The sequence below is a fragment of the Lepisma saccharinum genome, chromosome 9 (assembly GCF_977018435.1).
Source record: "Lepisma saccharinum chromosome 9, izLepSacc3.1, whole genome shotgun sequence".
Classification (NCBI taxonomy): domain Eukaryota; kingdom Metazoa; phylum Arthropoda; class Insecta; order Zygentoma; family Lepismatidae; genus Lepisma; species Lepisma saccharinum.
In genome coordinates this window covers 71,178,136-71,239,083 of record NC_139237.1, presented here as the reverse complement: position 1 = coordinate 71,239,083, position 60,948 = coordinate 71,178,136, and the positions used below count along the sequence as shown (strand labels likewise).

Sequence of the window (60,948 nt, the reverse complement as noted above, 5' to 3'; positions counted from 1 at the left end):
TTTCAACAATGTACTAAAAAATATGATAAAGGGAAAATAACAAACAGAAAAGCTGCTATGTGGATATAATTGTATAATTCGTTTTGTCAAGAATACCAGGATGTTCATCAGATGCGTTCACGGCCTGTTTTTTTCATTAGATTATCCTCAACTGTCTGTGGATAATATTTATTTCCCTCGTTATTCGCACATATCGGAATATTTTACTCAATGGCCAAGTTTTTATTTCATATACACACATGGATCTAAAAGTGAGTCAGGAGTTGGATGTGCAGTGTACGATCCACAACATAAAACAGACCTATTATTTCGGCTTCCGCAAGACTGTTCAATATTTACAGCAGAATCTTACGCAATTTGCCAAGCTTTAATATATGTCCAAAAATTAAATTTACAAACGTTCTTAATACTTACTGACTCGCAAAGTGTAGTACAGGCGCTTAAATCTTCTTACAAGAGTCTTTACAAATTATCCCCTTATATTATAAATTGTATACAATTAGTTCAAACAATACAAAAATCTGGAAAAACTATTGAGTTTTCTTGGGTTAAAGCTTATAATAATATTACAGGCAATTCTCATGTAGATGAATGTGCAAAGAAAGCAGTGCGTCTTCCAAATATTACGAGCTTATCATTTTACAATACGGATCTTCTCCCTAGAGTAAAGAAGAAAATTCTGAATGAATGGTTTGATTGGTGTCGAAATGAACTTATAACAGTTGGAGAAGCATACAGACCATTTGCTGAATTTAAAACACACAAACCATGGTTTCATCATGTAAGTTCTACAAGAAATGTAATTGTATTAATTAATAGACTGAGAACGGAACATTTGTGTACTAGGCAACATTTATCCAAAATTGGAATAACGAACAATAAGAAATGTGAATGTGGCTGGGAAAGTGCACATGCACAATATATAATACTGGAATGCTCAAAATATTATATAGAGAGAAATATCTTGTATAAAACTTTAAATTATCTAAAGGTTCAGTTTTCAACAAATTTGTTAAGTTTATTTGTTGATCCAGATGTGCGGATTGGTTATAGTTTGTTATCATTTTTAAGGAAGTGTACAATTGTAAAAGGCAAAGTGAAAAATCTAATATCTGTAAAATAGAGGGGAAAGACTGATAATTTTAATGTAAAACAATTGTGTAAATTTTATATGTGTATTGTTATGGCATAAAAGCTGTTAGGTTCAAAATAAAGGAATGAATGAATGAATCTTTATAAATGTATTGCCGTCAATAATTCATCTTATCTTCTTGATCAATGAGATTGTGTGTCTATCTTGCGAATTTCCGGAGGACAGAAATTGCCTTAACCCCCCCCCCCCCCACTAAATAATATTGGATAAAGCCACCTCTGAAATTATCTCTGTAACAGTTTTTACAGATGCTTATAGAGTATGTGGAAGAAGGAATAATATTATATTGAATTTCGATCCAGACGTCTTAGGGTAGCTTAGCTCCAGCCAGTAACACACCCAAACCGTGTGATTAACAGAGAACTTTAAGATACGGTTAAACAACGAAACACCCCTCGCTCTCTGATTAAAATTCAACGTTAAGAAAGCAAAATATGGGTGGAGAAGGAGTTGAAAACACAACAACAATGAAAGTTAGCACGTGATTCCTTTTATTCAACTATTAGTCAAACTGAATACATTTTTGTATAATATGTACAGTAACATATTTGAATTTCGAAGTAAATAACAACGCCACAATAGGAAGGAATGAAAACGTAATCTTTGTGTACCCAATTCGTGTGTGTTAAACATTATGTTAACCAAGAAAAGCCCCATTGCTGGAACAGTTTATGTAAAGACTTTTCAACTGTGGCTTCTAATCAAATTAAAGACAGTAGAAACTTTAGAAAACGAAGGAACTATTGATGCTATTTTATCACAGCAATAAGTTACAATACTTTTCATTATTACAACAATTTCTACGAGTATGTCCTCCTACGACCACAGCCTTCGAAATACCTTTCTGGAACGTACAAAGAAAAACACTAATATATGCCAAATGCAATATTGCATAATATATGAATATGATTGACCGAGCTCTTAAGCACTTTGTTAATGTAGGCAAATGTTATACTCAAAATATACATTGCCTGCAATGTTCTCTAAAAGGAAAAAATATACTTTCCCAACAATATATAACTTCAGATAACCTTACGTTATGCAAAACTATATTTTAATGTCCTCATAAATGCATGAAACTACATATAACATGTTGCACAAAAATATATGATGGTGTTTACTCAATATTTACAATTATTAACCACAATAATTGTGTTGGAACATATATATATGACAACACTTTTCCAACAACCAGTAAGTTTCTGTCTACCAACAAAGAAATTACCGTAATATAGTTGAGATTTCACGAGTATTACAACAAGGAACAAAATTACGTGCAAGTTTGATGTGTAATATAAACAGGTATTGTCAATAATATTTTTTGAAAATACAATTTTGGCATAGTGCATGCAACTCTTTGGTATTTGATTTGGTGAAGGGGTAAGAAAAAGATTATCCGATTGCATGGATATTTGTGGATTCCGTTAGTGCGATGCATTTCAAGCACATGTTTGGGTTTCACAAAACAAACTTTAAGAAGGGGCAGACTTAATCCCTTACGTCACCCAATTGTTCCGTAATGAATTACATAAATTCATGAAACGTCTAAATTACAAATCAAAAGTTGATTTGACATCTTTATTAATGCAAGAAGACCTGCATAGTACTTTGAATTACGCATTTTAAAGACATTACACTTGCACAGCATAGGCACTATAGAAATCTAAACATATATGTGTTAACATGATAGAACAATTCCTTTTGGTTCTTATATCAGGACTAAAATGAGAACTTGAATTACTGTAAGAAAATGATGATAAAGAATTGAAAATAATAAAAGTTAATTTATTAAATCTATCATTGAAGCACACTTACTGGTAATAAGCAAAACTAAATACATTTAAAAGTGTATTGTTTCCTAAACATAAAGACTACATTTCATCACAATCTCAATTAGAAGTATCATAATGTATCTATACTTATAACTCGTAAAGCTACCTACAATAACGCCCCAAAAAATGAGTGCTTGTACTCCCACTACATAAAGAAAAGTGCGTTTAAGATTCTCTGACATTAAGTTCATTCGTAAATTCAGTTGAAATGTATTACTTCATTTGGAAATCAACATAGCTAAACTTATCAATAAGGCATATCATAATTGACTTACAAAATATACTCTTGTTTGTGGAACTCATTTAAAGTTATATATTTTTAACGTGCTACCATCTAGTGGCAGTAATTTGCACATCCTGTTGATTTTCCTCCAAATAGTTAACGACAGAAGAGTAGTATTGTATTCGTGAAACCTCGTGCATCCTAGAGATAAATTTTGCATTCAACGAACAGGACGAAAAGCAAAGAAGCTACAAACACGTACACATTTCTTCAGAGCGATGCAATACTTGGCAGAAATACATAGTTCTCTTCTCAGAAGTATGCTTTCTTTAAACTGCAAAGGACAGAATTAAAATACATTTTAGTAGAAATTTACATAGCTATGTTCTAGAGAGGGGGGCGGAATACACAATAAAATATTTCGTAATTACCATTTTTAACCTCCGCGTTAAAGTTGTTCAAATACAGAAATGGAAACCAGGGGTTATTTTAAGGGTCATTGACCGCTTAGTTCATGAGTTCTTTAATGCTTTGAAAATTTTGATTTTCTCTAAATTTCGGGAAGGCTGTAGCCCCAGTAGCTCCCGTACGCCAGTGGTACTTATATTGTACAACGGACATTCCGAAAGTAAGTTTCATCATTTTTTTTCACAGGGAAGCTGTATTACAAAGTGAGAACACACATTGCCATAACAAAATACAATCTTTCCTGAATTGACGATGGGAGGAGCGAGAGCAGAGGAGCGATGGCGCATGCGCAGAGTGCCGAAGAATAGAGATAAGCAGCAGACCGACGTGCCAGAGCTCATTCGAGTGCAAACCAGTATGGCAGAAAGGCGTGTGCTGGAAACGTGGTCACAAATGGAAGTGTGTGCTGTCATGTGCTATGAATGGGCGCATGGGACTAGTGTTTAAGCTATTCGTCGATGCCTACAGAGTGTCTATGGAGACGACGTTGAGTGGTTTTGTTCTTGGACGACAATGCAAGACCCCACACAGCAAGGGTCACTGCAGAACACATTCGTCGTCTGGGATGGGAGAAATTGAATCACCCGGCCTACAGCCCCGATCTTGCTCCATCAGACTTCCACCTTTTTTCTGCGTTGACGTCAGCACTATAGGGACGTCACTTTGGAAACAACAAAGAGGTGCAACAGGCTGTGAAGAACTTCCTCAAATCGCTGGGCACCGATTTTTACCTGGACGGTTTCTTCAAATTGATTTCACGGTACGACAAATGTATCAATGTCAGTGGCGACTATGTGGAAAAATAGCCAAAATATTGTAGTTTGTTATGACATTGTATTCTTCTGTTTGTAATAAAGCTTCCCTGTGAAATAAATTACGAAACTTACTTCGGAACGTCCCTCGTATATATTGATATATTGAACATTGATGTCGTCATAACAAAGAAATGCAGGAAAGGAGAGAGATGAAAGAACAGATAGTGAATGAGAGATAGGAAGAGAAGTAAAATAAGTGAGAGACAGACGAAAGAGGATGAATAGATAAAGAAGGAAGAGAAATAGAAAGAAAGGAAAGAGGAAACAAAGATAAACAAAGAAGTGCAGAGAGAGAGAGAAGAAGGAAAAGAAATAGAAAAGGAGAGAGAGGGAGGCAGAAAAACAACAGATGATAGAAAGAGAGAATAAAGAAGGAAATAAGAGAGGAAGCAGGAATAAAAGTATAGAAAAAGAAATTATCAATGCAACGATCACTTCTCAATCTTATTATCAGGGAACGGATTTTTAGGTAAAAACTTTTTTCCTTCGGAAGTCGGCCAAACTCGGTAGAAAGTATTATTTCACATAAAAATGCATAATTTTACCTTTACCACATAACACACATATTCCTAGGGAAGAAACATAAAATGCACATATTTTACACATTCCATACAAAACAAATCCAAATGTGTAAATACATATTGTGGTGTTAGTGCATAAAATAGACAAAATATGCAGTAAATTACTATCCTTTTGGGGACTCCACAACACACCGGTCACTACTACTGGTGCTGTTATGTCATTCACGTGGTAAAGTAATTCATGCAGATCAACATGCTCAAGACACCCAGCATTGTCAGGAAACAACCATTGCTATGCAGCTTTACATGTGCGTTCACGACAAATGGTCGTAGGATCCTCAATATATTCATTGAAGTACATAATAATCATAATCTTCATTCATCCGTTGACTCATTTTTTCTAAAGTGTTCGCGATATTATTTAGATTTTAGTTGAACATTTGGTTGCAGTGGACATCCCACTGAAGAAAATAAATAATCCGTTTCTGAAATACTTCCTGTCACAATATACCGGGATCCCAGAAGTCTTTCCCTAATTACAAACTTTATTCATATCCGCTATATGCAAGGTAGAGATGTGAAAGTGGTGCCAAAATGTTGGAAAACTAACCAAGTTTATTTGTTGCAGGTTTGAGTAACGTGGCTGTATTGTAGCAGTGTCAGTGCCCAGAAAACTGGAAATGTTCACAAATCAGGAAAAGCTCAGCATGTCCTCTGGTATCACGAGACCCGGTCACCAATAACAGTGCAGAGGAACTTTCAAATGTACAGAATTCTTTCGTCTAGAATATCTGCCATCAATAAGTTGGTATTTAAAAAATGGAATTTATCTTCATTCCCGAATCATGTCAAGTCCAAGAAACATTGTATGGAAAGATGCCACCCGATGTCAAGAGCATTAATTCCGGATTCCTTGGCACTGGCACTCCTACACTACAGCCACATTACTCAAACCTGCAACAAATAAACTTGGTTAGTTTTCCAACATTTTGGCACCACTTTCACATCTCTACATTGCATATAGCGGATATGAATAAAGTTTTTAATCAGGGAAAGGTTTCTGGGACAGCCGGTATTTGTGGCACCCGATAAATCCACGTTACGTAAGTACTGCCTCCTACAGTCTTAAGAAGAAGCTGTGTGAAAAATTAGAACCATGTGTGAACACGAAAAAGTATGGGCCAGTCAGTCATTTTGAAATATTTTTTTTTTAGCTACAAAATTGTTCTGTTTTTAGAACATGAAAAATAAATATTTGCCAGTTTTCTAAAAATCCGCTCCCTACTTATACAATTTTAATTCAGTGGTTCACAAATACCTTCAAAAGCAACAGGAAGGCAAATATGTTACTTCTGTGGGTTTACGTTCCATTAGAAATAAAACAACCCACTCTTGATTCTATTTAGTTTCGTTGCATGTACATGGCTGTGGATTTTCGTTACTATAGCAACGACAAAATTCCAAATATTTCATAAGTTATACAGCACTTAGCGAAAATTCATAACATTGTACATAATCAACATTGCGCAAAAGTAATAATTATACAAAGTTTCGATTTTTAACAGAAAGTGAATCTTCAAACATAAATTAATAATTTTAATTAACGTGTGATCATATTGTGAACATCCACGAGACCGTCACATCAAGAAGGAAGTGCTTTTACATGTAGTTTACCAACTATTTTTGCATAGTGAGGCCGAACGAAGAGATACTAAGACTAAATTGTACTAAATATTCTAAATAGAGGGAGAAATAATGACAAATGCACACCTCAAACAGTCTCTCCTTCACGATCTCATCTCTGACTATAAATGCCTATTTTGTCGTCTCGGTCTTGGTAGGAAAGTCTCGTTTCGTCTTGAGTGACGAAAAATATAGTATATATATATACGAGGGTTGGGGAGAGTAAGTCATGGCAACCCAGTAATAATTTGACAATCGAAGGATGTATTAAAATATTGTTACAAACAACTGAAAGAGTATCCATTATGGATATTTTATTGGTAGGAATCATGAAAGAAAACTCAAGCAACCCTGTGACATACACATGTATTAATGTACAAGTTACAAAAACCTGTCTGACCCTGTGACATACACATGTGCACAGGTTACAAAAACTTGTCTGATTATGACAAACCTTCGAAATAATCTCCCGCATTGTCCACAGCACTCTGCCATCGATGTGGAAGAGTTCCTGCAGCGACATCTACGACGTGCTGTTAGGGAGAAGCGTCCGAATCTACTGCATAATGCAATCATACTCCACGATAATGCAAGGCCTCATAAGGCAGCTTGTGTACGGGACCTACTGCGCAGCGTGCTGTGGACAATGCGGGAGATTATTTCGAAAGTTTGTCATAATCAGACAACTTTTTGTAACATGTGCACATGTGTGTGTCACAGGGTCAGACAGGTTTTTGCAACTTGTACATTAATGCATGTGTATGTCCCAAGGTTGCTTGCGTTTTCTTTCATGATTCCTACCAACAAAATATCCATAATGGATACTGTTTCAGTTTTATATAACAAATTTTTAATACATCCTTCGATTGTCGAATTATTACTGGGTTTCCATGATTTACTCCCCAACCCTCGTATAAACAGAATACATAACGCGTGACCGCACAAACCTTCATAGTGCATGGAGCCTTTAAGGTGGACGATAAACGATAAGCCCTCGATAAACGGATTTTTACCCTAAATATGTATGCAACCTCGCGTCACAGGTTCATAATTGCCACTAATGGGTCGATTGATTGATTTGGTTTAATTTACTTCGCTTTTCTGCCACTTTCTCGCGAAGATGAGGCTGAGTGATGATGCGATGAAGATGATGCAATCACAAGGAACACCCATGCCCAGGCTAGGATTCGATCCTGGGATCTCTGACGTCGAAGCGAGCTGTGCTAACTACTTCGCCACGATGTCCGGCAGTAATGGGTTGCCTTTGCAATTTCTATAAACAAGTTCCATATATGACTTTTCTATAAATTATGAGACTATATATTTAGTGTGTCTGAAGAAGTTATTCCGTGCACTGTCTTTGGCGACCTTCCTTCTTCCTTTTGGTACTTGTAACAAGGTTATCCACATCAGAGATCTGATCTTGCCGCTATCAAGGGAGAGCCTTCACAAGAGGACTTGGAGCCGAACACTTGACCACTTGTGGCCCGTGATGCGCACATCCCCTATCTCGTTTTATGTAACAGAAAAAATAGGCCATTCAAGGCCGTGCTCAGGAAAAATAAATTTCGAGTCAGTATATGAGGTTAAGTAATTGAGCGCAATTTTCTAGATTAAGCGAGGGTAAAGCACAAACGTGAAATTTTTGTTTGTCTCATTCATTCATCTTCATCGCCACGATTACCCTGGATAATATAAACAAAAGCGAAATTGGAAAAATCGTTTGCGCAATATTAGATTCTTATATTAGAAGCAAACATATTTTTATGCAAAGGAAATATTATGAGTTTAAATTACATCTTTAAGTTTTCTTATTTAAATAAAGTTTTCTATTTTTCTTATTCCGCTTTTTGGCGAATCGTAACGATGTGGCAATTCGATTAAATTGACAAAGAGACGGTCACAAACGAGGACTCGAACCTGGAACTGTCAGGTCCTGAGAGAACCAATAGATTTATGTAAATGAACATGCTACAGTCCTATCCTACAAAGTAAAGCTATACACTTGATGATTGAAATATATGAATTGGTCTTCACGAACTTAATAAGACTGTGAAATGAATATATACGTATTTGTTTTTATATAATTTTCTAATGATCTACAAAACTTACTCTCTCTCTCTCTCTTGCTCACGGACTGTGTAATTTCACAACAGATTTGCGTTACTAAATAGATTTCATGCTTTGGCAACCTCTGTAGGCAATAATAATAAATAACGATTTTATTATGAACAGACGGTTTCTTTGAAAACATGTACTTTAAAATGATTATTATAATTTTGGAGAGGAGATAACCAGCGGATCCACAACTTTACAGAATGAGTCATAAGCATCAAGGATACTCGCAGACAGAGCCGGCCCTGGGGAGGGGCAACTCGGGCCCCTGCGCTTCCAGGGACCCTGCACCAGATAAAAATGATGGTTGGTTTGTGTGCGATTTATTATGAGTTTATATGACGATGTTGCTTCCAATTAAGTAACTAATTTTATTTTTCTTGACTTCATTGTCTGTTTTGATACACCAAGAAATATCCAGTATTAGTATTATTACTGAAATCATATTCTAAATAAAGCACTGCATAACAAAGTGTTCAGTTACTTCAATCAAAAATAGTTAATACGGACTATTCGTTTAGTTATAGAATTAAATCATGAAGTGAAATTATGATAAAACAATAACTCGCGGCGCAACAGCCCGTGAGGGCCAGGGCCAACATAACGACTGTGTGGTCAGCACGAACAAGCCCCTAGTCGTTCTTGTAGGTTTGCTATGACCGGGTTACCCTACTCATTCGTAGCTTCCCAATTTCCTCACGATGGTGGGTGGCCCATACACAGACCAAAATCTCGTAGCCGAAGCCCAAAGCTTGCGTCTCATAACGCACGGCCAAGGTGCGGGACAAGTAATTGTGATAGAGAACATTATTAGATTGATTAAAAATTGCCACTTCGATAGATATTGAACATACCCAGTTTTATAATTAAATATAATGAACGCCGCACCAGTGGCACGTCGGAAATGAAAAGAAACACTAAATTGGAAACTGTAATTAGTAGGGAGCGGAAGTTGATGAAATGTCATCTTTTCTTCTGACATTTCTGACACGATGCCCATTAAATATACACAATATTACACTTCGTCTAGAACCCAAAAAAGGTAATTTTAAAATGCATTTTTTTTTTCCATTTTTGCCAATTTTCAGGTATTAGGTAATTTTTCCCAATTTTCGGCATTTTTCGCAATATTCGGTGTATTGTTTCGTCATATTTTGTCACTTCTTTCATTTTGGTAATATTCTTGAGTCTTTTCACCAAGGTGAACATAAGGCCTATATATATGTCGCAGGATTGCAATTTACGAGCTTTCTCATTAAATTGTTTTAAAATTATTCGGTTCTTTCCTTTGGATATCCTCATTTCATATTTTAATTGAATGTGCATGTGCTATCATTTGGTGCTTTTTTTTCTTTGAAAGCAAGATTGCATTTTGTTTAATTTCATTTTCATTACAATTTTTAACCCGAAACTAACAAAATTACTGGTCATTTTTAGGACATTCTATAGGTCATATACCTATATTTTTTATGTCATCAACTTCCGCTCCCTAGTAACTAGCCTCCCATCATTCATAATTCTTGGTTTTAACCTTCAATGTGTTCTGATTCTTAGATAATAATACGAAAGGTATAAATTAATTGTAATAATGCTTATATTGTGATCATATAGGACATCTGTACTTCAGACTAAGAAGCAAAAATGTCTAAGCCTCGCGCATATTTTTTTTGCTCCAGGCCACGCACCCACCTAGGGTCGGCCCTGGTCACAGACATTGGAGGAGGAAGTAAGATTTTACTAAGAATGATATCGAGACAAGATTTGGTCGGAACGAGAATATCCACTGAGTTTGTGGCCCGTGAACGAAAATATCATGGGGAAATTCCCAGTGTCACGCTGCACCATGAGTGGCATAATTCAACTTAGATGAAACAAAATGTCAGCCAAACTTGTACCTGTCAACTTCAGTAAAAGAAATTGATAATGCAAGCGATTCCAGAAAGTTCACATAGCAAGGCAGTTACGTAACGTGTCCGCCGACACCTTACATAAATATATAGTTAGTCACCCTCTGGTATTCTCAAATTAGACATTACCTAAGCCTAGCCAACCGCGTTGGATCTGTAATTGTACTGGGAATGACCAGTTATCGAAGTTTGCTAACGTGGCGGTTCGCTGCGGAATGCATTTTGATGAAAAGGGCTGTCTGTATGCATGCGAGCATGCTGAAACAATGTATGATTATGTGACGTCACGTGGGCTTTTCCCTATTTGGAACTGGTATAGAGAATAACTGCAACTCGACCGACCGCAGGCATTCTCACAAGGTTGTGTTCAATTGTACGTCATGTGGATGCATAACTGACTCCCCATGATGGGTTAAATAATAAATAAAACCAGGGTTGTTAAAGGTCCAGGAATTATAAATAAATTCAATTCCGGTCCGGGAGAGAAAATAAGCAAGCGTAAATGTCTTCTGGACCGCAAAAAACGTTTTCATGTGTAAAGTATTTCAATTCGGTCCAGGAACCTTTTTCCTGATTAATTTAAATACGGTCCAAGAACCTTTTTTTTTCAAAGAAACAAGTTGGACCGAATTTAAATTATGCGAGAGAAAATTGTTCTGGTCCTGCAGCGAAACCCAATAGAATCCATTAGAATTTATAGGTTCCTGCACCCTGAATAAAACAAGAGTGAAGAATGTCTATAATTTAATTGTGGAAATCAGTTTATTAGTATACCTATATGCAGATGATGTTCACATACTTGATAATGTAAATACAGTTAAAGAATAAGGGTAAGATGTTACTAAGAGCACCAAAAGAGGTTTCGAAGTTAGTAAAGACAAAACTACATTTATATTTGCAGGCCAAATCAAAGTGTTAGGTTACAACAGATCAATATCAAGTTGTTGACAACAACTCATTTCAATCAGACCGGCCCCCGTGCCGGAGTGGTTATCACATCTCGCTACGACACCAGGGGTCCCGGGTTCGAGTCCCGGCCTGGGCATGGATGTTTGTTAGTGTCCATTCATCAATTTCATCACAACATCACTCATCCCTATCTTCGCAAATTAAACAAAAGTGGCACAAAAAGCGAAGTAAAATTAAGCTTCAATCAGTTTCAAAATTCAAGTACTTAGGAGCAGTGCTTTTTTCCTGCGAAGAAACGTTCCTGCACTCTTTAGCTTAGTTTGTTAGTGTGTTCATGGTAACAATTCAAGGGTGCTTGACCACCCCCACCCTTCTCTTGGAATATGGAAATGTGTGTACTTCTTCTTACATCCTTCCACCCCTCTTTTATTTGAAACTATTTTGTCTCTCTCTTTTCTTGTAGCTTCTTTCTAGCTTCTGACCTTCCTCTCTTCTTGGCCATATCTTTTTCTCATTTTTATCTCATGTTCTGTCAGTTTCTTCTTTCTCTCTATCGGTCTTCTGCTTCTCCTTTTCCTTCTCTCTCTTTTTCTGTCTGTTTTTTCAATTTCTCTTTTCTTTTCATTATATTTTCTTATCTCTTGTAATTTCGCTTTTCTTTTCTTATCTAACTCGCTTCTTGATTTATTTCTCCCTCGCTTCTCCTTTTCCTTCTCTCTTCTCTGGCTTCTGTGTTTCTTGAACACGGTCTCTCGCTCTCTATTTCTCTATCCTTTCTTTCTCGTTTTGTATTCCTCCCTGTTATATCTCTTCACTCTCCTTTTACTGTATCTCTCCCTTTCTCTCTCTCTCTCTCTGTGGCTTCTTTGATTCTCTTCCTTCCGCCTTTCTTTTCAATTCTCGAACCTCACATCGTGGAACACATGATGGACAATTTGCCTCAGACTACAACCTTAGTGTATAAAGCTGCAGTCTTGTTGAAAGCTTGGAAGAAATTGTAAAAGAGCTATCGAATCTACGTTCTGACAACAAAACACATTCGGTTCGTTTCATTACTGGAAATCCAATCCAACTCCGTTTCGACTTGTTCTTTTGCAACGGTTAAGGTAGGAAGAAGTGTCGTCATCCAGAAACTCATTAGCGTTGGGAGATTCGTCTCCAATTTATATTTCCGCCCTTGTTAGAGCTTCGGCTGAGAAGGATATAATTGAGCGATATAAAGGAGGAGACAAATCAGGACAAGGATTTCTTTCCGCCCTCTTTTGCGCCTGAGCCGAGCTGAGAACTTTCCACCGCCAATTACATGAAACAAAGCGGCAAGAAGATAAAGAGGACAGCGAAACAGAATTGGGGCACTTTGTTCTGTCTCTCCCAGTCGCATTAATTAAGATGAACAAAAAAAACTATCGGAGCGTATTGGAAGTTAAAGATCAAAGGCTTTGTGCGATCGTCGGTAACGACAAGAAAAGGGTTACCCTTTCAGAAGACTCGCAAATGTCTACCACGTAGTACACTGGACTGCATTGTGCAGACTAACGAGGCTCTGGCGTCTGACCCTATGGCCAGTATAAATCTGTGTTGTCCTGTTTTTTGTCCTTATATAGGCTGAGTGCCCCTTTGCAGCCTCAGCTTTTAATCGAAGTCAGAATGTTTCCATATTTTGGTTCTACGACATTGCAGTTATGTTAAGGGACAGGACCTCGTATAACGTGACGGGTGCAAAATAGCCTTAGTGCTGACGCACCCAAAGTATTATATTCAAATTTCAAACGTCCCAGAAGTCTTTCCCTGATTACAAACTTTATTCATATCCGCTGTATGCAATGTAGGGATGTGAAAGTGGTGTCAAAATGTTGGAAAGCTAGCCAAGTTGTTTTTGTTCCACGTTTCAGTAACGTGGCTGTAGTGTAGCAGTGTCAGTGCCCAGGAAACCGGAAATGTTCACAAATCTGGAAAAAAGCTCAGTATGTCCCCTGGTATCATTAGGCAACAAAGCCTGTACAATTTGCACTTTGTATGCACGAAAAAATTAACGTTTGTGTAAGATATCACTTCTCGGTAAGTCAGCAACAGATTGTGTGGTCTTGAACTCGTCATACCACGACTAAATGCTCTCGACATCGGGCGGCATCTTTCCTTAAGTTGTTTGATAGTTCCTCTGCACTGTTATTGGTGACCGAGTCTCGTGACGCACTGAGATTTTTGCTGATTTGTGAACATTTCCGGTTTCCTGGGCACTGACACTGCTACACTACATCCACGTTACTGAAACCTGGAACCAAAAAACTTGGTTAGTTTTCCAACATTTTGGCACCACTTTCACATCTCTACATTGCATACAGCGGATATGAATAAAGTTTGTAATCAGGGAAAGATTTCTGGGACACTCGGTATATTATGAATAACATATATACTGTATCACCGCATATATTTTCAAATTTATTAAGACACACAATTTTTTCTAATAACGTGTATTTGTTTGACGTCTTGTTTCAACGCTTGCCAGTCCTCTAAAAACATAATTTTATCCTGAATATATGTGCAACCACGCAGAACAAGTTCGCAGTGCATTGACTTTGCAATTACTAAAAACAACACATGTAACTTTTCTATAAATAATCAGGTAAATATTCGCCTAATCTCGTCAAGTCTGGAAGGGTTTGATCTCATATTTTCTCATTTTAACAAAACCGCCTTGGTACTATTCCTAATGCTTTTTTATTCATCGTGAAGTTTAGATTTGTTTTCCCGCTTGTAAAATTTATAGGACTCCTGCCTTTGGTACGAGATGCTTCGTGTTCCATTTCAGTCGTGAACCCCAAAAATACCATTTGACTTGAAATCTTGTACACAAAATTGAGGAGCTGCTTCGAAAAAAATACTTGCAGACTCAGAAATCAGCAACGATGGGACTCAGCATCAGTGACATATTTTATCATATTTTCTTGAATTCATTTTTAATTTTTCAATTTTTAGAAAGGTTTGATCAAAGGCTCTCACACTTATATTCCCCGCTAGGGAAGGGGGGTGACCCTGACAAAAGGACATTTATCATTGTTTATAAAATATATTTTACAATTTTTTAGACAATCTGGAGCAAAGAAGGAAGAGGGCTATGCTTTCAAGACTTAAGAAGTAATATTTAGTCAATGTGTTAGATGTTATTGTGGAGACGAAAAAAATAGTTTGCGTATAAATAAAACAAAAAAAAATGAAAAAATGTTCATGACAAACTTGTGAATAATTTTCAATATCATACAATTGTTTACACCTATGTTCAAACTTTAGTACACGTAAAATTAAACGTAATATTTACAGTAAGATATTTACTTTTCTATTTCAACGGAAATACTTGTTTATTTTATTTTTATTTTCAAAAATAATTTGATAAACAGTAAAAATTAATGTAATTTGCTTTCAATTTTTTCCAGGAATTATTAATCATAATATGTCTTCAAACAATTTCTTAGTAGTTAATTTTATTAATAAAGCAATGTACAGTATGCATCCCTAATAACAGAAATTAATGTATAACAAAAAGTTAATGACTATATTATTATTGTTTCTATTTACCCTTACCATCACTCCTGTACAGATTCCCATCTAAGAGCATGTCAGAGTGGACGATCCTTCCGAAAAAAATAAACAGAAATAAACATTTTGTAACGTAAAAGTTTGAATATTAACTAAGAAAAATGCTTGAGAATTCAGAGCAAAATAATTTCCATGCATGGAAGACAAAATAACTTAAATTAAAAATTAGTTTCATGCAAAAACTTTCATAAGTTTCAAAATTAAAATGTTGTCGATAAACATTAAAGTTATATTTTATATTATCGTAATTAATACATTTTTTATGACTTCGTAGGACTTTAGCTTCGATTAGAAAGTTTTCGAACATAGTGATAGTTGTGCTTGTTTTGGATCAATAAATAATAGCACGTCTGACCTCAATGGTACCACAGCTGAAACTGGCGTGGCTGAAGAAGGAATTCTGGGTACCCACAATTCCCTCGGCCGCGCCTGATTGGCTGCGGTTCCATGGATCAGATGCCGTGTGAGAACATCGGATGAAGCAGGTACTTGTTTTGCAATGAAATTACAATGTAAGAACATAATGTGTGTACCGCGAGTGGATAAGGTATATTCCTTAGTCCAAGGAATTGTTTTATTGAAAAAAAAGTAGCCTATGCTCACATAATATGTAACTTTTCACGTGGCAAGCAAGTTGGATCATGTTTCACAGATAGTAATGGTTAAAAAGGGTGCAATGAATGAAATATCAATCTATCCCCAGAGGGAGGCTACAGGGAAAATTTTAGGACAAACTTGTAGGGCCTCTCCGATGGCGCAGTGATAGCGTTGTCGCCTTGTAATCAAGGTGTGCCGCGTTCGATACCCGGTGGAGGCACATAGTGGTTCGGATCCAACTTTAAACTGTAGGTCCAGTCCCGATTAGCCTTTCTGTGCATAAAGTGTACTTAAAACAACAATTCAATCAATCAATTCAACCTGTAGCAACTCGTGTTACTGAAGTAAATAACATAAATGTACTTACAATTGAGAAGCCCCTTTGCCTTTCCAAAAATGGAAGTCTGCGCTTCCTTGGACCCCTCGGTCACCTTCTCCGCGGCGCCCTTTACCGCCTGCTGCGCCTCCCCCCTCTTCTGGTCCACGAACTTGTCGGCCTTGTCCATGGTGTCGTTGACCGCCTTCTCAGCCTCGTTCAACTTCTCGTCCACGACTTTCTCTGCCTTCTCCATCTGCTCGTTGACTGCTTGTTCCGCTGCGAGTTCCGCTTCGGCTGCTGCCATCAACGTTGCCTTCTCCGTTTCCTCCTTCGTCTCCAGGAGGGTCGACTGTGCCTTCTTCGCCTGTTCTTCCAGCAGCACCTGTCCCTTGTCCTTTGTCTCTACCGCCAGCGACTCGGCCTCCTGCTTCTTTCGGTCGAAGAGCGACTCAGCCTTCTGGGTAATGCCCTGGCCCAAGCCTTTCAAAGCTGAAAACAAGAGAGAACCATTATTATCATTTCTATTACGTCAATCAACACACAACTTTGTATTTTCGCTCTAAAATACGAGGGATAGTAAAAAGGAAAAAGTTTCCCGCATGTGTATTTCCGGAAAGCCTGGAAATTTTGTGTTGGAAATATGTTGCGGTTATACAGGCATCGTCCTTGTTTTGGTGTCTGACGCAAGACCTTTTCCTTGCAGAGGGCACCAGTGTACTGCTGTGTTGAAGACAAGAAGAGTTGAGAAGTGCGTGCCCGGTTGGAACGAAGAACAGAGGTGTGTTGCAATTGTGGACAAAGAATGAAGTGCGAGCTGTTGTTCGCTACGAATGGGTGAGACTTTCGTTACGTCATGTGATGAACAAATAAATTAAATGAAAATGAATTTTTCTCAACATTGAACCAGGAACGCAGTTTTACGAACAGGGTTTCTTTATAAACTTGTGAAGCGGTATGACAAGTGCCTGAATGTCGCTGGGGACTATGAGAAAAAAGCGTAATGATGCCTCTTTCTGCTCATGTCATGTTCTTTCTCCAGAATTAAACTCTCTCCAGATGGCAGACTAGGGAAACTTATTTTCCGACTATCCCTCTTATAAAGGACAACGTTGTAAGTGCATAAAAAGGAAAGGAAGAATTGCTGAATGTAGCATGGAGCTTCTCAATTCAGGTTATGGGATGTACAAAACTAGGGTGACCAGACATACTCTTTTTAAGAGTATTATACTCTTTTAGAGGTTCATATACTCTATAATCTTCTCAATTTGCAAAAATCCTCAACTATACTCTTTTCCTTGCTATTTAATTTCATTCATTATTTTACGCGTAAAAATGCCTTAAAATCCAAAGAACGGAAAACGTCAAGATGTCAACAAACTGAAGTATTTACTCCTTGACTCAAGAATTTCCTATGAATAATTTCAAGTGTCATTTTCATATTCCATCAACAAGCAAAACATATTTCAAATTCATTGGAATTTAATGATAAGGATTAGGGCTGAGCCGATACCACTTTGAACCGATGCCGATACTCTTACCGATTCCCACCGATATCGATACTTGAAAATTGCAATAATTAAAATTTGTTCAAAATATTGATCAATATTGGTGAGTAAATATTCTCCTTCAATTATACGCATCATCATACCAAGAAATTTGCTTTAGAATATTCAAGAATTGCATTAGAATAGTAAAATAGATATTATGTAGTCACAAAATACAGTTTCTTGTGCAAAATTAGTGTAAAATAAGAAGGAAGTTTTAATTTTGTATAATTTCCAGGATAATTAGACTGTCAAGAAGTCGCGCGGGATTTTTGCGGGCCCTGTGAAACAGCAAAATGCATGCGTAGCTTCAACCTATAGACTATACTCTTTTTGGTCAACAAATATCTGGTCACCCTATACAAAACCTGGATAAGTATTTAAGATTAAAACACAAAATTGCTTAAAGTGAAACACGTGTTAATGCAAAGTGTATTATTAAAATATTTCTTCCTTTAAAATGTACAAATTCAACTCCTTCATGTGCTATTAGGTGCAATTTAAAATATTGTAGCTACTCGCGCCATCTGTTATTGATTTGGCAAGTTTTGGAGAAACTTCTATTCATATATTTGACGCAAAAATAACCTTTACGAACTCGCGTGACAGAACACATTGTGTTTCCCCTTGTACTTGAATGCGTGCAGAACATGCTGTTGATCTATCGGCAGTGAATAGAGGGAACTAGATCTCTGTGTGAAGGTCTCGGATAATCAATACTCACAAGACAGCCCACCCCACGTCGTCTGCACGACACCCATTAATGTCAACCTTCCATTCGGCCGGAATTTCCACTGCACATTTCATGTCACTTTCGTCTCAACGCTGCGTCCCTGGAGAATGACTTCCATAAATTACAAGGTTCTGTATTAAGCACATTCGCCCTGGTGGTGATAACCAGAACTAATGTGGCTGAAGTCTTATTGTCTTCATGGGGTGGGTGCCTATTCTACATTGCAAATTAATAAATGTATCTTTCCTTTCCTTGCAAAAATTTTGCCAGCTTTCATTCAAATTGCAGCGCCTTGAATAACGTAGTGTGGAAAACGACCCAAGAAACTGCTTCCCGAGACGATGACAACATAGATGGCAGTGCGATCCGTACAGTTGCTAATTTTGTTATGAAAGTAATGCGGCTTAGTTAGTTTTTGGAATATATTGTGTAGATTTGTTTGTCTTGAAAAGCGGTAAGTAAATTGATGGAAACAGTTATATTTGTGGAGTGATTTGCAGTCACGAAATGGCATTAATTTACACAGAATAGTAACATAAATACGTTTTATGTGCAACGCAACACGAGCAGCAACATCGCAATGTGAGAAAAAATACTTTCCGATGAGTTGGTGTTTTAAGTTCACTTTATGCACAGTAAGGCTAATCGGGACTGGACCTACAGTTTATAGTAGGATCCGAACCAATATGTACGTTCACCCGATATCGAACCCGGGACTCCTTGATTACAAGGCGACGACACTACCAATGCGCCATCGGAGAGGCCCTACTTTCCGAAGAATTCAAGCGATCTTGATTTCACAGAATAGTATAACGTGTCCTAAATTATAAATTCCTGTCTTATTTTCTGTAATACCAATTAGTGATTATTATTTCCAGCGTTTCGTGGAAATAAAAAAATATATAAATAATCTATAAAGTCAATTATAATACTAACTAGTGGCTGCTATATTGAAGCTGCAAAACCTTATATTTTGAGCTACAAGAAATAACAAAATGGGCAAAATAACACAACTAAGAAACTTCGTTCTTGGAGTGCATGAAGAATAGTTCACTTTCAAATTAACTAAATTATATTGGAAGCCCTGAACTAAAGTTGATAATAACATAAATACATTTGAAAGCTTTACGAAATTCAAATTCCGCTTAGTTCCTTCCATAAAATCCCTAGGCAGACAATTTACCATGCACCTCATGCAAGTAATCTTAAACAACAAGCGCATATACTTACTTAAGTAATGCAAATGACAGATTAAATTTGAAACTGAAAATTTTGCCAGTTTTACGAATAATTTTGACTTTGTACTTCATTAAGACAAACTTAAAATAATATAATTACTGTAAAATTACAAGCATATTTAGCGACAAGCAGAAAGGAAATTATCGATCCATTATTTTGTTCCATCCCTAAGATTTCAAAATACAACAGAAAAATATTTGCTAATCTTATATGAGTTTCCAGGGTTAAAAATAGTATATTTACTCTCGATCACCCTCTAAGCCTTATGCGGGCTATAATACAAAGGTTTCAAAGCTATTGTTGCTTGTATCCTTGAAGTCATCCACACGCGACGCTCGTGTGGAATCGAGTTGTCGATAAGTATGCGTTAATGCCTTGGAAACTGGTAAATATGTACGCTAGAAAAGTCACGTGATCTCGCGAAACGCTTTCAAGACATTGGTTTACCAAATGAGACCTTGGATAATCGATTTTCTCTGCGGTAGCAAGGTGTTCTTTTGCTTTTTATGCGCCAAGTGCAGTAAATGACCATAAAACGTGTTATGCCTGATTGGGTGAGCTGGATTCAGAGATTTGTTGTATAAATTTATACAACACGTATCACATATAATAATTCCTTGTCCTCCCTTTCACAATAACGACATGACCACGGACCATGTAAATAAAATATGTGGCGAGCACAAATGTTTGTTGAGTAATGATGATTTACAATGTGAATTTATGGTCATGCACCTCTAAAAAAAACAACTGACGATCGTGAAAACAAAAAGGTACAAAAAGTTATGAATACATAAATATAAATATTGAAATTTAGTTGTATACATTCTGTAATGATCTTCAATTAGGCAAAACGTTAACAGAAAAAACAACATTTTTTTAACTTATAACTTCATGTTATAAAAACTACATGAAAGACATCCAACAAAGACAAAAGACAATCTCTCTCCAACTAGACTTATTCACAGTATATCTTCTTAAATCCTTTATCTTTTTCTTAACTTCTATCACATTCATTTCGAGTTTATGTTTCAATATTATGACAACACAGCCAAAGTACTAATATCAAATTGAAGATCTAAAAAATTATTATGAATAGTAATTAAATTGTGAGAATTGTTTAAGTGTATAATTATGAAACCGTTTGTTTTGTTAAACGCGGGGACTTTATTTCTAGAATATAATAACAATACACGTGACAAATTTATGGGGGGGGGGACTCGAGCCCCACAGACTCATATAAGTTTGCGCCACTTGCCTTGTTTGGATGCCTTGAAGTCTCGCTGGATATTTGGCACGCGCCAATAATCTCGTTTTCGAAAATTTCTCACTTTTCCACAAACCGCCATGACAGATTTCGTGGCACTATGAGGTCTGTAAACAACAGCGAGATCAAATCCCTTGAAGATTCACTTGAATGACCTAGAAGGAATTCTAAAAAGATGTAATTTTTCTGAATTTTGGATACCATAGCAACGTTTTGAAAGGAGAGGAATTTTTGAAAACGTTTTCGCTGGTGCAGTCCAAACATGGCCTATCAATAAAATTTTGTCAAGTAAGATTCTAATAGCGGAAATTTTCATTTTGTTAATATTTGCACTGTTACTAGAAATCTTCAATAGTTATTAATGTTTTAATTAGTAGTATATTATTTAATTTCATTTCTTACTATTATTATAGAGTGATTGATAGCACTGACCACTAAAAAAGTCATACCCCCCAAGCTTTATGGTGATATCGTCATCCTCCCAGTTGCGAACACTTCATACCGGGTCCAACGAGCTATCAACCATCCTCCTAGCTCAATTAAATTCGGAATCTGCACGTCAAGACCTTTCAATAGAGTATTTGGTAGACCACCCTTCCAAAATTTAAAATCGTCATATCTCCGTTCGTAATTGAGCTAGGAGGATGGTTGATAGCTCGTTGGACTCGGGATGATGTCCTCTTTCCGAATCTATGAGGCGTATTCGGAAAGTAAGTACCGAAAGGGTGTAAAAAATAAAGTAAAATAGTTTCGTGCCTTTTTTTATTTTCATTGCATTTTACAGACCTTAAACTACTTTGCTACGTAGTTTCCATCATTGTTCAAGCAATTGTCGTAGCGTGGCACTAGTTTTTGTTTCCCATCATCATAGAATGTTTCTGCCTGTGACGAAAGTCATCCATGCACTGCTGCTCGACGTCGTCATCCTCGTCGAAACGCTGACCAGCTAGAAACTTTTTGTTCAGATGAAGAAAGAGATGGTAGTCACTTGGTGCCAAGTCAGGGCTGTTGGCGGATGAACAAATTGTTCCCAGCCGAATGACGTGATGAAATTTTCAGTTTGTTGGGCCGTATGCGGACGAGCATTGTCGTGAAGCAACACAATGCCTTCGCTAAGCATTCCGCGTCTTTTGTTTTGAATTGCACGACGCAGCCGGATTAAATCTGGCACAGGAGGCATCTTTGTTGGTGGTATGTCCTGTCTAGGCAAGAATTCAACAATCTTGCATTGAGAGAACAAATCACAGACCGGACTTCACAGTCGGCGGGCCGATTGATTTTCTTGAACATTTCAAACCTTCAGAAAACTACGAAGAAAAAGCATGACCTGCTCCCACGCGTGCCAGGGACTAGCTAACAGATGAAGGACGTCAGCGAGAACTCATACGGTCGCGACTGCATCGCTACAGCGGCAATATTTGCAAACGGTACTTACTTTACGAATACGCCTCGTATAATACAAAATGGCGGTTTCCATTTAAAATTTCGCAGTTGTCAATCAAGTGTGATATCATCGAATAGCTTTCTTTCACTTATTAAACACGTATTTTTCGTTTTCCGATTCGATGTGTATTTCTCACGATATGTGACCGTTCCGGGACTTTTGGTATATCCAAAGGGCCTCCCCGATAGAGTAGTAGTAACGCCATCGCCTTGTAATCAAGGGGTTCCATGTTTGATACCCGGTGGTTCGGATTCCAATCCCTAGGGACATTGAATTTTCGCGATGCGCGAAATCGCGAAATGTGAAGAAAAAAAATGCAATTTTGAACGTAGTTCTGCAAGTAACTACACCCCCAGTGATGAAATATGCATGAGTTTTATTCGCGAAGTAATGCGAAATGTGTCCTTTTCCACGAAATGAACGCCTTTTCGCGAAATAACCGTGAAATATCATCAAATTAAGTAGAAAACACGCAAAAACCGGCAATCGAGGTTGTGCGCGCAAACTGTCGATTTGTAACGAAATGTTTGCCTAAAGTTTCCTACCACTTGCAGCTGAAGAACGTTTTATCTTCGATCACATCAGTAAGACGCTGCAAATTGGGATTTCCCATGCACATCATCTCAGTTCAAAAACTTCGCTCCCTGTCAAGCTGCATTCCTTTCTTCCCCCGAATGTCTACTCAACTTCCAGTTTCATTAAACTTGCTAGCTGTAGCAGCGATAATATTAGTCTGTTCCCGCACATCAAGGGAAACAATGGTGTCATTTGTGTTCAGTCATGAATGAATTTTGTTTATCATCATGTGATTTTCAACATGTGTTTGTGTATGTGCAGTAGTGATTATTTTATTTGTTGGACAGCAAGGATATCCTTTAAATACGTACAATGAATAAATCACTTGAGATATGCAATTTAGAAATGAAGTGATTTTGTGTTGATGTTTTCATTTTGGTTGGACAGCTATGTGTACAGTATATAAAAATGAAGAAGTTTATCAATTTATAGCTCTATTGTATGTTGTTTCCTCTCATGATGAAAAAGTGTGCGCCATTTTTTTTTCACCTCTGGTATATACCGCTGATCTAACATTTCATTTACCTAACATTTTATTTACCGCTCTACTCATAAATTTGTCTACCTACAATCCCTATTAGCCTGTTCATAAAGCCAGGGTTAGCGCGCTCTACCCCTGTTTTAGGGAGTTGTGCTCAGCTGATATTGAACATTTTTGTCAGCGAACTGCCTGTGAAAATAAATATTAAATGTCATCTATAGGTACAGCCAACGGCAAAGATAATATCAGGCAAATTGTCCATCGTAATTTTCATTACTTTTTATTCTATATTTCGAAGCAGGTATTGTCCACTGCATATTGACGTTTTTATTCATTGTCATTTCATTGTGTAAAACAGACACAATGTAAATGGTCATGAACAATTCGCCTACTGTTTCTTTTGCTGTTGGGTGTACCTGTGCCCCCCAATCTAGCTTCCTAAGCACACCACTGGTTGGTTCTCTTTCTTGTCGTTGACACGCAAGACGAAGTTTTGCTGTAAGATAGTTCTGACAGATAAGGTTGTTATGAAGCCATGAGGTACTTTTCCACTGCGAAGTTTCATTTGTCGCAATTCTCTTTCGCTGGGAACAAAAGAACATCGGCGAAGGGCACTGGATGGGGAAGAATGGCCCATATTGCAGTCGTGGAAAGCTTTAAAAAAATGCAATGTTGCATGTTCGCCAGGAATGCGGGGAGATGAAGAAAATTAAACTTTCTTGCCTTGTGTGAGCAGATGTGGTATTCTGTGGCGAGGTAGAAAGAAAAGAAGGTCTCCCCCAGAAATCAATCCAGAATGATTGTTCTAGTGTTACCGTTGTAGACATGCAAAGCTGAAGTTTGTTGGTGCAGTCGGAACCATTGTCAGTGTTGCCATATGAAAGTAAATTTCCCTTGATGCAGGGAAATTCAGTAAAAATTATTAAGGAAGAGAAAATTCTTGTTCACTTGGGAACAAGTAATATCTTCCCAATTTTTATGGAAACTATTAAGTTTGGGCTCCAGGGGCTCCAGGTACGGGACGCGCGCAAGCTCGAATCTCCTGGGAAAAGCGTACCAACTTTTCTCCTGTGTATTGGGACCGGTGGCCACACACAATTGTGAGGAAATTAGGGATCTACGACTGACAAGGGAGGTTATCTAAGTCCCCACTTCAATTTCTCCTCATCTTGACATTTGAGGGGGCTTGCCCCCTAAAACCGTTTTTTAGCTGAAACACAAGAACACGTATTTCCTTCTTTGGGCCCCTCTATACACCTGCCAAGTTTCATGGAAATCGGAGGGGGACACTTAGTTAACCTCCCTTGTGAGTAGCATAACCCGCTCATGGAAACCTACAACGACTGGGGCTTCGTCGTGCTGACCACACGTTACCCTGTAACTGTTTGGATGATTGTTTACCTCTGCTGAGGCATGTGGTAGTGAGGCCGGCAGTCGGTAGATACGCCTTAGCCCTCGCGGGCTGTTGCGCTACGGGAAAATTGTCATATTTCTCATAGTATACAATTTACCATTAGTAATCTTCCTATTGAAATGAAAAGATATGGCCTGTTTTTTTTTTGTTGTTGTTTTTGTGTCGGTGCTCTATTTCACCATCTTTTGATAAATCTGGCATGTTGTAAAAGGAAAATTGGGTCATGCAAAGTATACAAGCCACCATCAACGTCACCACGTGGTTCTGATCAAGTGAGCCTTCTTCCATTATTGATTGATTGGTTTGGTTTATTTTACATCGCTTTTCTGTCACTTTTGGCTAATCACGAAGATAATGATTGATGATATGATGAAATTGATGAAGCGACACTCACGAAGAACACCCATGCCCAGGCCGGGAATCGAACCCGGTACCCTTGACGCCTTAAAAAACCAAATCAATCAATGCATTAGATGGATGGAAATAAAACGAGAGAGATTGATAGCGAGGGAGAAAATAAAATCGACAATATAAAAAAGAGATGAGGAAAGGAAAAGAAATAGAGAAGTATAGGGAGAAGAGACTGGGGGGAAAAGAAGGGAAGAGAGAGAGAAAGCAAGGCAGAGGAAGAATAAGATAGAAAAGAGTTGAGTGCAAAACAACGGAGGGAAAGTAAGAAAGGGAGAAAGAATGAGGAATAAACAGAGGAGGGGATATAAAAGAGGTACAGGAAAGGGAAAGAGAGAAAGCAAAACAAAGAAATAGTGGAAGAGAAAGAGCAAAACAAAGAAATAGTGGAAGAGAAAGAGCAAAACAAAGAAATAGTAAATAAGAGAGAGCAAAAAAAATAGTGAAAGAGAGGGAGAGCAAAACAAAGAAATAGTGAAAGAGAGAGAGCAAAACAAAGAAATAGTGAAAGAGAGAGAGCAAAACAAAGAAATAGTGAAAGAGAGAGAGCAAAACAAAGAAATATTGAGAGAGAGAGAGAGAGAGCAAAACAAAGAAATAGTGAAAGAGGGAGAGAGCAAAACAAAGAAATAGTGAAAGAGAGAGAGCAAAAGAAAGAAATAGTGAAAGAGAGAGAGCAAAACAAAGAAATAGTGAAAGAGAGAGAGCAAAACAAAGAATAGTGAAAGAGAGAGCAAAACAAAGAAATAGTGAAAGAGATAGAGCAATACAAGGAAATAGTGAAAGAGAGAGAGCAAAACAAAGAAATAGTGAAAGAGAGAGAGCAAAACAAAGAAATATTGAGAGAGAGAGAGAGAGAGAGAGAGAGAGAGCAAAACAAAGAAATAGTGAAAGAGGGAGAGAGCAAAACAAAGAAATAGTGAAAGAGGGAGAGCAAAAGAAAGAAATAATGAAAGAGAGAGAACAAAACAAAGAATAGTGAAAGAGAGAGCAAAACAAAGAAATAGTGAAAGAGATAGAGCAATACAAGGAAATAGTGAAAGAGAGAGAGCAATACAAGGAAATAGTGAAAGAGATAGAGCAATACAAGGAAATAGTGAAAGAGATAGAGAGAGAAAGATAACAAACTGGAAGACTACGAGATAAAGAAGTCCACTTTATGTAAATTATGCTCATAAATTTCAAGATAGCAATTACATTACTTCCAGAGTACTAATCTATGATGTAACCAATAGTCGCCCTACTATACTGCTGCAGCAGCTTGGCAATGTATTTCCTGGCCTGCTACCGTGTGACACCTGCTATCGTAACGCATTGGCCTTGTATCCTAAGCATGCGATGCACATACTACACAAGGTACGGGAAGAATGCCTTTGTTTACCACCGCTTCAATTGGCCTTCGGATTCCGCTTTTTGCTGCTAGCCACAGCGAACCATAGTATCACCACGGTATCATTTCGCGAACCTTTCGGAGCAGTGTTTCAAACCTGTAGTTGGAAAATATCTCGAGATTTTTTTTTTTACGCCCAGTCTGTCTTGTACTAAACAAGTAAGCAGTGTAATTCTGATACGTTCTCGCAGTCACCTGAACAGAGGCGTGTGCCTTCCCCGTGGCGCAGCGGCAGCGTCGTCGCCTTGTAATCAAGGGGTCCCGGGTTCGATACCCGGTGGAGGCACAAGTGATTCGGATCCCACTTTAAACTGTAGGTCCAGTCCCGATTAGCCTTACTGTGCATAAAGTGGACTTAAAACACCAACTCAAACCAAACCTGAACAGAGGCGGCGCCAAGGGGTGTCCACAGTGGGTCATGGCTCACCCAGTCCAAATGTAAGAGGCAAATTCCGTGATGGAAATTAAATGCAAGTGCATGAGAAACCTTTTGGGAGAGTTTCACCAATCGAACGCAGGCTTGTCTGGCCTGTTCATGCTTCTACGGTGTGAAACATTGTTGTTGATTGGCTCGTTCTCAAGCGGCATGTGTCGCTTGTCGCTTCGGTGTAAATTCTCCACTTAATGTTTGAACTTAAAGTTACCTCTCAAGCACTGCCGTACGTACGGGGGAGATGATGAGCCTACAGCCCCTCCAGAAACTGAGGAAAACAAAATTTCCAAATGAAAGACGTAAAGAACTCGGGCGAAATAAAAGTGGAAATGCAAATTCCCCTTCAAATGACCGCAGATTACCATTTTTATCTTCAAACAACTTTAAAACAAAGGTTAGAAACCATAATTACGAAATAACGCAGCTATGTACAGTCATGGACATTTCTGGGTTGTAGCAATCCCATTGAAAAGCATATGGGGCTGTAACAACCCCTTTACAATTCCAGCCCCCTCCGAAAAAAATTCTGCGTACGCTAGTGGTTTCAAGTAGCAGTAACTGTCACTTAGTTACTTTTTGAACCAAATAACCGTAGCTGTAACTCAGTTAATCTTAAAAATTAACTTTCCGAACACTGCATCGAACGCGCAATGGAAGTGATTTTTTTAAATACAGTTTGCAACACTTCTCCATCGCTTCCGGTTACGTCATGTAATTACATGATGCTGGCGGCTAGGTGTTTCAAGGTGAGCAGGGCCTTTTCCCAAATACGTCATTGTCTGCGGCTTCTCCCTCTTCCCACGTGAATGGCAGATTACAGGCCTCACCGTCACGGTGGACGCGTCATGCGATGCGATGAGTGCGACCCAATAGCTATCGGGTGATGGCATGGCAGCCTACCTTGGAGTATTGTCACTCATGGGTGGAGTGGACCGGGTCATCAAGTTTGTCATCCTGGTATTTTGTCTCCAATATCCCCTGGTCCTCCTCTTCTGATGCCTGGGTGGTATCTTTGACGAAGGTTTGACGTCACTTTGTTTGCAACCTCTGTATTGTATTTTTTATTCATTTTGCAAACATTTTCATCCTTTCTTTTTATTCGCGACCATGAGGATTAATTATGATTATATGAAATTAATGCACAAAGGACTCGAACCCTGAACCGACTGTGACATGATCATCAACGTTAATAGTGACGACAATCCTGGATATTGAACTGGCCAATAAACTGAACCAGGCCCGTATCCAAGCACGAACTATAATATATTTTAATGCATACCTATATAAACCTACGAAAATAACATTGACGAATTTTCAGATTTTGCAAGAATTTCTATTTTGTTCTTGCGTAAATGAATGGGTTGTTTGTGGGGAGACGCAGGGTTCAGAAATCTGCAGTCTGCAATATTTGGTAATTGACATTGATGCAAGGCTACCAGACGTTGCGGTTTAGTTGGGGCAGTCCATTATTTTATAATACCTGTCCAGACTTTTTTCGAAGCAGTCGTGATGCAAAAATGTGCCGGTTTCATTTTGTTAATTTACATTCAGACATGCTCTTCATTATAAGAATGATTGCTAACATGCATCATGTAATGTATAAATATATTGTTTTCTAAACATAATATTTCTAAAAGAAAGATTTTCTTGACATTATCATGACTGTTCAACGGTACCGGAAAAATTTATGGAAATTTGAAAACATTGTCAATTTGTGAAATACAGTACTGTTGTATTGGAATACTTCTGCGAATTGAATATAAACCAGGGCTCGACGTGAGAGGGATGGTATCATCCAGCTAGAAACAACTGTCTCATTGTCACTATGTTCAACCATTGGAGCACCTCCCCCCCCCCCAAAGTTATCCACACGGTTCGGGTAAACACACACCCCCTCCCCCAGCTAAGAATTTCCACTTCAAGTCTAGTAAACAATTATCACCAAACTGTACACCGTGCGACAGCATGTGTTGTCTGTAAGCGACTTTGTTGCTGATTATCTGGTCTGTAGAGGAGGTTGTTTCCTGGCGAGTTGATTTTTTTTATGTTACTGTGGACCATACTATTGAAACTCTAGAATTGCACGTATAGATAGATCTAGCTGTAATATTACCATACCATTAGTGGTCAAATCTAATACTCCAATAGCATTTCGGATCTTATCTTTGATCCATATTTTCGGATCTGCCCCACCTTCCTAAAAAAAACTCCTGGGTACGAGTCTGAACTGAAGAAGCACCAACAGATAGTTAAAAAATATATCCAGGATTCAACCCCAGGGCCAGACCAGATTTAGAAACTCGTCTCTAGAGTTGGCAACCATGCCTCCCCTGAGTGCAGAAAATACGGTTGACCTTTACTTTACATTTCGATGCCCTGCGACTGTATTCAACGCCGAAGTAATCTATATGAACAAGATCCCATCAGAGCCTCAAGAAAGCCTCAGACGCTGGAGAAGAGACATCTTCCGAGAGAGGATTTCTCCGAGTTCTTGGAACGTAGTAAACATGTTTTCGGCTCCACGCAAGGATATGATTGGATCTTAAGGCGCATTTACCGCGAGGTCGAAGGCCATACGCCTCTGAAAATTTCATACTTTTATGCACGACGTTGCGAAAATATGTGGTGCGTCTATAAAGTTCCAGGAATAGGTCGATGTAACATCTGAGCGCGAGGAAAACAACTTTGCTTCGCCTTAGCTTTCTGTACACGCCGTTCCAGCCCACACGGGGATGTGGGTAAGGCGGAGGAAGCTTTGAGGGCTTAGGACCCCCCCCTCTTCTTTGAATTTCGCTTTTTCTGAAAGAAATGAGCCAATCCTTCAATCACGTCATTTCAAAAGTTGTTTAATTTCGTAAGCGTTATTAAATCGTTTGCTACTTCATGATTGGAGAAGTATGACTGTAGACAATGAATCTTAACAGCATGGTCAATAATAATAGTAATAATAATAATAATAGTTTAATACAACCAAATGAAAATTATATTAAATAGGAAATAAAAAGCAGACTTAATTCAGGAAATGCGTGTTACTTTTCCGTTCATAATTTTTATCTTCTCGTATAATATCCAAGAAACTAAAAATTAAAATATACAAAACAGAGTTTTGCCTGTAGTATTATATGGATGTGAAACTTGGTCCCTCACATTAAAAGGGGAATATAAATTAAGAGTATTTGAAAATAAAATCCTTAGAAAAATATTTGGACCTAAAAGGGATGAGGAGACAGGTGAGTGGAGAAGGTTACATAATTTAGAACTGTATAATTTGTATTCCTGTCCAGATATTATTAGAATAATTAAATCAAGATAGACTCAGGTGGACAGGCCATATGGCACGAATGTGAGAGGTAAAAAGGGTTTACAGGGTTTTTGTTGGGAAACCTGATGGTAAGAGACCTGTAGGAAGGCCAAGACGAAGATGGAGGGATAACGTTAAGATGGACCTAAGGGAAATCGGTAGGGATGGAAAAGAGTATATAGAACTTGCTCAAGATAGGAAAAGATGGAAGGCCTGTGTTGCTGCAGCCATGAACCATCGGGTTTAAGAAGGCTAGAGAGTTAGTTAGCTAATAATAGTTTATTGATTCATGGCTCTGAGCATAGCAATGACCAAATACAGCATCACGTCAACTTGTTCAAGCAATGAAAGAACACACTTTCCGGCTTCGTAGATACTTTGTTTTTTTGTTATTCCTCCACTGCTACGTTAAGGATGAGTGATCACATGATGAAATTGATGAAGGAACACTCACAAAGAACATCCACGCCCACGCCTGGATTCGAACCCAGGACGTCTGGCGTCGTAGAGCGCTGTGCTAACCACTGCGCCACGGAGTTCTGCAGTTGGACCAAAGAGGTCGGGAAGACCTTCCTTGATAGACTCAAGCGCCAACAAAGATCCGTTTACAAAGTCACAAATGTTCATTGACAGCTTTGAACTATCGTCACTCAGAGAACACTTGTACAATTAGTCCAAAACATCCCATCATTTATTATTGTTTTCTGTATTTTTATCAGTCCACAACCATTGTTACTGTTTACCGATACGAAGGATTGTTGTCCAGTTTTCATATTTAGGAACCTTGTATAAGCAGTGGCTCTTAACCGATCTTAGACGAGAGCATTTTCTTATCTTTTACGTCTTCTCAAACGCAGGGATTGTAAACTGAGAATCTATCCAATCCTCATGTAATAACTGCGTTTTCATGTATGACAAAAATGTCGCTGAATAGAATTACTTTCGAAGCGAATAATTGAGATGGTTTTCAGAAAGCGTAGTTGTATCTTGAATTACTTAATCAAAGTCTGTTTCAAGTCTCAGATAGGCTTATAATATCGAGACAGGGCCTACAGTTTAAAGTAGTCTCCTAACTGCTGCGTAATGGTCGGCCACTGAGATGAAACCCGAGATCTCTCGGGGAGCCCCACTTGCGTACCCAGGATTTTTTTTTTCGGGTTGGACTGGAATTGTACAGGTGGATAGTAGATACATGCCTTTCAGGGGGCATACATAGTATTATATTTCCTATTTTTAAAACTTTCCACTCTCAAAAACAGCAATCGTTGGTCATTTTAAGAGAGGTATGCATTTACCACTCTGGTTTTTCCCTACTTTTTCGCTGCTTTTATTTGAAAATGTTGATTTTTCAAAATTTAGGATGGGGCTGTAGCCCCATCAGCCCCCCTCTGCGTACGCCAGTGGGGAGCCCCGTTACTTTTTCATATAACCATGGCATGATAGCTTTTAAGAAAGTACGAAAGAAAGTACGAATCGAAGTCATGAACCAATATTTTGATATTCTGTGACTTGGTGGTTGATATGAAAGAAGATAAAATGACGTACGCGGTTATTTTAAATGTTAAATGGAACGTTTGAAGTAATACATATAATGTATGTTACGCCATGTCAATTGTAAACCTTTTTCTTCTTCTTCTTTTATTGGCTCACACCGCCTTTTAGCAATTTCTAGCCAAAGTTGCCGAGTACAAAGTGGTGAACCTGTTGTAGCTTGATGAAACCCGACAGTGCCATCTATTCAGTAGCGAAGCGTGACATTTTTACATAGTCACCGTAAGATTTGCCAAACATCAGGGTCGATCTTTCAGCGGAGAGGGAGGGGGGGCACAATATTTCTCTGCGATGAACGCCAAGGTCACTGCGAATTCAATGTAAAAGCTCATACCACAGACTTTACGACTACAAAAGACACATAATTCACGAGAATTATTAAATATGATGGAAACTGAAATGCAAACACCTCAATTGTCGCGTTTAAAGGTAAGAAGAACATTTATGGTTCGCCTCCAATTGTTGTTTTGATAATGAAAAGCAGATTCATATCGTTCAATGTGTGCTTTTCCTCTTAACAAGTGGAAATACCAGACATTCGAGTGGTGTGCCCAGAATTTTCGAAAGGGGGGAGGGAGGGTTTACGTGCACTTTTTAGTAGTCATTCCTGATGTCCTCATTTTGCCACTTTTTTCCTGCCTTTTCTACGCCTCGGAACACTCGGAAGAATCTTGATGACTTCAGACAAACCCTGCCGTGGCTGTAAACATGGGGATGGGGGCTGAAAAAAGGGCCTGTTATGACCCAGACCTTCAAGAGTAAGGGGAAAAGTACATGTCGTTGGACCTGTCTGCCTGTTCGAAAGCGTCCTGCTGTTCTCGGCACCGGCATAGACCAGAGAGATTCGCACCATTCTGCGATGAGCTGGGTCGACGAACACCATTGCCTTCAAGAGGAAACTTGGCGGGAGGGTTCGGCGCGAGTGGCATAATTTCGATGCGCTAAGATTAGCGAATCTCTTGCGTATTTCGAGCTGTTTCATGTTGTCGTTTGGCTTATTTCGCACAAATATGCGAGTATTCTGACTTATTATTTTTACTACTTCTCTAAAATATATAAAATGTAATATTTGTATGATTTTGCTTGGTCATCGCCGCATCTCCCGAAGACCGGACGCCTCGCTTCTGCATCTATTGGCTTTTTAATGTAATGAAAACAACAATTGAGCAGAGTCGAGGGAGTTTACGGAAATAGAGAGCCTATCTGGACGATCGTTGTTCATTACGTCGTCTAATTTCATGTCCACAAAGTACAGTCCTTTTTTGTGTATTCACGTTCAATAAATCGAAGTCTCGTTGCTATGCATGTGCTTTTTGTGATAATATTAGTGGCGAAGGATTCATAACAGTCTGAAGCCAATACTTTTAGTCGATTTCATGGATAAAATTTGACAATGTTCTTTTGTTCACATCGTCGTGGAACTATAGCTAAGCAATCACAACGCGGTTGGAATTCCGTGGTTCATATTCAGAAGGAATGGTTGTTTCTTTTACAATTTCGTAACCGATCGAGGTCCTCTCTCCACCAATTCGAACACGGATCAATTTCGTGGGAACACTCAACAACAATTTTCAGTCTGAATCGTGTCCAGGAAGTACCAGTCTCCATGTCGCTTCGAGCTCTGAATCGTGTCCTTCGACCACTTTCGAGACAACAGCACAATAACTTCCAAATTGCCTTACTGTCATGCAATCTTCGATGGACCTTATCCAACATCCATTGCATGTTTCTTTTCCTTGCGAATCTCTTCAAGAGCAGATCTCGGTGACGTACAGTCACCAGCAATAAAATGAGACACCTCGATCCTGATATACCCGCTTCCCTGTAAGCCGTTGTAGCACATCGAGTATATCGATGTTTGTGAGTGTCCATTCATGTGGCACAAAAAGTGAAGTAAAATAAAGCAAATCAATCAATTAAATAGAGAATTTTCAATTACAACTTCTACCAGCGCCGTGGAGTTAGGCAACACACGTAACGCCTTACAGGGAAGCGGGTATTTCAGGATCGAGGTGTCCCATTTTATTGCTGGTGACTGTACCTAGGCCTTATTTTTTAGCAGTCTATTCTGCATTCTGCCATTTTATCTGTATTTCTCGTTCCCTTTACTTGGGGAGGTTGGTATGACCCCTCGATTGTATCACGATCCTCCAACAAAATGCTAATTTGGCAGCTGACAGCTAGGGGACTTGCTATATGGGGGGGGCTTACTTTTTGCACACTTCTCAAACACCATTTGCTCAAGCTCAGCTCTTCGTCTTCTGACATAAGCATGAATTGCTTTCGTTGTTAGGTTAGGCATGTTAGGTTTAGCGCCGTGGGAGGAGATAAGACTTTCCATCGACTCCTTTCCCTGGGGCCTTTTGGAAGATGGAACCGTCGACCACGCAGCTGACTTATTTGTAGCTGTCATTCAAGCAACAGTGACGGACCTCGTGCCTACAGGGATAATAGCTTCTCGTAGATTTCCATGCTGGTTCGACTTGGAAGTGCGGGATGTATTGGCCAACAAGACACGAGCATCACAACTTTGGAAGGACTTCCCGAGTAAACACACGCACAAAACCTTTGCTGCTCTGCGATGGCACTCAAAGTGTCTTCTTCAGAAAAAATACAAGGAACATATAGACAAGGTCACTGTAACAATCCCGGAAAACCCAAAAAGCTTTTTTAATCTAATAAACTCAAGAAAAAATACAAGGATTCCAGCTGAAATTACGCATGATAGTGAAAGTGCGATAGGCGACCGAAGGGCAGAACTCTTCAACTCTTATTTTCACGGTAACTTCCGCCCTCCCTTGCAGCGTTGCCAAACGTAAGGCCTGTCTGTTCCTCCTCCCTAACGACGCTTGCCACTACACCCGACGAGGTGAAAAATCTATTGCCGTCTCTTTCAGCTCATCGTGCTCTAGGACCGGACGATATCAACACCGTGTTCCTCAGGAAAACTGTGCAATCCCTGTGTTATCCCCTCTCCATTCTCTTGAACAGATGTTTCTCGGAAGGCGTCTTTCCTCAAGCTTGGAAACAAGCAAACATCACACCGATTCACAAAAGTGGCAACAAAAATATTATTTCTTCGTACCGACCAATCTCCTTACTCTCTCCTCTGTCCATCATCCGCGAAAAAATAATCAAAGACAGACTGTATAAATTTGTTTTTCCTTTCTTAAGCTCTAACCAACTAGGTTTTCTTCCTGGTAGCTCCTGTCTTACAAACCTGTCGGTTTTTCTCTCACATGCTATGAAATGTATTTCAATTAATTCACAATTAGATGTAATATACTTTGATCTGGCCAAAGCCTTTGATACTGTTAGTCACCGTCTTCTGATTCACAAATTATGGAATAGATTCAACATTCATGGCAAATTTCTAACCCTTCTCGCAGATCACCTTAGCGATCGCCAATAACGTGTCGTTCTTCCAGGAACCGTATCTAACTTTCTTCCTGTCCTCTCTGGAGTTCCACAGGGTAGTGTTCTAGAACCTCCCTTCTTCATATTATTCGTCGATGACCTTGCCGACCATCTCACAGCTCCCTCTAGCAATTACCTTCTTTTCGCAGATGACTAAAATTTTCAGAGAAATCTCCACTTCCGACGATACTCATCTTCTTCAGAATAACATAGCAGCATTTACTTCCTGGTGTCTAACATGGGGTCTTACATTACATCCTGAAAAGTGTATCACTCTCACCATATCTCTCAAGAAGAACCTGTTAAAGTCATCTTACTCCATCTCTGGCAATAACATCCAAGCAGTATCCTCTCACAAAGACCTAGGCATTGTTTTCGACCAAAAACTCACATTTGAAGAACACATAACAGGCACAACAAAAAAGGCCATGCGTCTCTTAGGTTTACTGTATCGATTTCACTGAAATTAGTGACATGTCTCCCTTATACTTCAAATCATTCATATCCCCAATTGTAGAATACTGCTCTCCTGTCTGGTCCATGGCGTGTTCCACTCAAATTTCTAGAATCGATTCAGTCTTTAGTTCGATACAGGGTTCCCTCATTACGCAATTTTTCATCTCCGCATCTCTTGTCTTTTCTAAACTTACAAACTGCTTATCAGCGATGTTTGCAGAATGATTTCAGTTATTTATACAAAATTGTGAATGGCAAAATCCGCTGCAACACACTTCTTGAGGAATTCCACTTTCGAGTACCTATGCGCACAACTCGCAACACAAAGAAACCTAGACTAGAAATTCAAAAAAGATCCCTCTTTTACAGACTTGCCACACAATACAACGACCTCCCATCAAGAATCGATATATTTTTCTCCGAGTTTGCCTTTCGGTCTTCTATTAGAAGAAATGTTTGTAAGTGATATCAAATAGTGCCATCTTTTGCTTATTTTTTGTCAATTTGCTATTCTCTTTTTGTTATTTTGTTACTTTTCATTATTATTTTTTAATCTTTTTGCTTATTATTATTATTGTTATTGAGTTTTCATTGTTGACAATTTCAGTGTAAAATGGCCACCTGTGTTGTATCTGGAATTTTCTCAATAAATAAATAAAAAATAAACAAATACACTGCAATTTTGCGGGGCTTGACCAAAAAGGCGTTATTTATGCTCAGACGGAAACTTAACATCCCTAACCTAACAACGAAAGTATTTAGCTTCACGGGGCATGACCAAAAGGGTGTTTTAGCATTGTGCGATAAGTGAAACCCACTCTAAATAGGCGAGAAGGTTTATCGTGGCTCAGTGCAGGCTGCAGGCTGTTCATGCCAAACTTTTATTTGGTGGAAAAACATGGCCACTGACCATGCTGTTGCATGAGTCCTCGAAAGGGCAAGGAACTGTAATATCAAATCCTTTCTCGGGAACAGAAATAACCGCTCTCGGTTTCCTTCCCCTCCCATCCTCTGTGAATGTGGCAACCAAGTGTTCAACCCTCATGAATGTTTGATTGATTGATTTGCTTTATTTTACTTCACTTTTCTGCCACTTTTGGCTAATTTGCGAAGATGGTGATGAGTGATGATATGATTAAATTGATGAATGTACGCTCACAAATATCCATGCGCAGGCCGGGATTCGAACCCGGGACTCCTGGAGTCGAAGCGCGATGTGCTAACCACTCTGCCAGGGGGACCGGCCCCTCATATAAGCAATAACGGAGGGATTACTACAGATAATTACTATTCTACGGGAAACAGAAGTAGCTGTTGTGAAATTTTATTGGTGGGACCATACGAGGTTGATGGACGGTTCATAACTTCTCTTTTGGTCCGAAGTTCCTAAGATGATAACATATAGAACTGACTTTAAAAAAAAATTAACGCTGCCCCTCCCTCTTCTAGTTTTTACTTAGAGTTATTGCTTTGGGTCCACTTTGTACACAGAAAGGCTAATCGGGACTGGACCTACAGTTTAAAGTAGGATACCAACCACTATGTGCCTCCACCGGGTGTTGAAACCGTGACCCCCTGATTACAAGGCGACGACGTTAGCTGGGAGGCCGCCAGTGCTATTGGTTTTCAGAACTGCGTTCACTTGTTTTATTATTAGCAAACCGGAAGTAAAAAGTGCAATACTGCTGGAGCTAACGAAACAGGAATTTCCGGTTCACAGAAATGACCTCATGGCCGCCTTACACCCATTGCCTCACCGGAACATGAGCATACAATCTCTGCGCTGTAATTTTCTGTCGGTTAGATAAGAGATTCGTGCGATTCGGGCGGAATATCAACCTTCTCAATTACAAAGAAGGGTTTGGTTTTGCATGATGTCAGGCACCGCTGATCACCCACGCTTGCCAACCGCTGGAAGTTGAGCCAATGCACTCTTCGGAGGGCAATGACGATGCGACGAAGCTGCAGGGAATAATAAATAATACGTGGCCTTTTCGTGTGATCCGAATATGAATGAATCAACTTCATGGTTAAAGTATGCAAGTTGACCATTTTTTAACACAAACGACTCAAAAAAAATGCAAAAAGGGCATGGAAAATATCAACTAGCATTTCCGACAGTCAAACGAATCTAAAAAAATCTTCTTTTAAACATTTTTTTAATGTACTTTTTAGGTTTTACCAGTTTTCAAAAGATTTGTGTTAAACACGTTTTAACTCAACATATTTTGTTCCAAATGAAACAAGATAACATTTCTTGTACTTCAACAAGTTTTGCTAATATTGCATTTACAAATGAGTTCATTGTGTCCGAAATAGAAATATTTAAAAACGTATAGATCTTAGTGTTTTAAACGTTTTACCTTTTGTATTTTTCGTGAGACGATAAAGAATATTAACAATCAATTGTTCGTGAAAAAAAACATTTTTTATTAATTTGTTAATTTGTTTGTTAAAACTGTTTTAAACATTAAACATTGATTGATTCATTTGTTTTATTTCACTTCGCTCTTCTACCACTTTTCACTAATCGCAAAGATGAGGATGTATGATCGCACTTCAAACTGTAGGTCTAGTCCCGATTGACCTATCTATGCATAAAGTGGACTTAAAAATCAAAGAAACATACATGGACACACAAGCACACAACACAAATCCCACAGAGGATTATACTGGCCGTAAATCCAGACGCCAGACACTCGTTAGTCTGCAAAATGCAGTCCAGGGTAAGGCGTACTTCGTGGAAGAGAAGTTTACATTTTAGCGTTTTCATAAAATTTTTAAATCCCTCACCTATTAACTCCTTCGTCCCATTTCATACACTTTACACATTAACCTTCCGATTACTAACCTTTCTCTCTAACTTAAGATCTTAAAATTAATAATTATATCTAACTCAATAACATTTTAACCCTTTTAACACTATTATATGTAAACCAATGATTATTCTGGTCTCCGTACGAGGGTTGCTGGAAAAGTTTCTGCAAACTACCACCAACAGTGGCGCTAGTGTTCCTCTATTATAAAAATCGGAAGAATAGACCTTTTTATGTTTAAATTATCTTTGATTGTTTGTTAAGCCTATTCGTTTATTATTTTTCACAGCAGTTTGAAGAAGTAGTTTCATGTAAGAAATGGAAATTTCTCGTGAACACTTTCGGATAATGATTTTTTTATGATTTCAAATGTAGTTTAACACCGAAACAATGCATCGAGCGACTTCATTTGACTTTTGGGGATGAAGCACAATCCAATGTACAATTGGTTTTCTGAATTCCAGTGTGGTCGCACATTTCTCAGTGATGAATTTCGTGAAGGTCGTCCATCCACGTTTGTTGTTGCTAGTAATGTTGATGCTGTGCGTAAAATGATTCAGAGAGATCGGCATGTGACATACCGTGAGATTCAGGCATCCTTGAACATTGACATGAAAGCAATACATACGATTTTGCATGGTCATCTGGACGTATGGAAACTTTCAAGCCGTTGGATCCCACACAACTTCACCGAAGCTCAAAAACAGGCTCGTGTAAATGAGTGTAAAGAAATACTCAAAAAATTCAACCGAGGCAAGTCAAATTTGATGTACTACATCGTTACAGGGGACGAAACTTGGATCTATTCATACGAACCCGAAACTAACTGTTTGGGTGTTTCAAAATGAGCCGAAACTAAACTAAATTAAATATATATTGTCATTATTATTAATTACAAATAAAGAAATCAATTTGTTACTTTTATATATATAAGATATTATAAACTGGCAAACAAATTCCTTTACTAACTGGTTAAAGATGTTAATAAATTATGAAATAGTTGAATGTTTTATTATATGCAAGTTTTTATTTAGTTTTTGCTTTATGTTAATATAAATCAATTAGATTTCATAGTTATTATTGTTTTCCATTCTTATTTTACTTTTATTATGCGTATTGAATTAAATTTGTTAATGATCTCTTGAGAGAGAGAAGGATTCGACACTCACAACCACACTAATTTGTGTGTTTTTTCGATATTATTCTTAGTAAAGTATATTTGAAATTAAAAGTAATTCCTGATTTTTTGTTTGTTGTAACAAATGCTCTCCCCCGGAAATTTATGGTGGGGGGAGTTTTGAGGCCAAATCTGTTGGTGGGGGGAAATCCCCCCAGGATTTCGCACCCTGGGACAGACAGAATTAGAGAAACGGAAAATAATGAGAAGATGATGGAGAAATAAATAACTGGCAGAAGAAAGAAAAAGAAATAAATACAAGAATAGAAACATAAGGAGAGAAAGAGAGGGAAGAAGAAGAAGATAAAGAAACGGAGGAAAATATATTTCTATATAGAAATAGAGGAAGAAAAAGAAAGAGTAATCTGTGAGAAAGACTCGGGAACAAAAGATTTCGAGTAAAACCGAAAGAAAGAAAGGAAGAAAATGATAAGAGAGAGGTTGACAGAGAATGTAAAGAAAGAATGTGAGATAGAGAGAGGGGAAAGACAGCCTTGCCCACTGAAGCAGGGTCCACTTAGAAGGATTTTATTCTTTTGGGGCCATCCGAACGAAATTGCTAGGTAACCCCACTGCTCTGGCAGCATAACACTTATATATCTGAAGATACCAATTCAAAATCATAAATTTCAGTATGGGAGAACTTTATGCCTCGCGCTACAACTCCAGCGATCTCGGGTTCTAATCCCGGCCTGGGCATCGGTGTTCTTTCTGAGTGTCCCTTCATCAATTTCATCATATTGTCACTCATCCTCATCGTCTCGATTAGGCAGAAAAGCGACGCTAAATAACAAATCAAACATTAAGCTTCATAGGCCTACTCTATGCGGCACAGATGATAATAAGTATATGAGCAGCCCGTAAGAAAAGATCCAGTCAGAGAAATTTCCAGTTCTGTACGCATGCGCAGACCAGGACTCGAACGTGGAACTTTCGGTGGCGATATCGTCCATAGAAACATATTTTTCAACCGCTTTCATTTAATCGTCATGATGATGATGAGTCATTTAACAGACGAAGGGAGGGAGCTTAATCACTACATCACGGAGTTCCGTAAACCTAATGAAGCATATTTTACATGCAGTTCATCGAAAATTTGTCTTCGATAAACTATATAGCAGAAACGTGGGGACATGGGTTTAGGACGTCACCACTTTTCAGGAGGAATTTAAACTAGTATGCAATGTTAATTGAACATTATCCATTGTCTAGTACTTTATACTATACTATACTAACACTACGTTTCAAGAGAGAGCAACTGTTCTCTCGTCTTCACGTGAAATTTCTTTTGTCGGTGGTGGGACAGACCTGTGATTTCTACTGCAAATCCGTTGCTCTAACCCAGCGGTTCCCAACCTGTGCTCCGCGTGCACTTCCCAGAGTCTCCGCGGCCGCTCCAGGAAAAAAAGAACATAAAAATTGAATGAAATTAAAGATTAAGAAACAAAAAATAGAATCAAAATGGCCAAGTTGACAATATCATGTGTATTGGTGCTAGTTGAGAATAAATTGACTCTTGTAAATTTCAAACTTTTAAAAATATAATTTCATTGCATGGACATTGCGCAGTTGTTTAGATGTCACTTTACTTTACATTCCGTTACTATCTACCCCCTCTTCCTGCGCTCCGTAACGTTGCTTCTAAACACCAGTAAGACATAGGGTACGGTAGGCCTCAGGGGCTCCGTCATAGAAATTGATTACAGGGTTTTGGGCCATTGCTATGAAGGTTGGTGCTTTGATTTTCCTTAATTTCCATTTGGTTCTTTATGTAGGACCAGTGGCGGAGATTAGGGCGGCGAGGGGGGCAGTTGCCCCCCAGTTTTCTCCACTTTTGCCCCCGCACTATGCTCAATCTTATCTACGAAGGGAAATGTACTGTCTTTGCCCATATAGTTTTGTCACCTTACCCCCCCCCCTCGGTTTTGGGACCCGCCCCTGTGTAGGACTATTACATTGTGCCACTGAATTCTATGTGATCCACTCCATGCATGTTCGGCTATTTTTTATCTATCTGACCTATCTGATGAATTTAAAAACTAGAAAAATGACATCTAATTCCATCATCTTGAAGCACGTCAATACATACATCGACAGTAACCTCTATACATAACGGGATACCTATGCGTTACCCAGGATTCGAACCTGGGACCTCTGGCCTCGTGGTGCGTTAAGCTACACTCCGCTACGAATTCCGGCTCGACCCGTACTTGCTTTCATCACGTAATACGTAGATACTATGGACTGAGTAACGGACTAATTGTTTTGAAGGAAGTATTTATCACGTAATTCTGTCCATCAAATGTTCTCTCTCTAATTTCGATAAGTCCTAGAGATATCGACAGCTGACACTGACGTCACACATTGTTTCATATTGCTGATTAGTATCCAAAAATCTGTCTACGATAGGTGCCGAATAAAAAATAGTCAGTAGCTAGCGCCATTGCGACAAACGCTAGAACTAAGATATTCTGACGGCACAAGAAATGAAAACGGTTACTCTTCAATCTTATTTTCAATTACAATAAATACCAATTTAATAAATCAGACAGAAAATATACCGAAAGCATTAAATCTATAGAACTACAGACGTGACTCCATATTAAATAAAGTGTAAATAAGTTAATTGCCAAAACGACTAAAAGCACCTAAACCAGAGAAGTAGTAAAATATTTCTATAAGCTTTCATGCAATTCGTCTACGGTTAGTAATTTTTGCCTCCTTAAAGAAGAGCGCTATCTAGAAAAAAGTAGCATCCATTTTTTTTTCTTTAATTCAAGACAACATACCACCGAATCCACTTGATCCGAACATATTTGGTGTCTGCGGAGGTAAAACTCAAGACAAAAAATGAGCACTGAAAACAATTGGCGGTCGGCTGCGTGTGTTTTGCGTTTTAGATATCTCGTTCCCTCTGTCCTGCAGTGCACAACTGCATTCGCCTTCTCCTCCTACGGCCAGCCCGCCCCCGCTGCATAAATCGCCGTGCGCATGCGCGTAAGATGAGGGGAAGTAGTTTCCCTGCGATCAAGGTTGCCAGGCTCACTTACTTATCTTAAAACATATGGTGATTTTTCGGTAAACTTTTTTTTTGTGTAAGGCCTGAGAAGCGTTGAATTGCGGGTTACATTGTCAGTTACAATTTGACAGAAACAGTAATTTATTTGCCTTATTAAAGAGTTAATATAGACGCTTACTTTACTTAGCAGATTTGTGATTTGATTTGATTTATTTTACTTCGCCTTTTGTGCCACTTTCGGCTAATTTGCGAAGATGGGGATGAGTGATGATATGATGAAAATGATGAATGGACACTCACAAACATCCATGCACAGGCCAGGATTCGAACCCGGGACGCCTGGCATCGTAGCTAACCACTCCGCCACGGGGGCCAATTAGAAGTTAACAGAATACTTGCGTAGCTTCCAATTTCCGATTCTTGAGGCTGTTTTTACTATATACTCGTAAAAAGTAGTGAAATTAGCAAGAAACACTGAAACTCGCGTTAACGACGAAATTAGCATTATTCCGGAAATTATTGTGCATTAATAATGTGTGTAACGCATCATTTTATCCACTTATAATCTATTTCAAGCAAGAATCAATGTTTTTCGGTTTTATTTCGAATAGAAAGCGAAAAGTTCGCGTCCAACTATGTGTGGTTTGTTTTCACTAGATATTTATAGTTTAATAGACTTACATAATCATGAAAGTATTGATAATATCTACACAAGAGCGAAAGCCAAAGCACATGAGGATTCACGTGAATGCTCTAGAATATATTCCAAGCAGATGCAATTTTTCGAATTTTGGAATATCGTGGCGATTTTTCGAAAGAAAACGCGCTTCGTTAAAGGCTCCGCGCACATATGTATCCCAGGCTCCACACCTACCAAAGAATCGTCCTGGTGTAAAATATAGTCTGTATAAAATAGTATATGTAAAAGACGAGATTTGTGTAAATAAAAATAAGTGGAGTTAAACGGTAGGTGTCTGTACTTCCTTTATGATAAAGATAAATAAATTGTTGTGACACACACGCGCGCATACAGTAGCGGCGATTGTGTGTCAACACTGGGAGGAGGGCGGGCAAGGACATTTTAATTTTTCGACAAGGCTTAGCATTAAGAGTCCATAGTACGGGGCCAAAAAATGGCAGAAAGTGGGTGGAAGGGGCAACCGCCCCCCTAATCGTCGCCACTGTACACACACGCGGGCGTGAGCATATGCATGTGTGCATATAATTCTTACACTCCCCCCTCCCAACACACGGTGTCCCGAGAGTCTCAGGTGCAAGCGACGCGACGGCAAATGCGCAATGAACGCGTGAGAGGGAAGGGAGTGCATGGAGGGAGGATGCGGCTTCAGCTAGCAGCCGTTTGCAGTGCACACTGCTTTGCTCAGCCCACTCGCTTTCTCCCCTTCTTTACCGTTATGCGCGGGCTTGCTCCACAGATTCCCGATACAGTGTGTGTGTGTGTGTGTGTGTGTGTGTGTGTGTTTGTGTGTGTGTGTGTGTGTGTGTGTGTATTGAAGAGAAGATGGGACGGAACAAAGTCGTATTCAAGTATGGTTCTTCTCTCGTGTACTGTGCACTGTGTTCGTACGTAGGTTGTGCCTCCTCGATGGCGCAGTGGTAGCGTCGTTGCCTTGTAATCAAGGGGTCCCGGGTTCGATACCCGGTGGAGGCACATAGTGGTTCGGATCCCACTTTAAACTGTAGGTCCAGTCCCGATTAGCCTTACTGTGCACAAAGTGGACTTAAAACACCAAATCAATCAAATCGTACGTAGGTTGTTAATGCCCTCTTGTGAACTTTTCTATGTAATTGTTCTCGACTGCAAAGACAAAAGCCACGAGATTCTTGAACAGACGAAGGATATATCCCATCGGGTCCATTTACTTCTAGCCTCCCCGATGGCATAATGTTAATGTCTTCTAATGGAGGTCGCTGGTTCGATCCATGGTGGAGGCACATATTAGTTCATATCTGACTTTACCACAGCATGGTCAGTCCCGATTAGCCTACCTGTGCACAGAGTGAACTTAAATTCAGACAAACGTGGACATCTACTTGAAGTGAGAACTTCGGGAGCTTTCAAAGAACAATGTCATCTCTAAAGCACCAATACCGATGCAGCTTACAAACGACCTTCATACTTCTAGATAACGTGCGAAGATATGATATAATCATCAGTACCAATAACCACTACTTTTCTTCAAGAGAAGGTGAAACTGTGATTGTTTTTTAAACTAACCTTGCAACCCTGCCGCCGTAACCTTGGAAACATTGATCTGTTGCGATTTCTTCGTCTCCCCCCTCCGAAAATTGCAATCAGTTTCCTTTTAGCGTAAGAAATGTGCAAGAGTGGCGATATTTTCTTCTGGAAGGAGGGAGAGAGAAGGGATTTTTATAGGGAAGAGAAACAGTTTACAGGGGAAACGGATTTTTCTTTTAACCTTTTAATAACCGTACCTTGTTCTTTATTTGTAACGAAAAAGAGAGGCTGAAGACTTTATTCCCTAATTGGTTTCGGTCAATGGCAGGCAGGGAATTGGCTTTTTGAAATGCACGGTTCATGTAATCGCACTCCTTAATTGGAAGGCAAAGGAGTTCATTGGAGACATGAAATCAAAAATAGAAAAATATAGACGTATTCAGCTCATTAAATTGAAGTGCATAAAATTATAAATTGTCAAAAGCACACCATACTGGCATTCTTTTCCAACCCAGTATCGTGTACGGTACATTTTACATTCGTAATTAGTAATTAGTGTCGCTTTTCATCCACATTTTTGCCGGTCCCCGTGGAGGGGTGGTTATCACATCGCACTACGACGCCAGGGGTCCCGGGTTCGAACCCCGCTTGGGCATGGATGTTTGCATCAATTTCATCATGTCCTCATCTTCGCAAATTAGCCAACAGTGGCACAAAAAGCGAAGTAAAATAAAGGAAATGAGTCAGACATCCACCTTCGGATGAAATCTATGACAGGACACTGACATCCTTGCTCATGCCAAGACTCGAATCTGGGACCTGCAACTTTCAGAGTCGATTACACTCGGCCATAGAAATAAAGGAGAAAGAAATAGGGAAAGAGGCAGAAAAGAGATAAAGATAATGAAACAAAGGGAATGAAGAAAAATAAAGAGACGGAGATAATGTGGAAAGGAAGAAAAATATACATAGAAAGAGAAAGACAGAAAAAGAGAGAGAAGAAAGATATTGAAGAAAAGAGAAACGAGAGGAAATAAAGAAAATATAATCAGAGGGAGTAAGGGTGTAAAGAAAGAAATGTTCGAAACGCAGAAAGACAGAAAACAGATGAGGAAAGGAAGAGAGAGAAAGAAACGGGAGAAATAGAGACAAAATACCAGAGGAAGAAAAAGGGGAAGAGGAGAAATGAACAGAGAGAGAAATGAGGGAAAGAATTAAAAGATTAACAGATGGAGATAATGTAAAAGGAAAGAAAAATATACAAAGAAGGAAAGGGAAAGTCAGAAAAACAAAGAGAGAGAGAGAGAGAGAGAGAGAGAGAGAGAGAGAGAAAGAGAAAGGAAGACTCTGAAACAGAGAGAGAAGGAATAGAAAGAAAATAAGATAAATAGGAACAAGAGAGGAAATAAAGAAAAGATAAAGAAAGGGAGATGAAAGTAATATAAGGAACGCAGTAAGATTGAAAACAGGGAAAGGAAGAGAGCGAGAGAGAAAAAATGGAGAAAGAAAGATAAAGTAACTGAGGGAGAAAGAAAAGGGGGACAAGGAGAAAAATCGAAATGAACAGAGAGAGAGAGAGAGAGAGAGAGAGAGAGAGAGAGAGAGACTTTTAGCAGCAAGGACGAACTAAGGAAGTAGAGCACAGTATTTCGTCCGTCCTTGAGCCCATCAAACTCACACTAGTATAGGCGTAACTTGGCGGGGGCAAGGAGGATACTTACCCCCCACTCCCCCCATTTTCAGGTTTATGAAAATTTATGATTGTACTTTAGATAACCTGCTGGAACTTGAGGATTAAAGTAACGAGTAATCTTATGATTTTGCAAATGTAACAGTTATTTTCCAAAATAGGCCTCGATGATATTTTTATGGTCTTGAACACTTTTCCCTCCCGTCCCCCAAAGTTAGGTCCCAAATTACGCCTCTGGATAATAGAGTTGTTTTTAACAGTAACCATGAAAAATGCACTTATCTATACAAAATACTCTCTTAAAACTTCTAATCCCATTCCGTGGACAGCCATTCCATCCCATCGCAGCTGTTTTCTCATTTTCCACACCAGAGTCCGCTACTTCTTCAAGTAACTCGACAAGTGTCCTCGCGATTCATGGGTCAACATGGAAATCTCGTAACTTTACTTGCGAATCGAACTCGGGACCGTTGGCACCAAAGGCGAGAGCTCTAGCCTTTCGGCTACATGGGAGTTATTGTCTTACGAGTAATTCTACCTAAAAAAAGAAGACATTGTAATTGTTGTTCTGATGATTGTACTCAAGAACCAACATTTCTTGGCAGTAGAAGATGGTGCAATATGTCTGCGTCATGTTATTCTCGGATGTGACGTAACATTCGTTGGCAATAATTACGGAGAAGTTCTGGATGAGTTCCACTCTCATTAATTCGCATCTCATAAAAGTCAGATGCCGGCTAGCTGAAAATGCCCACCAATAGGACCTTATAAGAAATCGATTCCAGAACGAGACACGCCTCATTGAAATCGAGACGAGCCCGTGACTTGGAATTCGAGACTCGCGGTTACGTTCGAGACAAAGAAACTTTGTGCATGTTTTCGAGGGAAGTCCGAGGACGAGACAGCCATTTACAACTCGAGACCGAGACACAATATCAACCGTACAGATGTGTATTATCCAGGAATTGAATCGTAAATGTTGCTAGCTATTATAGATTTTCTTTTGGTCACTCTATGTTTTATACAGTCGAGATCAAACATGCGTGGACGCAAGGCCGTCGCCACCACCTGAGGGGTTATAGCCCCTCCCGAGTATAATAATAGTCCTCGTACTACATAGAAATTTTCAATGAGAGAGAAAGAAGAAGGACAGAAGAGAGAGAGAGAGAGAGAGAGAGAGAGAGAGAGAGAGAGAATGAGGAATTAGAGGAAAGAAAACATATATAACAGAAAAATGAAGAGAAATAGGGAAAGGATAGAAGGAGAGAAATAAAACGGAAGATTGAACAAGGTGGAAAGAGAGAACAGAGAAGGAAGCGAGAGAAAAGGCAAGAAAGCAAAGAGCAAAGGAGACAGAAAGATTTGGAAATAGAAAGGACAAGAAAGAAAAAGATATAGTGAAGGCAACAGAGAGAAGGAGCAAGAGAGAGAAAGAGAAAAGAGTTAATAAGAAAAGCAGAAAAAGAAACGAGAAAGAAATAGAGAAGTTGAATACCCGAAAAATGTTGGTGGCAATAACTGACTTACTTCACAAGATGAGTAACAGAGTTACTTCTTGAGCGAAGTTAGTTTATTGTTATGAAATTTTAATTATTATTATTATTTAATAATTATTATTGTTATTATTTATATTATTCAAATTTCTTGCGACGCCCATGAAAACAATTATGATTGAACCCCCCCGAAAATATGTGCTGCCTACGGCCATGTCCAAGGAGTCTAATTGTCCTGGAAATTATGCAAAATTAGAAGTTACTATTTTTTTTTTGCACAAGTTTTGTGTGTATGTGTGTATTAAAATACTTAATCTTGTGATGACATAGCATGTAATTTAATATTCCGTAATCTTTGCATATTTTAAAGATAAAAATGTTAGTAAAATGATGCATATAATTAGAGTGAAATACATAAACACGATTGTTAATGAATATTGTGATTAAATGTTAATTATTACAATTTTCAAGTATCGGTATCGGCTCAGCCCTACTCTTGTCACTTGTAAAAATTGCTTTTCCAAATACTGGACACAATATTGCCTTGATTCCTCGACAGAATCCACCTTTGGAAAAAGCACTAGATACTAGAAGTAAGTCTCTTATGTACTGCGTTTGGCAAAACGACCAAGTGGACTTTTTTGGAAGGCTTCCATACTTTGTGCATGAATTCCAGACACAAGAGGGGAATGAAAAATGAGGCTGGTTGGCTGACGGAGCGTGCAAAGTCACAAAGTCAGCGATGACGTCATCGTAGAAGGGCCAGATCTTGATTCGTGACGAGGTCGTCTCGTGGAAGTGGCAAGCGGCCATGGATTGCAGAGAACCAGCGCGCAGAACTGTTTTTCCCATTCCAGCCTTCGAGTGGGAATGTTCGCAAGAAATATCGAACAAGGAATCTCTCTCCACGTGCAGGCATTGACACGCAGTTCTCAATTCTTTTTTATGCTTTTTTTTAAAAAAATATGTCTACTCTTTCCGTTGAAATCCAACATATTTTTCTTGTCACTGTGGCATTCCTAAACCCGAAAGTTAAAAATTTCCTCTTTAATATTGTTTAAATTTGTTAATATCATTCATATTTGAATATCTATAATTGGAATTTGATCATTGCCTGTGGAATCCGAACCATCGTTCAATGTGCCTTCGCCGGGTATCGAACTCGGGACCCTTTGCTTACAAGGCGACGACGTTATCACTTTTTTCAAAGAAAGGCACACTCCCAAGCGGTAGTATCTCCCGTTATTCGCTTCTTTCTTAATTTCCCCATGTATCAATTGTAGTAAATTCTCTATTTTCTCATTTCGGACAAACACAAACATCTATGTCCTACCCGGGATTCGAACTCGGGATCTCTGGCGCCGTAGCGCATTGTGCTGACCACTCCACCACGGAGGACGATATTCTTATTTTGCGGGACACTACGTCACCTTGGAGACCCAATTATTGTATTTATTTTGTTTTATTTTACTTCGCTTTTCTGCTACTTTTGTTTCAAACAAAGATAACTTCTGTAAATTTAAAGATTTTGAGCTGAAATTTTTACACTTTGGAGAATTTGTGAGCAAAATTGGTCACTGCGTTTCAATATGAGCGGACGAAAGCCATTTTTCTGTCTTGCGAAACTTTCACCTTTTGCTAACATTTTCAATTTCAATTGTCTTTATTATTGAGCGTGGTTCAGCAAATGCTGATGTACCACATAACCCAACAAAGAAAGATGTAGCAGAGTACCTAGGCATTATTATACATGAAGATTATAAGTAACTACATCAATAAAATAACATAAAAGAAACTATTAAAAAAACTACTACTACACAAAGAAAGTCACAAAAAGAAAACAGATGTCGAAATATATACAGTGCGTGTGTGCAAATAAATGAAAAAATAATAATATACATGTATTATTATTTAGTTTCGGTCCAGTTCGGAAGTGCATTTCAGATTTTAGGTGCCGCGTAACTAAACGAAGATTGCAAAACAGAAGTTCTGCAGCGAGGTATATGGAGATTAGCTGCGTTTCTGGTGGAGTATGATGAAATTCATGTAGCTACTATATACCTCGGATGAACGAGTTGCTGTTGCATTTGAGTAGAATTGGTCGAGGTGTTTCAAGATGGCTGTCGAAAAATCCTACGTTTCGGATTTTCAGATTCATCTGATATTTTTTTGTCCAGTATGTATCTTTTGTCATTAGTTGGAGAGGTCAAAGTTGAGATTCAAATCATCAATGTCAGCCAAATACTTTGAATAACTTCTAGGGCTTATTCCCACAATTACCTGCCCCTACACTGTCCCAGGAATCTATGGAGCAAACGAACAGAAACAAGTCCTCTGGGCAAGTAGTGAGTCGAGGCGGCTCGACCAATGAGCGTGTAAGAGGGGGAAGTGATTGCACGGAGCAGTAAACGCGACTGCATCTACCAGTCATTCGCAGCAGCGCGCATCGCTTTGCTCCGTCCACTTGCTTTCTCCCCGTCTCTACCGTTATGCACGGGCTTGCTCCACACATTCCCGAGACAGGATGTAGTGGTAATCGGGATCAAGAGCTTGAAGTAATTGTGTTAAATGTTTTAGATAATGACATTAATCTTACCGTAGTTGTATTCTAATTATCAATATTTGTAATTCAAAATATGTAGGCAAGAATGGCTACACGAATATCCAGATGATTTTGATGTCGGATAATCTGAATAATTCAGATAATCCACATATCAGAATATCCAATATGCGGATATTTGAAATTTGGATTAAAAATTATCCGATATCCGGGTTTTGCCACCCCTACCGCTAACTTAATTTTCTCTGTAACGATTATCACTGGAAGAGTAACGAAGTGGACACACAACCTTTGAGCAGAGCCCAGGGCCGCTTCGTTCCCAGGGCGCTGCTGCAGGTGACGCCTAAAGCACATGACCACCAGCTTTGTTTTCTGTCATCTCTGCAAATAATGACGCTGTTTTCTAAGAAGGTGTAATCAAACGTGCTCCCGGGACACTTAAATCGACCTGGAGTACAGACGTGTGTGGCGTCCCGTAGTGCGTAGCGACCCACTTTTGGGATTTGATCAATGATTACGCCCCTCTCTCCCACGTGCAGTGTTGTTAACTGGCTTGAAATTTCCCTTAGTTTAGTGAAAAGGGAGATTCTGTTATTTTAGCGGTTAGTGCACGTTGCAGAGCGGTTTTACTGGCACTTTACTACGTGTTGTATGTTGAAAATGTATAGTGTAGATGTTTTGAAAACATTGACATGCGTCCTTTCTTATCAACACATCGAGTGAGACCAAAGATAAGACAAGAAAGTGTTTGTTACTCAAGTAGGGTTGTTCAAGTTCTAGGAACCCAAAAATTTCTAATAATTTCTATGGGGTTCCGGAACAGAGTCGGAACCTTTTTTATAGCACAATTTAAGGCGAGGAGGGACAATTTCCCCTACGTCATTCTCACTGGGACAGCTGTCGATCAATGTTCCCAACTTCGCTCTTTTGGAGCCAGATCTGGCTGTTTCGTGCACTCGTTACTGTAAACTGTGGCACCCGCCCTCTACCCCACCATGATGCCACCACCGCCTCCGGCCCATAAGGACCAACCTTTGCCATGAGTGTACATTTTGCACGTGACGTGATATTCATATATATGCTGCGTTACCCACCCCCTCTTTCCTCCCCAGGTATTTTTATATATAGAGCTGTGGCTTAAGGTGAAGATGTCAATATTATTATCCGGGAATCCTTTATTTTCGATTTCATATGAACATCATAAAATTATTGAGATTGGTAATGCCGCCAAATCTAGGCGGTAAAAACTAAGAATACATTTCCACCACTTTAAAGATAACTGTAATAGCAGCGCCCTCACCCCTCTGACACCTAAATTACCCTAGGAGACCCTTTATGCAGCCTTCGTTAATCTAGATCCTTGAAAGTCATCTTTAGCTCTTGGTGAAATGTAGCTCTTTTATGCACATCAGGTTTGGCAACACTGCCAGGATGGCTGTAGGAGGCAAGGAGAAATACATTACGCTTATAGGAGAATTATTGTACTCGTTTTCTTGGAGATATCAAACTTCCGATGGCGGAAAAAAATATATGGTCGGGTAAAGGATCCATTGAAGATGATATTTGAGCTAGAAATAGTCTAAACTCCCATTTGTTTAGCCGTAACTCCAATTTGAAGTTGTCTCTCCATAAGGAATACATGGGATTCTGTAAGTACGTATTCATTAGTGTTGCCCACGAGACGAGACTTTGGCCTGTCTCGTCTCGTGGAGTCTCCTGGAAATGCTGTCTCGTCTCAAAAATATTCGTTTGTCTTATGACACATGGTCAATCTCGTCTCGTCTCGAATTTTTAAAAGCCTGTCCCGTCTCGTCCCGTGGGCAACACTAGTATTCATCACATTTTTCAAACATGGTATCTAGCTTAATAATCAACTTTAAAAACCGCTTCCACTTGCAACATGGGGAGAAATTCATACTCTCAAATTATGCGTGGATTTTCTTTAGTAGCAGAGCCCATTCCGACGATATTTAAATAAATGCATGCCTGGTGCGAAATTGTCCCTCCTCACCTTAAATTCGGTAGAAGTTGCATATTGTTTCATTGAAAAGAGGTTCCTGGACCGTATTGATCCGGAGAAAAGGTCCTGGACCGTATTTAAGTTCACCCAGAAAAAAAGATTCCTGGACTGAATTGAAATACATTAAACATGAAAAGGTTCCTTGTGGTATAGAACCCGTTTACGCTTGCTGATTTTCTCTCCCGGGCGGGAATTGAATTTATTTACAATTCCTGGATCTTTAACAACAGTGGGATTGTTCAAGATCCAAGAAGCCATGAGAAATACGAGAAATAATTTCTACTCTTTTTCTGGCTCTCTTAGGTTTCGGATCTGCCCTGCGGGCATAGGCGTAGCTACGGGGTGTGCCGGGTGTGTCTAGGCACACCCTAATGGGCTGCTTTATCAAGGAGAATTAAAGACAGATATTTCAATAAGAGAGAAAATAAGCGGTAGTTTGTAAGAAGTTGAAAATGTCATTACTTGGTACAAACGTGTGCATTATCGCTGATGAAACGAGTGTCTATAGTTTTTCGATTTTTTGATGTCATTGGAGAAAGAAGATATTTACTGCATTCTACTCTGTACTACAGGGCTTTCTTCTATACCTGTCACAAGCTGCACGTGTGAGAGAGCTTTCTCCAAGCTTACCCAAGTTAAAACTAAATTAAGAGCAACTCAGAAGCAGGATAGATTGGAAGCCCTGCTCTTGATATTTGTGGAACAGGAAAAAGCTTCGTCTATTGATGTAAATGAAGTTATTGATGAGTTTAAGAACATTGTACCTTTTGACAGACGTCTCTTGTTATAGATGACGTGTATTTTGATGTATTTGTTTGTAACATTTATGAACATTTTTTGTGTGTGTAATTTCTATGCAATTTGATTTTTTTCTGCTACATATATTCAGAAATTTTCAACACTGTCACAAGTGATTGTGTTGCAAAATATGCTATTAAAAAGGTACAAGACCTTTTTTTTTTCTTCTTTGTGCACACCCAAATATAAAGTTCTAGCTACGCCTATGCCTGCGGGTCTATATGTTATGCCCCTCAGCGGAACGTGTTTAAGATTGAGTTACTAAAATGAAGGTAACACTACTACCCATTGCAGCATTTAAAGGTAGGGCACCAAAAATTCAGAATTTCGGCCATTTGTGGACATCATGTGATCGGCGCCAAGCTCCGGCCACCTTTAACCCCCGCCCCTTCCCCATCTTCCTTCGCATACCCATTTTTTAGAGGCTGGGTGAACACCAGAGTCGCTCCATAAGGAACACAATTACTCATAATTCATATTAGCTGCATAACATCCTCAATATGCAGTGGTGTGGTATTTAAGAAATTTCCAGTGAGGGTGATAATGATTTTACGCCATGGGGGCACACAAGTACCCAGAGGGGGGAAATCCCCCCATCTCCCCCTACAAATACCACCCTGTCAATATTTAATCTTGCCTGTTACCAGAAATGTCTGCCCTTTGTGAATTTTGGACTTCCGCTTAGTACTGCACATATCCAGTTGATAATACCTATCGCATCGAATCAGATCGTGGATATTTCAAATTTCGAAAAACCTTTTTACGTAGTAACCTATTTCACCTATTCTGCTTCCGCACGCATAGGAAATACGAATTAAAAGGGGGAAAAAATGAACCTCTGCAGCGAAATTCTGTTCTCGAGCATTGGTAACACTGCGAAGTCGCATTCTTTGAGCCGAGCACCATCTAGCGAGAGACGATGGAATTAGCAACGTCGACGTTTTGACTGCAAGCTACCGAAAGTGCAAAGTGCCGGAACACCGAACACAAAGTGATGTTTTTACACATCACTCCCACAGCAACCAACCACAACTCGCGCCCGTTTCAAATCACGTTTCATCCTTTATCGCACAACGCTAGACCAACTTCGTGCTCTGACGTCAGAGGAGGAGACCCTACGTTGTTAGGTTTGGTTTCTTAGCATAAATACACTGCGAATGTATTATTTTTATTTTATTTTATTTTATTTATTGAAAGTTCCAGTACAGCAGAAGCCATTTTAAACCAGAAAGAAACAACAGTAAAACAATAGGCTAAGATTAAAAATACAAAAGAAAAGAACTAAATCTAACAAGCCAAACCTAACAACTTCCTAATAATGAAAGGGTGCGAAATCACTACAGATTGGTGTGGGGGGGAGAGCAGACACTCACACACTACTATATATATATATATACAGTAAAAACTGCATATCCCGGAACCTCTATAGGAAGGAAACCTGTAAATACGGAAAAAAAAGTCCCCAGAACGGACCGTTTCCTCGGAACCATCATGTTCCGGGATAGACAGGTTTTACTGTATATATAATTAAATATATATCAATTATTAAATAATTAAATTATATTATAAGACATACACGTACAATACATTATATCAACTATCCTTCAATCAAAATTCGATTGCAAACTGAAGATTTTAATACACTACTAATGCTATGAACAATGATTTGCGTGACTAGGCGGAGTGGCAAGAATGAAGAGACATTAAGAAGATAATAGTTTCCTATATAAAATTGGCATGTAAATCGTACGTGCTTTATTAATATATTTATATACTTTGCGGTAGCTGACGAAAGGCGATGAAAAATGGAGAATATATAACAAGTCGGACTAATTTCTGTGTTCTTGGGATTTCTTGAGTGTCCTTAGAGATGAGGCTCTCTGTTGTCCGTTGTTTCTGTATGTTTTCGATATTATTCCAGTAAAAGTATATTCCACTCCCAAACTAATCGTTTATGTGTGTTGTTGGAACAAAAACTCTCCCCCCTGGAAAAAAATGGTGGGGGGGAAATTTCAGGACAAGATCGCTGGTGGTGGGGAATTACCACTGTCCCCCCTCCGGGATTTCGCACCTTATGAATGTAATCCACGGTGAAGTCAGCACACAAGGTTGTACTCCCGTTGTGCGATAAGACAGAACCTTCAAATCACTGAGCGTCGTCTCGAATACTGGTAGTGGTAGACACAGTTGTACAGTGGGGTCCATGAGTATTACCGTGCAAATTGTCCATGACTATTTTCATTAATTTTTCTCTTACATTCTGTGTTTTATGAGCGATAGATTTTTTTTTTTATATTTGCTGGGCCAGAAGTTGTAAACAGCTTGTTTTGAGTTTTCTTTTAATTCTTGAAACTCTTATTGGGTCAAATATAGTGCACGAGCATGGTGATGGACAATTTGCACGGTAATACTCATGGATCCCACTATACAGCTGTTTCGAGACTATCGTGTTCAAAGCATGGGGGAGTCAGATCCAGTTTTAATGCATGGATGGATTGTTGGAATTTGTTGCCTACATAAACTTTATCTTAAGTGCTGAAACGTGAATCTCCTCCTGTTATCCCTAATGACAGATTTATATTCACTGAAAGTGCATTCAGTATAGTGTGAAGGAATAGGAGTATATTTAAAATATGCCATGTATTTTACCACGAAAACTTAAGCTTGCAGTCTCTTTGTTGATAATAATGTTAGAATAACAGATCCATTGTCTATTATCAATATTTTAAATAAACAGAGAATACAAAATGAACGGAAGACAGATGAACCGAAAACCTTTGGTATTTAATACAAGGAGGGAAACCATAGAAATAGCATGAATTTGGCAGATCATGTGTTTGTTTGTGATGTGTTTGTGTTTATATTGTGTTATAGTTGTGATGTGTTTGTGTGTGTCTTGTGTAGTAGTTGCGCTGTCTAATGTGTTTGTGTTCGTCTTGTGTAGTAATTGTGCTGTCTAATGTGTTTATGTTTGTCTTGTGTAGTAGTCCCTCCATTCATATTGGGGGTTAGGCGTAGAGCTGACAACTCTGCACTGTAAAAAGACATGTCAAGAAACAGCAATATAAGGCCATGGATGTTCCCAAGGTAAAATATTCCGGAGGTAAAATAGTCCCCCGTTCGGATCTCCGGGTGGGGACTACTTTGGGAGGTCCCTGGACTAAGGATAAGATCTACGTTAGGAATAAGGATATTAAATTAGGCACCTGGAATGTTCTGAGCCTTTACCGGCCTGGGGCATTTCAGTGTACAGTTAATGAGATAGTTAAGTATAAATTAGATGTAGTAGCTGTCCAGGAAGTTAGGTGGCCAGGAGAAGGGAATTGTAAAACTAAAAATTATACTTTTTTCTATGGTGGTACTGAAAATCATAATTTTGGAACAGGCTTTTTCATAAATAATAGAATTATCTCGGCTCTTAAAACAGTAGAATTTATTAATGATAGGATATCATATGCAGTTTTCCAGGGTAGGTGGTGTAAAATTATTTTAATAAACATACATGCACCAACAGAAGATAAAGATGATAATACTAAAGATGATTTTTGTACAGAGTTAGAACAGGTCTTTGATAAATTTTCTCAGTATGATATGAAAATTCTGTTAGGTGACTGTAATGCACAAATTGGCAAAGAAGAGACATTTAAACCCACGATTGGTAAAGAAAGTCTTCATGAATTAAGTAATGATAATGGTATAAGATTGATTACTTTTGCAACCTCAAAGAATTTAATTGTGAAAAGTACCACTTTTAAACATAAAGATATCCATAAATATACCTGGTCTTCTCCAGATGGTAAAACTCATAATCAGATAGATCATATTCTCATTGATAAGAGAAGGCATACTAGTATAATTGACGTTCGTACACATAGAGGTGCTGACTGTGCCAGTGACCATTATTTAGTAATTGCTAAATTAAGAGAAAGACTCTCAGTGATAAATCATAAGCAACAAAATCTAAAGGTTCTAAAATTTGATACAGGAAAGTTTACTGATGAAAGAATTAAGAAAGATTACCAAATTAAACTGTCAAATAGATTTGATGTTTTGCAGGATTTAAATGATGATGAAAATATAAATGAAACAGACGTAAATAAGAATTGGGAGCACATACGTAATGCAATAGAATCAGCAGCTAAAGAAAGTATAGGATACCATAAACCAAGAAAAAGTAAGCCATGGTTTGATAATGAATGTCATAATCTAATAGAAATAAGAAATCAGGCTAGACTTAGGTGGTTAAATAACTCTGATGATACAAATCTAAACAATTATAATAGAATAAAGCGAGAAGTTAACCGCACGTTTAGAAGTAAAAAAAGAGATTACTTGAAAAGCAAAATTAACGAAATTGAAACAAACAGCAAAAACAAAAATATCAGAGATTTATATAAAGGTGTAAATGACTTTAGAAAGGGGTGACAACCTAAAGTAAACTTGATAAAAGATAAAGACGGTGATTTTCTAGCTGACCCAAATGATATTCTAAATAGATGGAAGAACTACTTTAATGACCTTTTAAATGTCCATGTAGGAGATAAATCAGAAGTAAATGAAGTACACACAGCAGAACCTTTAGTTCCAGAACCTAACTTGACTGAAGTTAAAGATGCTATTAAAAGGCTAAAGAATAACAAAGCACCTGGCATTGATTTAATACCAGCTGAGTTAATTAAATATGGTGGAAATTCATTAATATGTCAAATTCATAAATTAATTTATTTAATATGGAATAAAGAAGAAATCCCTCAACAGTGGAAAGAATCTATAATTGTTCCTGTGTTTAAAAAAGGTGATAAAATGAACTGCAATAATTACCGTGGAATTTCTCTACTCTCAACAACATACAAAATATTGTCTAACATTCTTTTAACAAGACTAACCCCATATGCTAATGAAATTATAGGTGATTATCAATGTGGATTTAAACGTAACAGATCAACTACAGATCAGATTTTTCACATCAGACAGACACTTGAAAAAAAGTGGGAATATAATCAAAATGTCCATCAGCTATTCATTGATTTCAAAAAAGCATATGATTCGGTCAAAAGAGATAAATTATATAATATATTAGTCGAGTTTGGAATACCTAAGAAGCTTGTTAGTATGATAAAAATATGCACCAGTGAAACAGAAAGTAAAATTCGTGTGGGTATTAATATGTCTGACAAATTTACAATTCATGATGGGTTAAAACAAGGAGATGCATTATCTCCATTGCTCTTTAATTTTGCCTTAGAATATGCTGTTAGGAAGGTAAAATAAACTAAAGAAGGACTAAAATTAAATGGTGTGACTCAGTTGTTAGCATATGCAGATGATGTAGACTTACTGGGGGATGATGTGAATACAATTAAGAATAATGCTAAAATATTTTTCAAAACTGCTAAAGAGATAGGTTTGGAAGTTAACAAGGAGAAAACTAAATATATGCTTACAGGCCGAAACCAAGTGTTAGGTTTAGGTAATAATCAAAATCTAATTATTGATAACAACTCGTTTGAACCAGTTTCCAAATTCAAATACTTAGGAGTAATATTAACAAATGAAAATTATATTAAAGAGGAAATAAAAAGTAGGCTTAATTCAGGAAATGCATGTTACTTCTCTCTTCATAAACTTTTGTCTTCTCGTTTAATATCTAAGAAACTAAAAGTTAAAATATACAAAACTGTAATTATGCCTGTAGTATTATATGGATGTGAAACTTGGTCCCTTACTTTGAAAGAGGAACATAAATTGAGAGTATTTGAAAATAAGATCCTTAGGAAAATCTTTGGACCTAAAAGGGATGAGGAGACAGGTGAGTGGAGAAGGTTACATAATTTAGAAGTACATAATTTGTATTCATGTCCAGATATTATTAGAATAATTAAATCAAGAAGACTTAGGTGGGCAGGCCATGTGGCACGAATGGGAGAGGAAAGAGGAGTTTACAGGATTCTTGTTGGGAAACCTGATGGTAAGAGACCTGTAGGAAGGCCAAGACGAAGATGGAGGGACAACGTTGAGATGGACCTAAGGGAAATCGGTAGGGATGGAAAAGAATATATAGATCTTGCTCAAGATAGAGAAAGATGGAAGGCCTGTGTTGCTGCAGCCATGAACCTTCGGGTTTAAGAAGGCTAGAGAGTTAGTTAGTTAGTATGGATTGTTGGAATTTTGAAATTTTGGGTGCGTCAGCATTTAGGCAATTTGCACGGTTGAAGCTGGAAAGGGACACTCAGCACGCATAAGGACAAAACACAGGACAACACACACAGGACAACACACACACGGCCCTACGAGGATTATACTGGCCGTAGTCCAGACGCCATAGCCTCGTTAGTCTGCAAAATGCAGTCCAGGTTGTACTACGTGGAAATGAATGTACAGTTTCAAGTCGATGAGAATGGTATCACTGCATCGGCATGCAGATCTCTGGGGGCGTCAAACCGAGAATGGTACATTTTCTCATTTGCACTAAATCCCTTTGCCTAATATATTTTGGAATGACAGTACATTGTCATTTCTTTATTGTTATAGCCCCTCCAGACAGCTATGAGCTGAATATGTTGAAGCTTAGGGCACAAAATCATAAGAGGCATCATCAAGAAACCAGTCAATAAATGTATTTTTTAATGCCCAGACACTTGTTTGTTGGCCACGTTGCTAGCTTATCTGGTACATTCCTAAAACAGTCTGTTTCAATTATCCATGTCACTTCCTTCATTGTGTGTGTAACTGCAGCAAGGCAAAGCTGTTCTAAAGTTGTTGGGGGTCAAATTTATCCCCACGCGCCTACTTAAGGTGATGAAAGAGGTGCGTCTGGTTAAGGGTTAAGTGCAGAAAGGTCTCGATGTCTTGCCTGCACTACATTGTAAAAAGAACAAAAATTAAAATAAAATTCTCACTCTTGACTAAATCCAGTAACCAAAATACTCGTAGATCCAACATGATTTTCATCAAAAGGAAGGCACTAATAATTCCAATTAAGCCTACAAGGTGAGTTCTAAGAAAAATTCCAGTTCGAGGAATTGATAGCTAACAGCACACAATCTACAGAAACTGTGTCTCTATCAATCATTTAGCTAAGAGATTTGAGAAAATTATTTCAATGCACCTTTCCAATAACATACTTTTCCAAATGGTACGTGATAATTAACGTTCGTCGGTCCTTCATGTTTGCGAATTTACTTGCTGTAACGTTGGAATAACATAATTAAAAATTATTACTAACAATAACTTACGACACTGCAGCTTACACAGTCCAAAGGTTTCTTTTCGTAGGTCCTCGGTTGAAGTCAATTTTTTCGTTTGTGTATGTTTGCATTCGCTCTGCATTTGGAGTTGCCTAGGTATGAAATGTTGTCAGTAAAGTGTTTTAGATACCTTCTATGTTC

At 38.6% G+C, this 60,948-nt stretch overlaps 1 protein-coding gene across 2 annotated transcripts; it reads right to left on the bottom strand.

Moving 5' to 3' along the window:
- Positions 1-1,623: 1,623 nt before the first annotated feature.
- On the bottom strand, positions 1,624-42,741 carry LOC145992128 (uncharacterized). 2 transcript variants are annotated; one of them, XM_083128382.1, is made up of 4 exons: positions 42,570-42,741; positions 16,185-16,625; positions 15,206-15,255; positions 1,624-3,542 (listed from the first exon to the last, which is right to left on the bottom strand). In XM_083128382.1, coding segments are annotated over exons 1-3 (468 nt in total). In that variant the 5' UTR covers positions 42,595-42,741; the 3' UTR covers positions 1,624-3,542; positions 15,206-15,253. The 2 variants fall into 2 exon arrangements, with proteins under 2 accessions (XP_082984508.1, XP_082984507.1); XM_083128381.1 differs by lacking the exon at positions 15,206-15,255.
- Between the last annotated feature and the right edge of the window lie 18,207 nt (positions 42,742-60,948).

Excerpts from the sequence above, each read along its gene's own strand:
- LOC145992128 (XM_083128381.1), bottom strand. The coding sequence starts at position 42,594 with ATGTTCGGATCAAGTGGATTCGGTG. Across the intron at positions 16,626-42,569 it reads CGGATCAAGTGGATTCGGTG|CTTTGAAAGGCTTGGGCCAG; the intron begins GTATGTTGTCTT and ends TCTTGTTTTCAG.